The sequence below is a fragment of the Engystomops pustulosus genome, chromosome 7 (assembly GCF_040894005.1).
Source record: "Engystomops pustulosus chromosome 7, aEngPut4.maternal, whole genome shotgun sequence".
Classification (NCBI taxonomy): domain Eukaryota; kingdom Metazoa; phylum Chordata; class Amphibia; order Anura; family Leptodactylidae; genus Engystomops; species Engystomops pustulosus.
This window is the reverse complement of record NC_092417.1, coordinates 6951249-7012196: the sequence shown is the minus strand read 5'-3', so window position 1 is coordinate 7012196 and position 60948 is coordinate 6951249. Positions and strand designations below refer to the sequence as shown.

General features: G+C 47.9%; 2 protein-coding genes across 9 annotated transcripts; one reads left to right on the top strand and one right to left on the bottom strand.

The window, feature by feature from the left end:
- Nucleotides 1-279: 279 nt before the first annotated feature.
- PPOX (protoporphyrinogen oxidase) lies at nucleotides 280-12959 on the top strand. 8 transcript variants are annotated; one of them, XM_072114571.1, is made up of 13 exons: nucleotides 280-409; nucleotides 3039-3131; nucleotides 4045-4179; nucleotides 4260-4375; nucleotides 4454-4586; nucleotides 10994-11138; nucleotides 11215-11405; nucleotides 11488-11548; nucleotides 11638-11756; nucleotides 12078-12191; nucleotides 12262-12411; nucleotides 12509-12551; nucleotides 12664-12959. In XM_072114571.1, the coding sequence occupies exons 2-13, from the start codon at nucleotides 3045-3047 to the stop codon at nucleotides 12792-12794; spliced, it is 1425 nt and encodes a 474-aa protein (XP_071970672.1). In that variant the 5' UTR covers nucleotides 280-409; nucleotides 3039-3044; the 3' UTR covers nucleotides 12795-12959. The 8 variants fall into 8 exon arrangements, with proteins under 8 accessions (XP_071970672.1, XP_071970676.1, XP_071970674.1 ...); XM_072114573.1 differs by having other exon boundaries at nucleotides 358-382; XM_072114574.1 differs by lacking the exon at nucleotides 280-409 and adding an exon at nucleotides 1651-1674.
- Nucleotides 12960-13796: 837 nt separating this feature from the next.
- B4GALT3 (beta-1,4-galactosyltransferase 3) lies at nucleotides 13797-29382 on the bottom strand. The gene is made up of 7 exons (XM_072114579.1): nucleotides 29237-29382; nucleotides 20226-20490; nucleotides 17264-17499; nucleotides 16971-17161; nucleotides 16600-16722; nucleotides 15203-15307; nucleotides 13797-14970 (listed from the first exon to the last, which is right to left on the bottom strand). The coding sequence occupies exons 2-7, from the start codon at nucleotides 20479-20481 to the stop codon at nucleotides 14490-14492; spliced, it is 1392 nt and encodes a 463-aa protein (XP_071970680.1). The 5' UTR covers nucleotides 20482-20490; nucleotides 29237-29382; the 3' UTR covers nucleotides 13797-14489.
- Between the last annotated feature and the right edge of the window lie 31566 nt (nucleotides 29383-60948).

The following is a 60948-nucleotide window of genomic DNA, read 5'->3' as shown; positions in this document are numbered from 1 at the left end:
CTGTGGGGTTCTGGTAGGGTAGTAGCGGTGTGTAGCAGTAGCAGGGCGCAGTCTTCCTCCTCTCCTTTCTGTCACATTAGTCGCTGCTTCTCCTACAGACACAGACACAGAGCTCAGCGCCTCAGGTATCACTTCAGGACACGGGACTAGCGGGAAGGGGTTACAAGGCATGCTGGGACTTGTAGTACTAGGGCATCGTTACACCTACTGATCATGTGACCGCCCGGGCAGCGGCTCCTCCTATCAGATTATCCCAGACGCTTCCGGCTTCCTCCTGTCACTCACTCACGTCCAGCTCTGTGATTGGCTGTACGAAATAAGCCTGCCAACCATGACCACGCCTCCTGACCATGTGGTGGGAGGGTCCATAGTGTGACTGCAGGTGCCGGAGCCGAGACCCGGGCAGCGGGTGAGACCACCGACCTGAGAGTGACCCCGGACCTGAGAGAGACCCCCCAGAGCAGGACAGCGACCCCGGACCTGAGAGAGACCCCCCCAGAGCAGGACAGCGACCCCGGACCTGAGAGAGACCCCCCAGAGCAGGATAGCGGGAGAGACCCCGGACCTGAGAGTGACCCCCCAGAGCAGGACAGCGACCCCGGACCTGAGAGTGACCCCCAGAGCAGGATAGCGGGAGAGACCCCGGACCTGAGAGTGACCCCAGAGCAGGACAGCGACCCCGGACCTGAGAGTGACCCCCAGATCAGGATAGCGGGTGAGACCCCGAACCTGAGAGAGACCCCCAGAGCAGGACAGCGACCCCGGACCTGAGAGTGACCCCCAGAGCAGGATAGCGGGAGAGACCCCGGACCTGAGAGTGACCCCAGAGCAGGACAGCGACCCCGGACCTGAGAGTGACCCCCCAGAGCAGGACAGCGACCCCGGACCTGAGAGTGACCCCCAGAGCAGGATAGCGGGAGAGACCCCGGACCTGAGAGTGACCCCCCAGAGCAGGACAGCGACCCCGGACCTGAGAGTGACCCCCAGAGCAGGATAGCGGGAGAGACCCCGGACCTGAGAGTGACCCCAGAGCAGGACAGCGACCCCGGACCTGAGAGTGACCCCCAGATCAGGATAGCGGGTGAGACCCCGAACCTGAGAGAGACCCCCAGAGCAGGACAGCGACCCCGGACCTGAGAGTGACCCCCAGAGCAGGATAGCGGGAGAGACCCCGGACCTGAGAGTGACCCCGGACCTGAGAGTGACCCCCCAGAGCAGGACAGCGACCCCGGACCTGAGAGTGACCCCCAGAGCAGGATAGCGGGAGAGACCCCGGACCTGAGAGTGACCCCCCAGAGCAGGACAGCGACCCCGGACCTGAGAGTGACCCCCAGATCAGGATAGCGGGAGAGACCCCGGACCTGAGAGTGACCCCAGAGCAGGACAGCGACCCCGGACCTGAGAGTGACCCCCAGATCAGGATAGCGGGAGAGACCCCGGACCTGAGAGTGACCCCCAGATCAGGATAGCGGGTGAGACCCCGAACCTGAGAGAGACCCCCAGAGCAGGACAGCGACCCCGGACCCGAGAGTGACCCCCAGAGCAGGATAGCGGGAGAGACCCCGGACCTGAGAGTGACCCCAGAGCAGGACAGCGACCCCGGACCTGAGAGTGACCCCCCAGAGCAGGACAGCGACCCCGGACCTGAGAGTGACCCCCAGATCAGGATAGCGGGTGAGACCCCGAACCTGAGAGAGACCCCCCAGAGCAGGACAGCGACCTCGGACCTGAGAGAGACCCCCCAGAGCAGAACAGCGACCCCGGACCTGAGAGAGACCCCCCAGAGCAGAACAGCGACCCCGGACCTGGGAGTGACCCCCAGATCAGGATAGCGGGTGAGACCCCGGACCTGAGAGTGACCCCAGAGCAGGACAGCGACCCCGGACCTGACAGTGACCCCCAGAGCAGGACAGCGACCCCGGACCTGAGAGAGACCCCCCAGAGCAGGATAGCGGGAGAGACCCCGGACCTGAGAGAGACCCCCCAGAGCAGGATAGCGGGAGAGACCCCGGACCTGAGAGAGACCCCCCAGAGCAGGATAGCGACCCCGGACCTGAGAGTGACCCCCAGAGCAGGATAGCGGGAGAGACCCCGGACCTGAGAGTGACCCCCAGAGCAGGACAGCGACCCCGGACCTGAGAGAGACCCCCCCCCCCCAGAGCAGGACAGCGACCCCGGACCTGAGAGAGACCCCCCCCAGAGCAGGACAGCGACCCTGGACCTGAGAGAGACCCCCAGAGCAGGACAGCGACCCCGGACCTGAGAGAGACCCCCAGAGCAGGACAGCGACCCCGGACCTGAGAGTGACCCCCAGAGCAGGATAGCGGGAGAGTCCCCGGACCTGAGAGTGACCCCAGAGCAGGATAGCGGGTGAGACCCCGGACCTGAGAGAGACCCCCAGAGCAGGATAGCGGGTGAGACCCCGGACCTGAGAGAGACCCCCCCAGAGCAGGATAGCGGGTGAGACCCCGGACCTGAGAGAGACCCCCCCAGAGCAGGATAGCGGGTGAGACCCCAGACCTGAGAGAGACCCCCCAGAGCAGGATAGCGGGAGAGACCCCGGACCTGAGAGTGACCCCAGAGCAGGACAGCGACCCCGGACCTGACAGTGACCCCCAGAGCAGGACAGCGACCCCGGACCTAAGAGAGACCTCCCCCTCCCCCCCCCCCCCCCCCCAGAGCAGGACAGCGACCGCAGACCTGAGAGAGACCCCCAAACTGAGAGTGACCCCCAGAATAGGACAGCGGGTGAGACCCTCGAACTAAGAGTGACCCCTAGAGCGGGACAGTGGGTGAGACCCCCGACCTGAGAGTGATCCCCAGAGCAGGACTGCGACCCCGGACCTGAGAGACCCCCGAACTGAGAGTGACCCTCAAAACAGGACAGTGGGTGAGACCCCAGACCTGAGAGTGACCCCTGAACTGAGAATTACCACCAGAGCAGGACAGCGGGTGTGACCCCGGACCTGAGAGAGACCTCCAGAGCAGACAGTTCTTCTGATACCTAGTGATATCTCCTGTGTCTCTTCTTCCTGTAGTGTCGGATGCAGCGGTCGGTGGTGGTCGCGGGGGGCGGGATCAGTGGGCTGGCCGCCTGCTACAACCTGGTTAGAGATGGGGGAGTGTGTAAGGTAGGTGTGCCCCCCCCCCCCCTTTCTGACTACATGTCACTGTGCTGCCCCCCTGTGACCGTTCTGCGTGTCGCGCTGCCCCCCTGTGAGCGTTCTGCGTGTCGCGCTGCCCCCCTGTGAGCGTTCTGCGTGTCGCGCTGCCCCCCTGTGACCGTTCTGCGTGTCGCGCTGCCCCCCTGTGACCGTTCTGCGTGTCGCGCTGCCCCCCTGTGACCGTTCTGCGTGTCGCGCTGCCCCCCTGTGAGCGTTCTGCGTGTCGCGCTGCCCCCCTGTGAGCGGTCTGCGTGTCGCGCTGCCCCCCTGTGAGCGATCTGCGTGTCGCGCTGCCCCCCTGTGAGCGGTCTGCGTGTCGCGCTGCCCCCCTGTGAGCGGTCTGCGTGTCGCGCTGCCCCCCTGCGAGCGGTCTGCGTGTCGCGCTGCCCCCCTGCGAGCGGTCTGCGTGTCGCGCTGCCCCCCTGCGAGCGGTCTGCGTGTCGCGCTGCCCCCCTGCGAGCGGTCTGCGTGTCGCGCTGCCCCCCTGCGAGCGGTCTGCGTGTCGCGCTGCCCCCCTGCGAGCGGTCTGCGTGTCGCGCTGCCCCCCTGTGAGCGTTCTGCGTGTCGCGCTGCCCCCCTGTGAGCGTTCTGCGTGTCGCGCTGCCCCCCTGTGAGCGTTCTGCGTGTCGCGCTGCCCCCCTGTGAGCGGTCTGCGTGTCGCGCTGCCCCCCTGTGAGCGGTCTGCGTGTCGCGCTGCCCCCCTGTGAGCGGTCTGCGTGTCGCGCTGCCCCCCTGTGAGCGGTCTGCGTGTCGCGCTGCCCCCCTGTGAGCGGTCTGCGTGTCGCGCTGCCCCCCTGTGAGCGGTCTGCGTGTCGCGCTGCCCCCCTGTGAGCGGTCTGCGTGTCGCGCTGCCCCCCTGTGAGCGGTCTGTGTGTTGCAGGTGATATTACTGGAGGGCAGCAGCCGGCTGGGCGGGTGGATGCGCTCCACCAGGACTGAGGATGGCGCTGTGTTTGAGCACGGCCCCCGAGGGATGCGTCCGGCTGGATTGGTTGGGAAGAACACGCTGTGTATGGTGAGTGGTCACTGCGCTGGGAGGTATCCAGTATGGCCGCCCCCAGTGTCTTCACCCGGCCGCCATTCTTCACCCTGCAGATCTCCGAGCTGGGACTAGAAGGCGACCTCCTCCCCGTACCCCGGAGTCATCCGGCCGCCAAGAACCGCTACCTCTATGTCAACAAGTCACTGCACAAGCTGCCGTCCAGTATAGGGTGAGCGCCCCCGGGAGGTGACAGTGAGAGCGTGTAACTACATCACATGACATCATGTCTACTATCCGCTCATTACAGGGGCGTCCTCCGCACCATCCCCCCCTTCACAAGACCCCTATTCCTATGTGGCCTCCGTGACCTGACCGCTCCACGGGGGACCGCAGAGGACGAGACCGTCCATGACTTCTTCTCACGACGCTTCGGAAAGGAGGTAACAACATCCTGCATAGGGGGCAGTATTATAGTAGTTATATTCCTGTACATAGGGGACAGTATTATAGTAGTTATATTCCTGTACATAGAGGGCAGTATTATAGTAGTTATATTCTTGTACATAGGAGCAGTATTATAGTAGTTATATTCTTGTACATTGGGGACAGTATTATAGTAGTTATATTCCTGTACATAGGGGGCAGTATTATAGTAGTTATATTCTTGTACATAGGGGGCAGTATTATAGTAGTTATATTCCTGTACATAGGGGGCAGTATTATAGTAGTTATATTCCTGTACATAGGGGGCAGTATTATAGTAGTTATATTCTTGTACAATGGGGGCAGTATTATAGTAGTTATATTCTTGTACATAGTGGGCAGTATTATAGTAGTTATATTCCTGTACATAGGGGGCAGTATTATAGTAGTTATATTCCTGTACATAGGGGGCAGTATTATAGTAGTTATATTCCTGTACATAGGGGGCAGTATTATACTAGTTATATTCTTGTACATAAGGGCAGTATTATAGTAGTTATATTCCTGTACATAGGGGGCAGTATTATAGCAGTTATATTCTTGTACATAGGGGGCAGTATTATAGTAGTTATATTCTTGTACATAGGGGGCAGTATTATAGTAGTTATATTCTTGTACATAGGGGGCAGTATTATAGTAGTTATATTCTTGTACATAGGGGGCAGTATTATAGTAGTTATATTCTTGTACATAGGGGGCAGTATTATAGTAGTTATATTCTTGTACATAGGAGCAGTATTATAGTAGTTATATTCTTGTACATTGGGGACAGTATTATAGTAGTTATATTCCTGTACATAGGGGGCAGTATTATAGTAGTTATATTCTTGTACATAGGGGGCAGTATTATAGTAGTTATATTCCTGTACATAGGGGGCAGTATTATAGTAGTTATATTCTTGTACATAGGGGGCAGTATTATAGTAGTTATATTCCTGTACATAGGGGGCAGTATTATAGTAGTTATATTCTTGTACATAGGGGGCAGTATTATAGTAGTTATATTCTTGTACATAGGGGGCAGTATTATAGTAGTTATATTCTTGTACATAGGGGGCAGTATTATAGTAGTTATATTCCTGTACATAGGGGGCAGTATTATAGTAGTTATATTCTTGTACATAGGGGGCAGTATTATAGTAGTTATATTCTTGTACATAGGAGCAGTATTATAGTAGTTATATTCTTGTACATTGGGGACAGTATTATAGTAGTTATATTCTTGTACATAGGGGGCAGTATTATAGTAGTTATATTCTTGTACATAGGGGGCAGTATTATAGTAGTTATATTCCTGTACATAGGGGGCAGTATTATAGTAGTTATATTCTTGTACATAGGGGGCAGTATTATAGTAGTTATATTCTTGTACATAGGGGGCAGTATTATAGTAGTTATATTCTTGTACATAGGGGGCAGTATTATAGTAGTTATATTCCTGTACATAGGGGGCAGTATTATAGTAGTTATATTCTTGTACATAGGGGGCAGTATTATAGTAGTTATATTCTTGTACATAGGAGCAGTATTATAGTAGTTATATTCTTGTACATTGGGGACAGTATTATAGTAGTTATATTCTTGTACATAGGGGGCAGTATTATAGTAGTTATATTCTTGTATATAGGGGGCAGTATTATAGTAGTTATATTCTTGTACATAGGGGGCAGTATTATAGTAGTTATATTCTTGTACATAGGGGGCAGTATTATAGTAGTTATATTCCTGTACATAGGGAGCAGTATTATAGTAGTTATATTCTTGTACATAGGGGACAGTATTATAGTAGTTATATTCTTGTACATAGGAGCAGTATTATAGTAGTTATATTCCTGTACATAGGGGCAGTATTATAGTAGTTATATTCCTGTATATAGGGGGCAGTATTATAGTAGTTATATTCTTGTACATAGGGAGCAGTATTATAGTAGTTATATTCTTGTACATAGGGAGCAGTATTATAGTAGTTATATTCCTGTATATAGGGGGCAGTATTATAGTAGTTATATTCTTGTACATAGGGGGCAGTATTGTAGTAGTTATATTCCTGTCCATAGGGGGCAGTATTATAGTAGTTATATTCCTGTACATAGGGGGCAGTATTATAGTAGTTATATTCTTGTACATAGGGGGCAGTATTATAGTAGTTATATTCCTGTACATAGGGGCAGTATTATAGTAGTTATATTCTTGTACATATGGGGCAGTATTATAGTAGTTATATTCCTGTACATAGGTGGCAGTATTATAGTAGTTATATTCTTGTACATAGGGGGCAGTATTATAGTAGTTATATTCTTGTACATAGGGGGCAGTATTATAGTAGTTATATTCTTGTACATATGGGGCAGTATTATAGTAGTTATATTCCTGTACATAGGGGGCAGTATTATAGTAGTTATATTCCTGTACATAGAGGGCAGTATTATATTAGTTATATTCCTGTACATAGAGGGCAGTATTATAGTAGTTATATTCCTGTACATAGGGGGCAGTATTATAGCAGTTATATTCCTGTACATAGGGGGCAGTATTATAGTAGTTATATTCCTGTACATAGGGGGCAGTATTATAGTAGTTATATTCTTGTACATAGGAGGCAGTATTATAGTAGTTATATTCTTGTACATAGGAGGCAGTATTATAGTAGTTATATTCCTGTACATAGGGGGCAGTATTATAGTAGTTATATTCCTGTACATAGGGGGCAGTATTATAGTAGTTATATTCTTGTACATAGGGGGCGGTATTATAGTAGTTATATTCTTGTACATAGGGGGCAGTATTATAGTAGTTATATTCTTGTACATAGGGGGCGGTATTATAGTAGTTATATTCTTGTACATAGGGGGCAGTATTATAGTAGTTATATTCTTGTACATAGGGGGCAGTATTATAGTAGTTATATTCTTGTACATAGGAGGCAGTATTATAGTAGTTATGGAGGTTGAAGAAAACGAAGTAGGTGGGCTCCAGCAACATAAGTAGGACTCCGTGGAAGGAATAAAATCCAAAAGGTTTATTTCAACAATGTAAAAAGCTTGCACAATGCAAGGGAGACAGGCATGGATACACCGTGAACGTGACACATGAACAGAGCTTGCGGTAACGCGTTTCGGACTGTAGCCAACTAGTCCTTACTCATACCTAGCTCAGGTAATCTGTGACAGGTTTAAATAACACCATGTGGTGGACCTGGGACAGGTTTCCGGTGATGTCACGGCCAACGCCCCTAACACAAACACGGGATAGACCTGTAAGGTAAGCAGGGGGAGGAGAAGAAAGGGGAGGAAAAGGAGGGGAGGAGGGAAGAGGACGGGGGAGGAAAAGGGAAAGAGATGAAGCAGGGAAAAGAGGGGAGGAAAGGAGGGGAAGGAAGAGGGGGGAGGAGGGAGGAGAAATGATGTAATGATCCCCGTATAGTGTGTAATAAGGTGTACATTAGTAAAAATACATAAGATCCTGTTTAGAGTTCAGACCTTTGGGAATACGGGTATCTAGATTCAGAATCCAAAAAGCTTCTCTAAGGAACAACGCCTTTTTCCAATCACCTCCTCTTCTTGGTTTTGAAACTTGTTCTATGGCCGTTACCCGCATGCCATGCATAGAACCAGAGTGAACATCCTTGTAATGTTTCGATATGCCTGACAGGTTGCGTGTACTGGCTATGGTGCGGGGGTTTGCTCCTGTAATATGTTCACTTATACGGTCTTTAAGTTTTCTGGCAGTACAGCCAACATACTGCAAGGAGCATAGTGGACAATGTATAAGATAAATGACATTGGTAGTTTCGCAATTCATGTGCGATTGTATGTTGTAGTGGCGGCCTGTACTAGCTGAGGTAAAAGAAGTGGTTTTGTGTATATATTTACATAGGTTGCATCGGGTGCCCCCGCAACAATAGCTACCTTTGGTTTGGAGCCAATGTTGTTGAAGAGGTTTGTCAGAGAAGGTATTGGGAGATAAGAGATTGCCCAGAGTTTGGGCTCTGGTGGATACAAAAGAAACACCATTCTGCAAAATGCTTCTCAAAGTAGGCTCGTGTTCCAAAATGGGAAGGTGTTTTTTTATAATGTCCGTAATTTTGTGAAACTGGTTATTGTATTTGGTACTAAAGGTAACTGTAGATTTGGTATGAGTGTTATTCTTCTGTTTGGGTGTAAGATAGAAGTTACGTGTTTTACCTTCTACTATCCTGCGGGCTCTTTTACATGATCTGCGGGTATAGCCTCTTTGTGTAAGTCTTTGTTCTACTGTACGGCTCTCCCGGACATAGTCTGGATCGAGTGTACAGGATCGTTTAGCCCTCAGGAATTCCCCAATTGGGAGGTTCTTGACCGTGTGGCTAGGGTGACAGCTGGTGGCATGCAATAGAGTATTGCCCGCAGTGAGTTTGCGAAAGAGTTTAGTTTGTACTGTATTATTATGGCTGTCACCAGTAAGCATAATGTCCAAAAAGGGCATATGGACAGAATGGTGTGAGAAAGTAAACTGCAGGTTGAGAGAGTTACAGTTTAGGTAATATATACACAAAACCACTTCTTTTACTTCAGCTAGCACGGGCCGCCACTACAACATACAATCGCACATGAATTGCGAAACTACCATTGTCATTTATCTTATACATTGTCCACTATGCTCCTTGCAGTATGTTGGCTGTACTGCCAGAAAACTTAAAGACCGTATAAGTGAACATATTACAGGAGCAAACCCCCGCACCATAGCCAGTACACGCAACCTGTCAGGCATATCGAAACATTACAAGGATGTTCACTCTGGTTCTATGCATGGCATGCGGGTAACGGCCATAGAACAAGTTTCAAAACCAAGAAGAGGAGGTGATTGGAAAAAGGCGTTGTTCCTTAGAGAAGCTTTTTGGATTCTGAATCTAGATACCCGTATTCCCAAAGGTCTGAACTCTAAACAGGATCTTATGTATTTTTACTAATGTACACCTTATTACACACTATACGGGGATCATTACATCATTTCTCCTCCCTCCTCCCCCCTCTTCCTTCCCCTCCTTTCCTCCCCTCTTTTCCCTGCTTCATCTCTTTCCCTTTTCCTCCCCCGTCCTCTTCCCTCCTCCCCTCCTTTTCCTCCCCTTTCTTCTCCTCCCCCTGCTTACCTTACAGGTCTATCCCGTGTTTGTGTTAGGGGCGTTGGCCGTGACATCACCGGAAACCTGTCCCAGGTCCACCACATGGTGTTATTTAAACCTGTCACAGATTACCTGAGCTAGGTATGAGTAAGGACTAGTTGGCTACAGTCCGAAACGCGTTACCGCAAGCTCTGTTCATGTGTCACGTTCACGGTGTATCCATGCCTGTCTCCCTTGCATTGTGCAAGCTTTTTACATTGTTGAAATAAACCTTTTGGATTTTATTCCTTCCACGGAGTCCTACTTATGTTGCTGGAGCCCACCTACTTCGTTTTCTTCAACCTCCATTGTGCCCGAGTGGCGGTCCAAAGTCCGGACTGGACCCAGGCTTCCGTGCAACCTGTCGTTCCTCGACCACATGAGGATTACTAGAGGGGTGAGCTGATTTTTAAAATATCTTTTCATGTGCTATATAATTATAGTAGTTATATTCCTGTACATAGGGGGCAGTATTATAGTAGTTATATTCTTGTACATAGGGGGCGGTATTATAGTAGTTATATTCTTGTACATAGGGGGCGGTATTATAGTAGTTATATTCCTGTACATAGGGGGCAGTATTATAGTAGTTATATTCTTGTACATAGGGGGCAGTATTATAGTAGTTATATTCCTGTACATAGGGGGCAGTATTATAGTAGTTATATTCCTGTACATAGGGGCAGTATTATAGTAGTTATATTCTTGTACATAGGGGGCAGTATTATAGTAGTTATATTCCTGTACATAGGGGGCAGTATTATAGTAGTTATATTCTTGTACATAGGGGGCAGTATTATAGTAGTTATATTCTTGTACATAGGGGGCAGTATTATAGTAGTTATATTCTTGTACATAGGGGGCAGTATTATAGTATACTTGCCATTTTCCATGTTCCGTTGATAACATATAGCTGTGTGCGATGTTCTGCAGGCAGCAGGTCCTTATCTCAGTCTCCAGCCCTGCCTGGTGTGGGGTTGATATCTCTGCAGGGACGTCCACCCTGATGTGAATCCCGCTGATCATTGCACTGGAGATAAATATACCGCGGTGTAGTCAGTATTACTGGTGATGAGCGTTGTCCTTGTGTAGCACCTGACCCGATATGCAGCAATTATTTATAGATGAAATATTATGCTGAATCCCTCTGTGCTGCTGTGGGCCCCTCTGCCCTCTCCGGGCTGTTGCTACTCTCAGGGTCTGACGTCTCTCCTCTCCCCGCAGCTGGCGGACATTGTTATTGACAGCCTGTGCCGGGGGGTGTTTGCCGGGGACTGCCGGCGGCTCAGCCTGCGCTCCTGCTTCCCGTTCCTGTACGATGCTGAATGTAGTAAGCGATCGGTGGTCCTGGGGATGGTCGCCGGAGGAGGTGGGTGCTCTGGCAGCGGGCACACGGCCACCCTCAGCTCTGCCCATTGCTCATGGCTTCCCTCTCATTGGCACAGATAAGACTCCTCACCCGGACTCTCCGCTCATCCAGAGGTCCAAGAAGGAGAAGTGGAGCCAGTGGTCGCTGCGCGGGGGGATGCAGACCCTCTCCGAAGCCCTGGAAAGTTACATTAAGGACAAAGGGGTGGAGATACACAAGGACACCCCAGTGGAGGCGCTAGAGAGGAGAGCGGATGGTCGCTGGCAGGTATAGGGGGTCACATATAGATCTGTCTCGGGGGGAGGGGGTTCTCTCTGCCCCCCATGTCATCTCTTATGTCTTCTTTTAGATCAAGCTTCCGGATGGCAGCGTGACGGCAGATCACATGATCAGTGCGGTCCCGGCAGCAGGTAGCGCACCCCCCCAACCCCTCCCCCGGTCACTGCACATGGAGCCGGGGGTCCCAAATGTCACTTATCATCGTCTCTTGTGTCACCAGAAATGAGCAGACTGCTGACCCCCATCGCCAAGCCCATGGCTAGTACCCTGCGTGAGATGAGCGCCTCCACCGTGGCTGTGGTCAACTTGGAGTATGACGGGGAAGTGCTGCCTGTATCAGTGAGTGCAAACCCAACTGCAGGGATGCCATGATTTCTCTTCAGCGGGTCGCGGTCTCGCCCTGGTCCTGGGTGCCGGGGGGTCACGGTCCCGCCCTGGTCCTGGGGGCCGGGGGGTCACGGTCCCGCCCTGGTCCTGGGGGCCGGGGGGTCACGGTCCCGCCCTGGTCCTGGGGGCCGGGGGGGTGTCGTTCCCGCCCTGGTCCTGGGGGCCGGGGGGGTTGCGTTCCCGCCCTGGTCCTGGGTGCCGGGGGGTTGTGGTCCCTCCCCACTCTTGCAGTTTGACTTGTGGGGGGCACTTACTTTCTCCTTCTACCTCCAGGGTTTCGGACACCTCATCCCCTCCTTTGAGGATCGCGCCATGTTGGGGATTGTATACGATTCTCTCGCCTTCCCAGAACACAACAGACGCAGCAGCAGCTCCACCCGTCTGACGGTAAGCAGCGGCCAGCTGGCTGCACAGCAGAGTGTTTGTTGCAGTGTGTCACAGTCCTGATCCCCTGCAGGTGATGCTCGGAGGTGCCTGGTTTGAGAGCAGCGTGGGTGACCCCGACGCCGTATCTAAGGAGACGCTGCTAAGCCTGGCGTCTGAGGCTGCCGCCACCCAGCTGGGAGTGAAGGAGAAGCCGCGCCGCGCCATTGTCACCCTGAACAAGGTAGGAAGTCCCTGTGACATCATTACTGCCCCCTGGTGCTGATGTGACCACTAGGGGGCAGCACTCTTCTAAACTCTATGTCCTGGTCTCTCCGCAGAGCTGCATCCCTCAGTACACGCTGGGACACTGGAAACGGATCGGTAAGAGGCGGAGTGTAAAATGCAAATGATCGAGCATGCTTATGCTAATGAGGAGGGATGGGGAGGGGTCCTGGGAGCAGCACACTCAGGAGGTTTCTTCTCTCTCCCCCAGACCACCTGTTCTCCTACATCCACCAGCACTCTCTGCCCCTCAGCCTCATCGGCGCCTCCTATCAGGGCGTATCAGTCAATGACTGCATCTATAACGCTAAGAAGGCCGTCCAGCGACTCACCGGGTCATAGGGGGTACAGGCTGCGCCCAATAACTGACCACATCTGCAGCCGGCCGTGGTGGGACTACAACTCCCAGCATGCCCTGTGAGCCACAGACTGTAGAGTAATGATTTACTGAGCCATGACCAGTTCAGAAGAGAGCGGAAATAAAAGACTTATTACTACTCCAGACAATACATCACATATTGTTTGCGGTGCAGAGAGAGATACAGAAAAAGTTCAGCAAAATCACAGACTGGGATGGGGGGGGGGGGGGGGGACTAATTGTAAACCGGTCTATGTAGGCAATGTCTGTATCCACAGATCAGACACTTAGCTTTCATGCTGGCAGCACACAGTCATGTGACCTCCCCCTCCAGCAGTTGGAGTCCGTCCAGTTAATTGTGTAAATACTCTTTGGTCTCCCAGACATAAGCAGCACAGAGCTATTGATATGTGAAAATAATTGCACTTTGATTTAGGACAAAGACAGGTGTCATCATTAATAATATTCTGCCCTGATGGCCCATGATACTGTGTGTTTCTCATGAAGTAAGTTCAATTTGAAGTGACGAGCATGGAATAAGTAGTAGAAACCAGCAGTGAAACGGTCACATGCTGTGTATAGTCTGTGCTGTGTGAGATGGCTAACATGTGGTTAAGGTGTTAATTATCTCTTTTGGGGCCTCCATTATTATAAATTCTCTGGTGTGGAATATGAAATGCTGAGCATGGAATAAGTAGTAGAAACCAGCAGTGAAACGGTTACATGCTGTGTATAGTTTGTGCTGTGTGAGATGGTTAACATGTGGTTAAGGTGTTAATTATCTCTTTTGGGGCCTCCGTTATTATAAATCTCTGGTGTGGGGGGCTTCATTATTATTCATTGTGTGGCTTGGGGTCTGTTGGTTATAGTCTGGCTGCAGTGTGTCCAGGTGATATTTGGTGCTGGTTACTAGAGCACCCCCTTGAAGTAGAGCCCTCTCTGTAAAGAGCTCCCCCTGGTGGTGGTATAATCAGGACCCCAGTAAATAACTTTCACACAATAATTTAATGACTCTGCACACACACAACAATCCAGTGTCTGACTACCCTGAGGGGGTGGGGGGATGGGGCGTCACATGTCGCTGCCCTCGGGCCTCGTCCATCGTCTTCGAGTCCATAAATAATAGCATAATAATAATAATAATATTAAAATATTTGCGGTGGACGATCACACGAGGCAACGAAACCCAAGACATCCTATAGAAGCAGCAGTGGTGGTGGCGCCCCCCTGTGGCGGCGGCCACCACGAACACTTAGAAGAAATACTGTCTGAGTCACAGCGATGGCGGAGGGTCCGCAGCCTGAAGGTTCCTCGGAGGACGACCCAGCGCACAGCACGGAGCGGTAACATCCTTTTCAAAATATATAGATATATATGTACAGGGCCCCCGGGGGCCACGTCTACAAGGCAGCGCAGCCACGTCCATGGCCGTAGTCACAGTGAATCCTGATTTTCCTTGTGCAATGAGGCACTCGATGTGTGTGGGGTTGGGGGATCGCTGGCCACCCCACCGGTTGGGGCAGGTGGTGACATTCTGTATGAGCTTTACCAGAGCATCGGGGTCGTCACATTGTATTTCGTCCCCCTGTGAATTGACCTGAAATGCCTGGACACAATGTATCCTGGGGGCCCCCCCTTATAGGCCCTATAGATCTCCTATAGTCCCTGTAGGGTGCAGCTCAGAGACGTGTGGCCCCGGGGCGGCTGCGGGCCATCTGGTTATACGCCCTCCGTGGGACGGGCTCCTGCTCGTTCACCGCAGTCTTAGTGATGTTTTTCCAGCGCCTCTTCTTGGGGGGCTCTGTACCTGGGGCGTCTTGTCCCCGGGGGGCGGCGGTGGTCTTACGCTCCTTGTCCTGACTCTTCTTAGCGGGGGCCGTGCCCTGGGCGGGGGCCACTGCTGCGGACTGGTTGATGGATGACTGGACGGATACTGTCAGCTTCCCCCGGGTGGCGCTGTTACTGCTATTGCTGGGGGGCTTCACCGGTGGGGGGGTGGGACCCCGTGTTCTCAGGGGTTTCTGGGATCGGGGGTCCACTCCTATGTCGGCAGTGATGTTGGTGTAGAGACCCTCCAGCTCCCGGGACAGCAGGGTGTAGGTCAGGGAGTTCATCCCGTCCTGTGTCCACATCCTCTGTGTGCGGATCAGGAGATCAAACCTGCGGGAGACAAGAGAGGGCAATGACTGGGGCCCCCCACACCCCTCCGTACACTAGTTACATCCAGAGCTGCATCCACAGAGCCGGCTCCTGTGTAATCCGCTGCTCTCACCTTCTTACCTTTCACTCTGTAATCTCATTACAGCTCCCGGCTGAGCCGCGTAATCCCCACCGATCCCCACACTGATCCCACCTCAGCATTACTACACCTCTGCTTGCTGTCAGTCCTCACCTGTGCGGGTTCTCCTCGTTACCCCGGTCCCCCTTGTGCTTCACCATCTTGTAGTGACCCACAGACACAGGAGGCCGAGCGATCTTCATCCCAGCCAGCCGAACCCTGCACACAGAGAGCAGACTGTATCACACAGGGCGGGATTAGATACACAGCTCAGCAGACAGTATCACACAGGACAGGATTATATACACAGGTCAGCAGTTAGTATCACACAGGATAGGATTAGATACACAGCTCAGCAGAGAGTATCACACAGGGCGGGATTAGATACACATCTCAGCAGTCAGTATCACACAGGATAGGATTAGATACACAGCTCAGCAGACAGTATCACACAGGATAGGATTAGATACACAGCTCAGCAGACAGTATCACACAGGACAGGATTATATACACAGGTCAGCAGTCAGTATCACACAGGATAGGATTAGATACACAGCTCAGCAGACAGTATCACACAGGATAGGATTAGATACACAGCTCAGCAGACTGTGTCACATGATAGGATTAGATACACAGCTCAGCAGACCGTATCACACAGGACAGGATTATATACACAGGTCAGCAGTTAGTATCACACAGGATAGGATTAGATACACAGCTCAGCAGTATCACACAGGAGAGGATTAGATACATAGCCCAGCAGGCAGTATTACACAGGATAGGATTAGATACACAGCTCAGTATCACACAGGATAGGATTAGATACACAGCTCAGCAGACTGTATCACACAGGAGAGGATTAGATACACAGCCCAGCAGTATCACACAGGATAGGATTAGATGTACAGCTCAGCAGTATCACACAGGAGAGGATTAGATGTACAGCTCTGCAGAGTATCACACAGGATAATATTAGATACACAGCTCAGAAGAAAGTATCACACAGGAGAGGATTAGATACACAGCCCAGCAGTATCACACAGGATAGGATTAGATGTACAGCTCAGCAGTATCACACAGGATAGGATTAGATACACAGCTCAGCAGTATCACACAGGATGGGATTAGATACACAGCTCAGCAGACAGTATCACACAGGATAGGATTAGATACACAGCGCAGCAGTATCACACAGGATAGGATTAGATACACAGCGCAGCAGTATCACACAGGATAGGATTAGATACACAGCTCAGCAGACAGTATCACACAGGAGGGGATTAGATACACAGCTCAGGAGACAGTATCACACAGGAGGGGATTAGATACACAGCTCAGCAGACAGTATCACACAGGATGGGATTAGATACACAACTCAGAAAACAGTATCACACAGGATAGGATTAGATACACAGCTCAGCAGACAGTATCACACAGGATAGTATTAGATACACAGCTCAGCCGGCAGTATCACACTTGGCAGGCTTAGATACCCTGGGAGGGCTCCTCACCTGGTGGCGATGTCGTCGTCCTCTCCCCCCCAGCCCCAGTACTCATTGGGGAAGCCGTTCATCTTCATGTACTGTTCGGGGGTCACGGCTGACACCCCCCCAAAATACTGTGGATAGGGGAGACTGCGGAGGAAGCAGAGACATTATGGAGATGAGATCCAGGAAGATGGAGCAGATGGTGCGGAGGAACACATTAACCCTTGCTGCACTACCGTGCTGATAATGTAGGGATGAGGCAGCAGACTCCGCCCACAATGACAGCTGGGGGGCCCCATAATCCAGCATTGGGGGCCACGTGATAATATCTCTACCTGCAGCCTCCACCGGGGGGCGCTTAGTGTATACAGACTCCCCCTAGGTGTAGACCTTACCTGTAGCTGAACTTGTTCATGGCCACCGAGGCGTGCTTGGGGCTCCAGGGGTCGCACACGTACAGGTTGTGGTCGTTCTCCGGGATGAGGTCAACGTCGTGCAGGAAGAGGCAGTCCCAGTCCTCGTCCCTCATCGCCTCCTTCACCCCAACATTCAGCAGCTTCGCCCGATTAAAGGTGGAGTTACCTGACTGTGACAGATAATGTGTATAGAGGGAGGTACGAGGCGCGAGGCAGCGCAGTATATGGGGAGGGCAGTATAGGGCCCAGTATGTTGGGGTCTGGTTCCTCACCTGGTGTATGATGTAGATGCCGTACTGGAGCTGCTGGCGCTGGAGGAAGGGGTGCAGGTAGTAGAGCAGGTGCCGCAGGTGAGTCTCCCGGTTCCGGTGAGGGATGATCACCGCCGTCTTATGGCGCGACTCACAGTTAGGAGGCTTGTACCTACCCCCCGCACTCACCAAAGGATTCTTCTCCTGTATGCGGCGCAGGGTGGGCACCCGACTAAAGGTGACACTGATAGGACCCACTGCAAGAGAGAAGGAGAACCCAGACTACATCACACTGTACTATACAGACGAAATACTACTGCCCCAATATACAGAGTACACCGCATGTATTATAGTAGTTATATTCCTGTACATAGGGGGGCAGTATTATAGTAGTTATATTCCTGTACATAGGGGGCAGTATTATAGTAGTTATATTCCTGTACATAGGGGCAGTATTATAGTAGTTATATTCCTGTACATAGGGGGCAGTATTATAGTAGTTATATTGTTGTACATAGGGGGCAGTATTATAGTAGTTATATTCTTGTACATAGGGGGCAGTATTATAGTAGTTATATTCCTGTACATAGGGGGCAGTATTATAGTAGTTATATTCCTGTACATAGGGGGCAGTATTATAGTAGTTATATTCCTGTACATAGGGGGCAGTATTATAGTAGTTATATTCTTGTACATAGGGGGCAGTATTATAGTAGTTATATTCTTGTACATAGGGGGCAGTATTATAGTAGTTATATTCCTGTACATAGGGGGCAGTATTATAGTAGTTATATTCCTGTACATAGGGGGCAGTATTATAGTAGTTATATTCTTGTACATAGGGGGCAGTATTATAGTAGTTATATTCTTGTACATAGGGGGCAGTATTATAGTAGTTATATTCTTGTACATAGGGGGCAGTATTATAGTAGTTATATTCCTGTACATAGGGGGCAGTATTATAGTAGTTATATTCCTGTACATAGGGGCAGTATTATAGTAGTTATATTCTTGTACATAGGGGGCAGTATTATAGTAGTTATATTCTTGTACATAGGGGGCAGTATTATAGTAGTTATATTCTTGTACATAGGGGGCAGTATTATAGTAGTTATATTCCTGTACATAGGGGGCAGTATTATAGTAGTTATATTCCTGTACATAGGGGGCAGTATTATAGTAGTTATATTCTTGTACATAGGGGGCAGTATTATAGTAGTTATATTCTTGTACATAGGGGGCAGTATTATAGTAGTTATATTCCTGTACATAGGGGGCAGTATTATAGTAGTTATATTCCTGTACATAGGGGGCAGTATTATAGTAGTTATATTCTTGTACATAGGGGGCAGTATTATAGTAGTTATATTCTTGTACATAGGGGGCAGTATTATAGTAGTTATATTCCTGTACATAGGGGGCAGTATTATAGTAGTTATATTCTTGTACATAGGGGGCAGTATTATAGTAGTTATATTCTTGTACATAGGGGGAAGTATTATAGTAGTTATATTCCTGTACATAGGGACAGTATTATAGTAGTTATATTCCTGTACATGGGGGCAGTATTATAGTAGTTATAATCTTGTACATAGGGGGCAGTATTATAGTAGTTATATTCTTGTACATAGGGGGCAGTATTATAGTAGTTATATTCTTGTACATAGGGGGCAGTATTATAGTAGTTATATTCTTGTACATAGGGGGCAGTATTATAGTAGTTATATTCTTGTACATAGGGGGCAGTATTATAGTAGTTATATCCCTGTACATAGGGGGCAGTATTATAGTAGTTATATTCTTGTACATAGGGGGCAGTATTATAGTAGTTATATTCTTGTACATAGGGGGCAGTATTATAGTAGTTATATTCTTGTACATAGGGGGCAGTATTATAGTAGTTATATTCTTGTACATAGGGGGCAGTATTATAGTAGTTATATTCTTGTACATAGGGGGCAGTATTATAGTAGTTATATTCCTGTACATAGGGGGCAGTATTATAGTAGTTATATTCCTGTACATAGGGGGCAGTATTATAGTAGTTATATTCCTGTACATAGGGGCAGTATTATAGTAGTTATATTCTTGTACATAGGGGGCAGTATTATAGTAGTTATATTCTTGTACATAGGGGGCAGTATTATAGTAGTTATATCCCTGTACATAGGGGGGCAGTATTATAGTAGTTATATTCTTGTACATAGGGGGAAGTATTATAGTAGTTATATTCCTGTACATAGGGACAGTATTATAGTAGTTATATTCCTGTACATGGGGGCAGTATTATAGTAGTTATAATCTTGTACATAGGGGGCAGTATTATAGTAGTTATATTCTTGTACATAGGGGGCAGTATTATAGTAGTTATATTCTTGTACATAGGGGGCAGTATTATAGTAGTTATATTCTTGTACATAGGGGGCAGTATTATAGTAGTTATATTCTTGTACATAGGGGGCAGTATTATTGTAGTTATATTCCTGTACATAGGGGGCGGTATTATAGTAGTTATATTCTTGTACATAGGGGGCAGTATTATAGTAGTTATATTCCTGTACATAGGGGGCAGTATTATAGTAGTTATATTCCTGTACATAGGGGGCAGTATTATAGTAGTTATATTCTTGTCCATAGGGGGCAGTATTATAGTAGTTATATTCTTGTCCATAGGGGGCAGTATTATAGTAGTTATATTCTTGTCCATAGGGGGCAGTATTATAGTAGTTATATTCTTGTCCATAGGGGGCAGTATTATAGTAGTTATATTCTTGTCCATAGGGGGCAGTATTATAGTAGTTATATTCTTGTACATAGGGGGCAGTATTATAGTAGTTATATTCTTGTACATAGGGGGCAGTATTATAGCAGTTATATTCTTGTACATAGGGGGCAGTATTATAGCAGTTATATTCTTGTACATAGGGGGCAGTATTATAGCAGCTATATTCTTGTACATAGGGGGCAGTATTCCATTACTTACACAAGTATGGGGATTTTTCTGGGCACCATGGTAGTAATTCCCCGGCTTGCAGTCTGGGGTGCAGTGTTGCTTGTAGGCGGGTGAGGTTGGTGTACACATCATGGGTTCGGGTGTAGTCAAAGTTTGGCTCTGAAGAACGACCGAAGATGGAGGCTAGGCTCCGCAGGCCACCAAACGAAAAATACACCATGAAGGCAAACTGGAAGCCGATGAGCATGGCCAGCGTGCACGGCCGCTCCAGGACACGGCGGATCATCTTCCCGCTCTGTAAGACACAGACACCCTGTTACCGGTCCAGCGGGAGCAGAACTGATGTCTTCTCACTTCTTGTCTTTCTCTAAGACTCTTAAGGCGCGGTGCTATTTACCTTCCATTATGTGAGAGAGGGAGGACTTTCTGTCTGGTATTTGAAGTGGAGCATGACGTATAATAATGATTTGCAGGAGCTGAGGTGTGCATGATGAGGTTCCGCAGCAGCTGGGGTGTGCATGATGAGATTCTGCAGCAGCTGGGGTGTGCATAAGGAGGTTCTACAGCAGCTGGGTGTGTACTATGAGGTTCTGCAGCAGCTGGGTGTGTATTATGAGGTTCTGCTGCAGCTGGGTGTGTATTATGAGGTTCTGCAGCAGCTGGGGTGTATGTTATGAGGTTTTGCAGCAGATTAGGTGTGCATGATGAGGTTCTGCAGCAGCTGGGGTGAGTATTATGAGGTTCTGCAGCAGCTGGGGTGTATATTAGGAGGTTTTACAGTAGATGAGGTGTGTATTATGAGAAGTGCAGACACAGTAATTCTAGATTTCCTGCATACAAATCACATTGTAAAATTACATAGCAACCATCAGCCCTCGCTGCACCTCTGGAGCCATCGGCTTCTCCTAGTTACTGTTGCTAGGAATGCTGTGTGACCACTAGGGATTATAATGTGAGGAGAGGGGTGTCTAAGAGACCCCCAGCCTCCCCTAAACCTCCTGGTAATAACCATTCCCTGCAGACTGTTCTTCAGTGCTCCAGGCAGGGGGCGCTCTACAGGTGAGGCTCAGGTATGCCGGAAATCTATGACCGACAGGTACGATAAGACTGGAATGTCCCCAAAGCCACCAAAGCATAAAGAACCCAAGCAAGTGTGACCAGAGGGAACCCTGCCAGGAATAGCGGTGTATCTAATCCTATCCTGTGTGATACTGCCTGCTGAGCTGTGTATCTAATCCTATCCTGTGTGATACTGTCTGCTGAGCTGTGTATCTAATCCTATCCTATGTGATACTGCCTGCTGAGCTGTGTATCTAATCCTATCCTGTGTGATACTGTCTGCTGAGCTGTGTATCTAATCCTATCCTGTGTGATACTGACTGCTGAGCTGTGTATCTAATCCTATCCTATGTGATACTGCCTGCTGAGCTGTGTATCTAATCCTATCCTAAGTGATACTGCCTGCTGAGCTGTGTATCTAATCCTATCCTATGTGATACTGCCTGCTGATCTGTGTATCTAATCCTATCCTGTGTGATACTGTCTGCTGAGCTGTGTATCTAATCCTATCCTGTGTGATACTGACTGCTGAGCTGAGTATCTAATCCTATCCTATCTGATACTGTCTGCTGAGCTGTGTATCTAATCCTATCCTGTGTGATACTGTCTGCTGAGCTGTGTATCTAATCCTATCCTGTGTGATACTGTCTGCTGAGCTGTGTATCTAATCCTATCCTGTGTGATACTGTCTGCTGAGCTGTGTATCTAATCCTATCCTGTTTGATACTGTCTGCTGAGCTGTGTATCTAATCCTATCCTGTGTGATACTGTCTGCTGAGCTGTGTATCTAATCCTATCCTGTGTGATACAGTCTGCCAAACTGTATATCTAATCCTACCCTGTGTGATACTGCTGAGCTGTGTATCTAATCCTCTCCTGTGTGATACTGCTGAGTTGTGTATCTAATCCTATCCTGTGTGATACTGTCTGCTGAGCTGGGTATCTAATGCTTTCATGTGTGATACTGTCTGCTGAGCTGGGTATCTAATCCTATCCTGTGTGATACTGTCTGCTGAGCTGGGTATCTAATCCTGGCATGTGTGATACTGTCCCCTGCTGGTGTGGTACGTGGATTGCTCACCAGATTACTGTGATGTGCTGAGGTTCTGGTTCTGTCTCCTCCTGTATTACCCAGTGTTTGGGTTGTGTTGAGGCCGCTGTGCTCCTGTACACCTGTGTGCGACTTATGGCGATGGTAAGGGTAGGTATAGCAGAGGTAGGTGGGCGTTACAGGTGTTGCTATAACTGAGTTTGTGTTATGTGTCGACGCTGAACAATCCTTCGGCTAACAATAAGGAGAAACGAAAATAGCAGGAATGTGGTGATCAGTCAGCGGGGGACAGGACCCGGGACGGGGGTTCCCAGCGTCCCTCATGTTACCTGACAACATGGTGCAATGTGACAAAGCCTCTTATACTGAAACCTGAGATATATCACTATAATAGAAAGATGAGTGACAACCAATATGACCGCCGTAACAGCTACTACTGTGGTGATATAACCATAACAACCGAGAAGATTAGGAGAAATGAGGGGACACTAATAACTGTGACACAGGGGGAGATAAGGGGACACTAATGACTGTGACACAGGGGGGAGATGAGGGGACACTAGTGACTGTGACACGGGGAGATGAGGGGAGACTAGTGACTGTGACACAGGGGGAGATGAGGGGACACTAATGACTGTGACACAGGGGTAGATGAAGGGACACTAATGACTGTGACACAGGGGGAGATGAGGGGACACTAATGACTGTGACACAGGGAGATGAGGGGACATTAATGACTGTGACACAGGGGGAGATGAGGCGACACTAATGTCTGTGACGGGGGGAAGGGGAGATGAGGGGACACTAATGACTGTGACACAGGGGGACATGAGGGGACACTAATGACTATGACACAGGGGGAGATGAGGGGACACTAATAACTGGGACACAGGGGGACATGAGGGGACATTAATGACTGTGACACAGGGAGAGATGAGGGGACACTAATGACTGTGGCACAGGGGGACATGAGGGGACACTAATGACTGTGACACAGGGGGACATGAGGGGACACTAATGACTGTGACACAGGGGGAGATGAGGGGACACTAATGACTGTGACACAGGGGGAGATGAGGGGACACTAATGACTGTGACACGGGGAGATGAGGGGACACTAATGACTGTGACACAGGAGGAGATGAGGGGACACTAATGACTGTGACACAGGGGAAGATGAGGGGACACTAATGACTGTGACACAGGGGAAGATGAGGGGACACTAATGACTGACACAGGGGGGAGATGAGGGGACACTAATGACTGTGACACAGGGGGACATGAGGGGACACTAATGACTGTGGCACAGGGGGAGAGGAGGGGACACTAATGACTGACACAGGGGAAGATGAGGGGACACTAATGACTGACACGGGGGAGATGAGGGGACACTAATGACTGTGACACAGGGGGACATGAGGGGACACTAATGACTGTGGCACAGGGGGACATGAGGGGACACTAATGACTGTGACACAGGGGGACATGAGGGGACACTAATGACTGTGACACAGGGGGAGATGAGGGGACACTAATGACTGTGACACAGGGGGAGATGAGGGGACACTAATGACTGTGACACAGGGGGAGATGAGGGGACACTAATGACTGTGACACGGGGAGATGAGGGGACACTAATGACTGTGACACGGGGAGATGAGGGGACATTAATGACTGTGACACATGGGGAGATGGGACATTAATGACTGTGACACGGGGAGATGAGGGGACACTAATGACTGTGACACAGGGGGGCATGAGGGGACTCTAATGACTGTGACACAGGGGGAGATGAGGGGACACTAATGACTGTGACACGGGGAGATGAGGGGACACTAATGACTGTGACACAGGAGGAGATGAGGGGACACTAATGACTGTGACACAGGAGGAGATGAGGGGACACTAATGACTGTGACACAGGGGAAGATGAGGGGACACTAATGACTGTGACACAGGGGAAGATGAGGGGACACTAATGACTGACACAGGGGGGAGATGAGGGGACACTAATGACTGTGACACAGGGGGACATGAGGGGACACTAATGACTGTGGCACAGGGGGAGAGGAGGGGACACTAATGACTGACACAGGGGAAGATGAGGGGACACTAATGACTGACACGGGGGAGATGAGGGGACACTAATGACTGTGACACAGGGGGACATGAGGGGACACTAATGACTGTGGCACAGGGGGACATGAGGGGACACTAATGACTGTGACACAGGGGGACATGAGGGGACACTAATGACTGTGACACAGGGGGACATGAGGGGACACTAATGACTGTGACACAGGGGGACATGAGGGGACACTAATGACTGTGACACGGGGGGAGATGAGGGGACACTAATGACTGACACAGGAGGAGATGAGGGGACACTAATGACTGTGACACAGGATGAGATGAGGGACACTAATGACTGTGACACAGGAGAAGATGAGGGGACACTAATGACTGTGACACAGGGGGAGATGAGGGGACACTAATGACTGACACAGGAGGAGATGAGGGGACACTAATGACTGTGACACAGGAGGAGATGAGGGGACACTAATGACTGTGACACAGGAGAAGATGAGGGGACACTAATGACTGTGACACAGGGGGAGATGAGGGGACACTAATGACTGTGACACAGGATGAGATGAGGGACACTAATGACGTGACACAGGGGAGATGAGGGACACTAATGACTGTGACACAGGATGAGATGAGGGGACACTAATGACTGTGACACGGGGGGAGATGAGGGGACACTAATGAATGTGACACAGGGGGAGATGAGGGGACACTATTGACTGTGACACAGGGGGGAGATGAGGGGACACTAATGACTGTGACACAGGGAGGAGATGAGGGGACACTAATGACTGTGACACGGGGGGAAATGAGGGGACACTAATGACTGTGACACGGGGAGATGAGGGGACACTAATGACTGTGACACAGGATGAGATGAGGGACACTAATGACTGTGACACAGGGGGAGATGAGGAGACACTAATGACTGTGACACGGGGGGGAGATGAGGGGACACTAATGAATGTGACACAGGGGGAGATGAGAGGACACTAGTGACTGTGACACAGGGGGAGATGAGGCGACACTAATGACTGTGACACGGGGGGGAGATGAGGGGACACTAATGACTGTGACACGGGGGGAGATGAGGGGACACTAATGACTGTGACACGGGGGGAGATGAGGGGACACTAATGACTGTGACACAGGAGGAGATGAGGGGACACTAATGACTGTGACACAGGGGGAGATGAGGAGACACTAATGACTGTGACACAGGGGGGAGATGAGGGGACACTAATGACTGTGACACAGGGGGAGATGAGGGGATACTAATGACTGTGACACAGGGGGAGATGAGGAGACACTAATGACTGTGACACAGGGGGGAGATGAGGGGACACTAATGACTGTGACACAGGGGGAGATGAGGGGACACTAATGACTGTGACACAGGGGGGAGATGAGGGGACACTAATGACTGTGACACAGGGGGAGATGAGGGGACACTAATGACTGTGACACAGGGGGAGATGAGGGGACACTAATGACTGTGACACGGGGAGATGAGGGGACACTAATGACTGTGACACAGGGGGAGATGAGGAGACACTAATGACTGTGACACGGGGGGAGATGAGGGGACACTAATGACTGTGACACAGGGGGAGATGAGGGGACACTAATGACTGTGACACAGGGGGAGATGAGGGGACACTAATGACTGTGGCACAGGGGGAGATGAGGGGACACTAATGACTGTGACACAGGGGGGAGATGAGGGGACACTAATGACTGTGACACAGGGGGAGATGAGGGGACACTAATGACTGGGAGGGCATGCTGGGAGTTGTAGTTCAGCACATGACTCTTTGTTATGTGTACAGGTCCATGTGTTTTGTCAGGTGATGACCACAATCCCTCAGGAGATGCTCCTACCACCAGTATGAGGAGCCTGTGGGTGCTGGGTGTCCCATGTCATGTTGGAGGACCCCCAGGTTCCAGGCCAGGTGAGTGACTGCAGGTAGGAGCACAGGTGACATTGTGTGTGAGCGGAGAAGCCGAGCATCTCCAGACCTAGACCCTGTGGGGCACCTGTGGGACAGGAGAAGGAGGTGCAGCACGAGGTCACTATCATTCATGGAGGAGGAAGAGATAAGCGCTGGGAATAATGCAGTCACACAAGGTATTGTCACTCTGGGACAATCTGGCCATTGTCACGTAGGATGCAGTTACTTTGTAGCCTGCGGGTTACACATTAATGTCTGTGTGTTATACACTTACTACAATCAATTGTATCACACGGGCAGATCTTCAGTGATGTCCAAAGAAAAATAGAAGAAAATATTTCCAAAAATGTGGGGGGTTTAAGAAAAAAAAAATCTGTGGGCCCCCCAAATACCTGTCTCTAATTCAATGCACCCCCAAATACCTGTGTGTCATCCAAAGCGCCCCCCCCCATATACCTGTCTCTAATCCAGAGCGCCCCCATATACCTGTCTCTAATCCAGAGCGCCCCCCATATACCTGTCTCTAATCCAGACCGCCCCCATTTACCTGTCTCTAATCCAGAGCGCCCCCATATACCTGTCTCTAATCCAGAGCGCCCCCCATATACCTGTCTCTAATCCAGAGCGCCCCCATATACCTGTCTCTAATCCAGAGCGCCCCCCATATACCTGTCTCTAATCCAGAGCGCCCCCATATACCTGTCTCTAATCCAGAGCGCCCCCCCTATACCTGTCTCTAATCCAGAGCGCCCCCCCTATACCTGTCTCTAATCCAGAGCGCCCCCCCCTATACCTGTCTCTAATCCAGAGCGCCCCCCCTATACCTGTCTCTAATCCAGAGCGCCCCCCCATACCTGTCTCTAATCCAGAGCGCCCCCCATATACCTGTCTCTAATCCAGAGCGCCCCCCATATACCTGTCTCTAATCCAGAGCGCCCCCCATATACCTGTCTCTAATCCAGAGCGCCCCCATATACCTGTCTCTAATCCAGAGCGCCCCCATATACCTGTCTCTAATCCAGAGCGCCTCCCTTATACCTGTTTCTAATCCAGAGCGCCCCCATATACCTGTCTCTAATCCAGAGCGCCTCCCTTATACAGGCAGTCCCCGGGTTAATGTCCAAGGTCGGTTCTGTAGGTTTGGTCTTAAAATAAATTTGTATGTAAGTCGGAACCATATACTTTATAATTCTAACCCCAGCCAAAATTTTTTGGGTCTCTGTGACAATTGGATTTTAAAAATGTTGGATTGTCCAAGAACCATGATTAACAATAAAGCTTCATTAAAGACGCCTGGGATAACTGTTACAGCTGATTATTGTAGCCTGGGGCTAAAGTACAGTAACAACATCCAGAGGTCCGTTTGTAACTAGGGGTCGTCTGTAAATCGGGTGTTCTTAATACACCACGTACCACATACTGTACCGTATACCATACACCACATACTGTGTACCATGTACTGTATACCATACACCACGTACCACATACTGTACCATGTACCGTATACCATACACCATGTACCACATACTGTACCATGTACCGTATACAATACACCATGTACCACATACTGTACCATGTACCGTATACCATACACCGCGTACCACATACTGTACCATGTACCGTATACCATACACCATGTACCACATACTGTACCGTATACCATACACCACGTACCACATACTGTACCGTGTAACGTATACCATACACCACGTACCACATACTGTACCGTGTACCGTATACCATACACCACGTACCACATACTGTACCGTGTACCGTATACCATACACCACGTACCACATACCGTACCGTATACAATACACCACGTACCACATACTGTACCGTGTACCAAATACAATACATCACGTACCACATACTGTACCGTGTACCAAATACAATACATCACGTACCACATACTGTACCGTATACAATACACCACGTACCACATACTGTACCGTATACAATACACCACGTACCACATACTGTACCGTATACAATACACCACGTACCACATACTGTACCGTATACAATACACCACGTACCACATACTGTACCGTATACAATACACCACGTACCACATACTGTACCGTATACAATACACTACGTACCACATACCGTACCGTGTACAATACACCACGTACCGCATACTGTGTACTACATATTTTGCAGCATGTACTGTATATCATACAACTCATAATATACACAGTATAACATGCACCATGTGCTGTATACTATACCCTATACACCATATACTGTGTACTACATATTGTGCAGCATGTACTGTATATCATGCAACTCATAATATACACAGTATAACATGCGCCATGTGCTGTATACCATACCCTATACACCATATACTGTGAACGGTACATCATGCACCGTATAGTATTGGTACCATATACCCTGTACTGCATGCACCATATAATATATATTATATACCATGTACTGTATACCATACACTATACATCATGTACTGTGTATGGTATATCGTGCACCATATATACACTGTATAGCATGTACTGTATATAATGTATCATATACACCGTAAACCATTCACAATGGACCATGTATCATGCACTATATACTATATACCGTGTAGTGCAGCACCACCTGCTAGTGATTGCAGCTACTACTCCCCCTATTATTGTACACACAACCCCCATCATCACAACCACTGCTGCTGCCATCACATTACTGTAATTTTTAGTATTTCTGGTGGTTTTCCTCCTCGCCTCTATATCTCTGCCATACACCGCAGCGATGTATAGCCCCATTGCCCTGCTCATTGCTGCCCAGAAGAGCTTGCACTCCATGCAGTGAGGCTCAGGGCTGGCACAGGTGGTTTATGGGGGTGGGGGGCAGTGCACAGAGCGTTGCACCTGAGTGTCACTCACCTGAGTGTGTGCAGATGTTGTCTCTAGGATGTGGGATTAGAGGGCTGGGAGCAGCAGAACGCCTCTGTCATGGCCCCAGCGTCTCCCCTCCCTTCCTCTCTGATTCCTGATGTGCTCCTCCTCCTCCTCCACTATCCTCACTCCACCTCCCCCTGCTTCCACAAACACACAGCGAGTGTGCACTCACACATCCCACCTGACTGCAGCGTGCACTCACACTAGGGTCACACCTGACAGTTCACGTCCTTAGAGGGGTTTATTTTGATGTTTTTGCAGACTTCTGCAGGCAGGGTAACCCCCGGGGTCTCGGGGCAGGTTCACTTGTGTTGGCAAACACTGGGGAGGCCGCCCCTGCCTGGTTTACACTGGACGGTCAGGTTTTTGGGATGGGATTGTTTGGCTTTCATATCGGTTTACAGACTCTGAGGAGGTAACAGAACAAAGGGAGGAAACAGGCGGCAAGAATTTACAGGAGAACTTGATTCTGGTAAAGCTCGACGTTCAGTCCCTGTGTGGTCCGGTTCTACAGACCCAAACCCGACTCGTCATGATTTCAGCCATTGTGTGACTTTCAGTACTTATGTGGAGTGGATGTTCTGTCCCGAACCCATTTAGTGATGATTTCAGTCCTGATATAGTGATCTTAGCTGTATAACAGAGCAGAGTCCAATGTGTGACACTCAGTCCACGTGTGGTCCGGATTCACTGACCCGAAGCCGAATCTTGATGACTTCAGCCTAGAAATTGTAATCTCTGGAGCGTATTACACATCGGAGTCCGATACCTGACATAGAGTCCATTTGTTTTCACGATTGACTTCCCAAATCCAGATCAAACAGAGTTCATGTCAGCGGAGTCGGGTTTGGGCCGGTAGAACCGTCTGACACGCTTCAAACGCAGTCGTCTATAATGGGCCTATAGGTAAGGACACACGACGTAGCACATTAGTAATGGTGTTGTTATTACAGACTCGCCCTGTCTTCTTATCTGCCTTGGGCTAGGGTCAGTAATACAGGTCAGTAAGTGTCCACGTCCCCCAGGCCGGGAATTTGTACAATACATGGGGATGAGAATGTCCCTTCTGTGACATTGGCCTTAGGGAGCGTTCACACGCGACTTGTGTCATGGATCTGGGTGTGACGTCCCGAGCTCCTGCACGCGGTGTCAGGCTATAAATCCTGCTGGGTAATGTGTCTGCCCATTTACATGTCCCAAACAAGCCCTCGGGTAACAAAAAGTGCAGGAATGTGGCGAAGTGTGACAGGAGACACAGACGTGACAGCGAACGTGGCGGCCGGTGGGCTAGAGGTGCATAACGGGTCTGTCAGGTTCTGTCAGGTATCACTAATGATTTTTCTCTATGTAAAGAGTAACGGCTCCACAACACACAGTATACAGTGAGTATGTTTAGTGTATATACAGTGGACGCAGCTTGTGTCATCACTCACTGTGTCAGGCTGTTGCTCTGTACATAGAAAGGAATTATAAGAGAGCAGCAGCGCGTGACCGGACCTATGTACCTACATCATATATCAGGTAGTGATGTACACGGAGCGGTGACACCACATACGACGCGCAGTGCCACCACTACATACAGGACATGGGGCGGTGACACCATCTACTACATGCAGTACACAGAGGTCCAACACCACATGCTGCACACAGTGACAGAATTGTCAAGCTCTAGGGGTAGTGGACCCACTGGTCCACCGCAGATGATGACACAAGCCGACACCTGGGATCGGAGTCTAAGTGGCAAAGTGGGTTGGACTTGCTGCCGCATGGTACCACCAGGTCGTTCCACAGGTGCAACTTTGACCGCAGTGGCAGCCGAGGTGAGGTACAGAGTCGGAAGGCAAGTTAGTGGTCAGGGACAGGCAGGAGGTCATGATAGGCGACAGAGGTTCAGGCTCGGAGGCGGAGCAGAAGGTCAAATGCAGAACCGGTGTCACAACAGGAAATCCAAACACTAGCGCAAGGCAGGGATAAAAGTTTTCTCAACAGCATGAGCACTGGCCCTTTAAATCAGAGACAGGAGCAGGAGAGCGTGGGGAGGTGAGTGATGCCGGGGTTAGTCTGGAGAAACCTTTGCAGGAGGCTACGGTCCAGAATGTTATCCTCAGGCTCCCAAGATCTCTCCTTAGACCTAAACCCCTTCATGTCAACAAGCGAGAACCGCCCACCTCTCACTGTCTTCATGTCTCCTTTACCACAAAGACATCAGAGGAGGAGGTTGCCGAGAGAAGCGGTTCAAGATGACAGGTTTCAGTAGAGAGACATGGATGGAGTTAGGGATGCGCATAGTGGGAGGGAGACGGAGTTTATACGCCACAGGGTTTATGCACTTCACCACGAAAGGCCCCAGAAAACGTGGTTCGAGGTTGATGGCCACACCTTGTCACCCGGAGAGAAGACTGGAGGAGATCTGCGTCTTGGATTTGTTGCAGGCGGAGGCCCAATGTAGAGATTGACAAGTCTGTTCCCAGACTGATTTGAGGTCTTGCACCAACTCTTCTACTGCAGGAACATCCAACGGAACAGAAAGAGGAAGAGGTGGGTGCAAAATAGTGGCGATAGCAGCCCAACGTTTGGGTCACCCTTTCCACTTGACCATTCGACTGGCAAGGTGAGGAGCAGACGGAAGATATGAAAGAGGAACAAAATGCGACATTTTGGAAAACCGGTCAGTCACCATCCAAATGATGGTATTGCCAAAGGAAGACGGAAGGTCCGTGATATCGCCATGTGCGACCACGGGTCGCTGGGTATTGGTAACGACAGTAGCAGACCAGTTGGTTTAAGGCGAGATGGCTTATTACGGGTACAGGAAGTGCAGGAACCCACAAAATCCCGAACATCTTTGACCTGGCCAGGCCACCAATAGAAACGGGAAAGCAATGTCCCTAAGTCAATATGCTCTTTCGAAGTGCAGGTCGGACCTCAGGCTTGCCAGCAGGGAGCTGCCGAAGACCCTATGGAGTAGTAACAATCAGCTGTTCAGGAGAAATTATATGCCAAGGAGCCGGCTCCTCTCCAATAATATGGCACGTGAAAGGGCATCAGCCTTGACACTCTTCTCAGCAGGACGGAAGTGGATCAGGAGGTTGAAACGTGAAAAGAAGAGTGACCAACGGGCTTGCCTAGGGTTGAGAAGTTGAGCTGTCTGGAGATACAGGAGATTCTTATGATCTGTATATACGCAGTCCAGATGGTGAACTCCTTCCAGAAGATAACGCCACTCTTTCAGGGCAGGTTTGAAGGCCAGTAGTTCTCTATATCCTATGGTGTAATTGCTCTCTGCGGAGGAAAAAGTCTTAGAGAAAAGCCGCAAGTAAGAGTCTTTAGACCCTTTCTGAGTGAGTACCACCCCTGTTCATACTAAGGAGGTGTCGACTTCCAGATGAAAGGGCTTCTGCTTATCAGGTCGAGTGAGAACAGGGGCTGAGGCAAAGGCGGATTTTAATCTTAAGAAAGCTTCTTCAGCCGCCAAAGACCAAGATTGGCACCCTTCTTGGTGAGCGCCACAATAGGAGATACAAGAGTGGAGAAGTGGGGGATAAACTGCTGGTAATGGTTAGCAAAGCCCAAGAATCTCTGTATTGCGCGTAGTCCTTTGAGATGTGGCCAATGAAGAACAGCGGACAACTTGGCAGGATCCATCTGGAGGCCTCTGCCGGAGATAATATAGCCGAGGAAAGGAAGGCTCCTGTGACGGCCACAGGTGCCCCTGCGACCCATATCCCGGGTCGCAGCCGCACCCGTGTGCCTTACTTGGCAGGCAGGCTCCGGGGGCTCAAAAAGAAAACGGAATACTCCAGCTCACCCAATTATCTGGCGCACGGATCTTTCCTGCTGAAGGGCACACATCTTAAACAAAACAATCATGGATCAATTTATTTAATCAATTCATGGCGTCCACAGGTATATAACAGGTGTACAGTATTAAACGGTCAAAGCGTTTCCAGCACTATTATGTGCTCTTACTCATGACTCCGTGGACTAACTTACCTGTCCCGGCTCCCGCAGCGGTCCTTGCGATGCCCGTGCGCCCTCCCGGCTCCTAGGGCACATGCGCACCGGCTCTGGCCAGCTGCCTTATCTGTTAAATTCCAGCCCCTGCTGGATCTTAGTGCTTCACAGCCTTAGGAAAAGCTCCCTAACGATTTTCCTGAATTCCTGTGTCTCCAGCGTTCCTGTGTGTTCCTGCTCCTGATTTCCCGTGTGACTGTGTTCCCGTTCCCATGTGCCTGGATCTCCCATTGCTGACCCCAGATTGGACTTGACGTTGCATCTCTGCCGCCTGCCCTGACCTTGTGCCTGGACCTGACCACGAGACTGTCTCCTGCTAAGGTACCTCGACCTTGGCTGCCACCACGGGCTAGTCGCACTTGTGGAACGACCTGGTGGTATCCTGCCGCAGCAAGTCCAACCCGCTTTCTGGCAGGCTCTGGGGAAGACCAGGTACCACTTAGACTCCGGTCCCAGGTGTTGGCTAGTACCCGCTCCAGCGGTGGTCCAGTGGATCCACGCAAACCTGACAGTAAGCCATGGATCCCGCCGAGGTTCCGCTCCCCGATCGACCCGATCTTGCCACCATCGTGGTCCACCAATACCGGCAGATTGCTGCACAGCGCAAACAGCTGGAGCAAGTCTCCGTCATGCTGTAGCAGCTGCTAGCTACCGGTTCCTGAGGCTATTCCTGTGACTCCGGCTACCCCGGCTTGTATTCCAGTCACTGAACCCAGGCTACGACTGTCTATGCTCGACAAATATGATGGGAACCCCAAGCTGTGCAGGGGTTTTATTACCCAGTGCTCCCTGCACATTGAACTCATGCCTTCTCAATTTGTCATGGAGTAATCCAAGGTGGCATTTATCATCAGTCTTCTCTCAGAGAAGGCCCTGGCCTGGGCTACTCCTCCTTGTGACAAAGACAATCCGGTTACAGCTACTCATATGGCATTTCTGCCGGAATTCCGGTCTGCAAATGTGCTGCTGAAGCTTCGTCAGGGTAACTCTTCCGTCGGAGAATATGCTGTTCCGGACCCTGGCCTCGGAGCTCCCCTGGAATGATGCAGCCCTGTCCGCAACCTTTCAGAAAAGGCTCTCTTCTCAGTCATGTTGTCTTAAACCACCTTGTTGCATCTCAGCCATTTCACTTCCAGAGTCCTCCAAGCCTCTACTTGCTTTTCTGAAAAAAAAAAAAAATCTGTAAAGTCCGCATATGGAGCAGGGAGACCCAGCAGAGTCTCTGCCGCCACACCGACTCTATGACCGTCCCATAGACTTGGTGCCGGGTGCATCTCCTCCACGGGGTCGAGTGTACCCCCTATCTGTTATAACCTCATCCGCAATATGTGAAGGTGATGAATGGAAGGCTCCCTTCAATACTCGTGCTCGGCACTTTGAAAATCTTGTTATGCCCTTTGGTCTCTGTAATGCACCGGTGGTGTTCCCGGACTTTGTCAACAACATATTCAGAGATTTACTTTATGTCTGTGTCGTGGTCTACCTGGACGACATCCTGGTGTTCTCTGCCGACATTGAAGCGCCTAAGGGCCAATCGCCTATATGCCAAGCTTGAGAAGTCCAGAGTCTCCCATTCCTAGGATATATTATTTCAGACAAGAGACTACAGATGGATCCTGCCAAGGTTTCTCCAGTACTTCAGTGGCCGAACTTTCACCTGTGGGTTCTTCTCCAAGACCTTTTCAGCCGCAGAACGGAACTATTCTATTGGTGATCGGGAGCTTCTGGCTATTAAACTTGCTTTGGAAGAATGTAAATTGGAAAAAGTGGATAACACAGCCATAAACATGCAAGAGCCTGTGCAAATAAATACATACAATTTATCCCAAAAGACACAGAAACGCGGCTGTGCAGTCACTGCTCCAAAGCAGACGAGGGCGCGCAGCTACGAGGAGATTTCTGGTATGAGGATTGAAGTGGCTATTGGGGCGTGGAGTAGCCGCTCCGTGTAGCCTCAGCTACAGCTACTCCATGCCCCAGTAGCCTCTTTAGAAAATTTACATATTAGGCAAATAAAAGTTATTTAAAAAATGGGGGGCGGTGAGGATTAGCCCTTAAAAGGGCTATCCTCACGTCCTATAGATCCACCTACCACCTGATCTACCTTTTATAGGTAGATCCGTGGTGGTAGGTTCCCTTTAAGTGTGACCTTATTAAGACAATCCATGCATGCATGTAGTGACCCATCCTTCTTGGTCACAAAGAAGAAGCCTGCACCAGCCGGGGAAGAGGATTTATGTATAATCCAGATTCTCTTTGATATAGTCCGACATTGCTGCAGTCTTGGGTACAGAGAGAGGGTACACCCGACCCTGGGGAGGAGAAGCACCCAGTAGCAGATCAACCAGGTAGTTGTCGGGGCGGTGCGGTGCCAAAGTCTATGCTTTTTCTCTGAAAACACATCAGCAAAGTCCTGATAGCAAACTGGGAGGCCCCTTAGAGACTTGGGAGCTACAGAGGAGACCAAGACAGGTACTGGATGAGGAACAAAGAATCTCCCCCGTTTTCCAGTTAAGGACTGATGCAACCACGGAAGGCCCAGCAGGAGGGACGAGGTGGAACATGGCAGCGCATAGAAGGACAGTCTCTATTTAAGTAGAGCTCTGACTTCCAAGGAATTAGGCTTAGTGCGGTACCGGATAGAAGAGAATTTGACCACTGACTTAGGAGATGATAAGAGGCTTCTCGAGACGGACCACAGGGACGTGAGGCTGGGAGACCAGAGCAGCATCCATGAAGTTCACCGCAGAACCAGAGTCCAAAAAAGCAGAGACCTGAATCTCGAAGCTGAGGAACACAGGAATGGAGAAGCTGTGGAGAAGCTTTGCTCTCCCCTAGGGACGCTTCTCCTAAGAACCCCAGGTGCTGGAGTTTCCCGGACACTAGGAACAAACGGGACAAGTCCCAGTGAAACGTTCCTGACTGGCACAATACAGACATACGTCCTCCTCACGTTGTTTGGAGTGTTCCTGGAGAGAAAGTCGGGCTCTGTCCACCTGCATTGGGTCCTCTGCAGAAGGCACGACCGGAGGCTAAAGCAGCCTTTGGAAGGCAGGTGCCAAGCGAGGCAAACGTCGAACCTGGGCTTGCAGATGCTCGAGACGTAACTCTTCAGCGTGCTCCTTGAACTGAATATCAATCCGAGTGGCCAGCGAGATGAGTTCCCTCAGAGTAGGCAGCGGGTCTCGTGCAGCCACTGCGTCTTTAACTTGACCCGAAAATCAGTTTTTAAAGGTCACAGTCAGGGCAGCATCATTCCAGATGAGTTCAGAGGCTGGGGTACGGAATTGACTTGCATAGTCACCAACGGACGAGCCCCCATGAGGCAGGTTCAGCAGTGCAGTGAAGACGTCCATGCAGGTTCCTCAAAAATGGACCTGAATTCCTTGAGGGTAGCGATGACTCGATAGTCTCTGTCCCGGAGAGGAGTAGCCCAGGTCAGGACCTTCCAGGAGAGGAGGCTGATGATAAATGCCACCTTAGACCGTTCTGTGACAAATTGAGACGGCATAAGTTCAATGTGTAGGGAGCCCTGAGTGATAAAGCCCCTGCACAACTTGGGGTCCCCATCATACTTAGTAGGCATGGAGAGTCACAGCCTAGGTTCAGCGTCAGGCAGACAAACCGGAGTAGCAGGAGAGGCCGCAGGGATCTGATGCTGTTGCTGGAGCATGGCGGTGACTTGTCCAAGCTGTTCACCTTGCATAGCAACCTGCTGGGACTGCTGGAGCACTACGGTGGTAAGATCAGCCAGTTTAGGTAGTGGAAACTTGGTGGGGTCCATGGCCGGATCTTACTGTCAAGGCTCCAGGGGTAGTGGACCCACTGGACCACCGCAGAGAATGACACACGCTGACACCTGGGACCGGAGTCTAAGTGGCACCTGGTCTTCACCAGAGCTTCCGCAAAGGGGGTTGGACTTGCTGCTGCACCAGGTCGTTCTACTGGTGCTACTTTGTCCGCAGTGGCAGCCAAGACGAGGTACAGAGTTGGAAAGCAAGTTTGTGATCGGGGACAGGCAGGATGTCAAGACAGGCGGCAGGGACAAAAGCTTTCTCAATAGCATGAGCACGAAGATCCGGAGGGGAATTTTGGGAGAGGCCGGCATTCATCTAAATCAGGGAAATGACCAGCGCAATCAGAGGTGCAGTGGCCCTTTAAATTTACGAGTGCCAGCGTGAGAGCGCCCTAGGAGACCGGGCCACGCATGAGGGCAAGCAGGTGGTGGAGAGGTGAGTGATGCCAGGTGAAGCGGGTGCCACACAGAGAGGCACAGGTGCGCCTGAGAGCCGGGATGTTGGTTGCAGGAGCACCCGTGACACATGTTATAGTACGACAACATGTACTACATGCAGTGCCAATATTAGATACTATACTACACACAGTGCTGCCATTACATAATACAGTACACGGAGGGCTAACACTATATTATGTCCCAACAGACTGTAAAACATACGTTATGTAAACACATAAAGAGGAGTCGGACCTATAAAAATTCTTTGTAAACATCAGTCAGAAATCTGGATGTGTAGAGGTGAAAGTGACCTGTATGTATGAACGGGGTCCCCAGGGTTGCTCACTCCCTGGTTCCTGGCATGTAGAGGCGACCACTCTTATTATGGTGGCACACCCCTCTAAGCTCCGGACCTGGCTCCCTGCATCTCCTGCTCCCTGCATCGCCCGACCCCCTGCATAGCCAGACTCCCTGCATCTCCTGCTCCCTGCATCGCCCGACCCCCTGCATAGCCAGACTCCCTGCATCTCCTGCTCCCTGCTGTCGCCCCAGCCCCCTGCATCGCCCGGCTCTCTGCATCTCCTGCTCCCTGCATCGCCCGACCCCCTGCATCGCCCGGCTCTCTGCATCTCCTGCTCCCTGCCGTCGCCCTGGCCCCCTGCATCGCCCGGCTCTCTGCATCTCCTGCTCCCTGCCGTCGCCCCAGCCCTCTCCATCACCAGACTCCCTGCATCTCCTGCTCCCTGCTGTCGCCCCAGCCCTCTCCATCACCAGACTCCCTGCATCTCCTGCTCCCTGCTGTCGCCCCAGCCCCCTGCATCGCCCGGCTCTCTGCATCTCCTGCTCCCTGCCGTCGCCCCAGCCCTCTCCATCACCAGACTCCCTGCATCTCCTGCTCCCTGCCGTCGCCCCAGCCCTCTCCATCACCAGACTCCCTGCATCTCCTGCTCCCTGCTGTCGCCCCAGCCCTCTCCATCACCAGACTCCCTGCATCTCCTGCTCCCTGCTGTCGCCCCAGCCCCCTGCATCGCCCGGCTCTCTGCATCTCCTGCTCCCTGCTGTCGCCCCAGCCCTCTCCATCACCAGACTCCCTGCATCTCCTGCTCCCTGCTGTCGCCCCAGCCCTCTCCATCACCAGACTCCCTGCATCTCCTGCTCCCTGCTGTCGCCCCAGCCCCCTCCATCGTCCGGCTCCCTGCATCTTCTGCTCCCTGCTGTCGCCCCAGCCCCCTCCATCGCCCGGCTCCCTGCATCTCTTGCTCCCTGCTGTCGCCCCAGCCCCCTCCATCGCCCGGCTCCCTGCATCTTCTGCTCCCTGCCGTCGCCCTGGCCCCCTGCATCTCTTGCTCCCTGCAGTTGCCCCAGCCCCCTCCATCGCCCGGCTCCCTGCATCTCCTGCTCCCTGCCGTCGCCCTGGCCCCCTGCATCTCCTGCTCCATGCTGTTGCCCCAGCTCCATGCATGTAGATGTGATTGTTCCAGCAGGCAGTGTATGGGGCGGCTTCTCCATTGAGTCTTCTCTCAGCTCTACTCCCTATCAGGGCTTCTGCATCTGTCTGAGGACGTTCCATCATTACTTTATAGTAGCATGTGATGTGGGCGGAGCCTGTGTCCAAAAAAAAATGTTTATTACGTTTGTGGAAAAAAGTACATTACAATAAAGATGTCGTCAACTGGGGTTTTTTTTTGATTGTACATCAGTGGTTACAGATCCTCTCAAAACTGACCTATTGGGCTCCAGTAAGGAGGCCACAGAAAGCCCCGCCCTCCAGACCTTTTCTATGGAGTCAGGGCGGCAGGGGAGTATCATGTCATTTGACTTCCTCTGCTCTGCTGATTGGCTGGGAAGCTCACAGAGGGGAGGAGCTTGAATGGTCAGCTGTTCTACCAATGTCTGGGCAGGATCCAATCAGCGCGGAGTAAAGAATCCACTTTCCACACAAAGCGCCAACATTATACAGCCGGTCCCCTACTTAAGGACACCCGACTTACAGACGACCCCTGTGACCTGTGACCTCTCTGGATGTTACTATAGTCCCAGACTGCACTGATCAGCTGTAAGGTGTCTGTAATGAAGCTTTATTGATAATCCTTGGTCCAATTACAGCAAAAAATTTTTGAAACTCCGTCACTGGTGCTAAAATTTTTTTTGTCTGGAGCTACAATTCTAAAATATACAGTTTCGACTTACATACAAATTCAACTTAAGAACAAACCTATTGACCCTATCTTGCATGTAACTTGGGGTCTGCTTGTATAATACAGTACACGGAGTCCCAGCATTACATACTATCCAGAGTCACATACTACAGAGTACACACACCACATACTATATTACACTGTAAAACATACGTTATGTAAACACATAAAGAGGAGTCGGACCTATAAAAATTCTTTGTAAACGTCAGTCAGAAATCTGGATGTGTAGAGGTGAAAGTGACCTGTATATAAGAGCGGGGGCCCGGGGTTTCTCACTCCCTGGTCCCTGGCAGGCGGAGGCGGCCGCTCTTATAATAGCTACAAAATAATATCCTTTATATCTGATTAATCAATCTTCAGTGAGGATGTATAGAATATATATAATCTTCTGTCCGAAAATAAATACCCTAAAGATTCCTAATTCTTTATTCACAATATATCAACACACAACCACATCAGTAATGCGGGTTCACATTAACGGCTAGCCCACTGCACCATGGATCACACATTGCTATTTTACTTAAAGGGAACCTGTCATCAGAAACTAGCCTAAAAAAAACCTACTAGCAGGAGCTTTACACCTTACAGATCATGTTTCTTTCATAGCCCAATATAGTTCCATCACCCAGAAAATCAACTTTGAAGTGAAATGTAAACTGGTAGTATAAAGTCAAGGAGGCGGAGAGTTTAACACTGAAGTCAAGCTCTCTCTTACTTTGAACTCCTCCTCCTGTGACTTACGTCATGCACCAGACTTTAGGAGATCTGGTTAGTGATTTCTCTGGGTGCAGGACCATCAATTACAGTGAAGGGGCTTACTGAGACTGGGAAAGCTTGACTTCAGTGTTAAACTCTCCGCCTCCCTGACTTTATACGACCAATTTAAAGTCACGTCAAAGTTGATATTCTGGATGAAGCCGCAACCATAGGCCATAAAAGAAACATCATCTGGAAGGAAGGTGTTCAGTCAGCATACTGCTAGTGGTATCTGAAGGAACGTACAATTTATCGCTCTTTTGTGACTCCATTTTGAAATTAAAGTTATGAATATGCTCGGTTAATCACATTAGTACACTGAAAAAAAAAACCCCCATACAAATACACAAAATGTGTTTTACCGTAACCCCTATAAATATATTCAAAATACTAGAAGAAGAATTTCATACATCATACAATGATATATAATAAGGACACAATAAATATTGCTAAAGTGACCATGTGCAAAACAAATGAAAAAAAAAATATGTAAAGTGCAAAATAAAATACAAAGATAAGTGCAGAAATATGTACAGTGCAACAACAAAAAATAATCAAGTGCAACAAAAAAAGAAATGTAAAAAATGAATCAAGTGCACAAAAAATAAAAATAAATAAGTGCAAAAATAAGGTTATCAAATATGACAAAATAAGTGAGATACGGCCATGCAAAGTGGCAAAAAGTGTAAAAGAAGAAAAATCATCATATGCCCAATCATTCGGGACCTGAGCATTTCAAAATAATAAAACCTCAAATGTTGCAACGTACAAGAAAAAAAAGTATTCAAAGAAAGAACACTCAGGATATATACTACTATATACTGAGCAGGAGCACAGAGGTGGGGGATGAGAGCTGAGGAGTGAGCAGCACAGACAAGTCACATGTTGTTTTATGAAATACATTTAAACCAAAGCCCAACCCCTGGGACTACACAGAGGTATCTGTCAGGCTGCAAGGTAAGTTATAACACACAATTATATTGCAAATGCTTAGAGAAGGCAGAGAGGCCGATGTGCACTGCAGGTGTGAGGGGCTTCAGCAACCTCTCCTTTAGTGACAATGAGGTCCCTGGTTCCCTTTTAGAACTCTCCCTCCGGGATTCTGTTGATGTTAAGGGGAAGGTGGAAGGGGTCGGGCATCAAAAATAAGATATTTGTGACGAAGAACAAACAATTTTTTTATAAATTCTTCCCTCTGTGGTCTCTATATCATTCTAAAACCTGTTTTACTGCATCACATCCTGTCTGATGTCCTATAGAATAACATTCCATCGGAAACCTCTCGGAATTCCCGTATGTAACGTGGAGATTCGTTTATTCTCTACCTTCATTAGATACATCCCGGGAGTGTGTCTCTGGCTTCTTGTAGTGATGATGTTCCATGTGTCAGGTCCTTCCAGTGATTGTTCTGTAGAGAAGGTCCTTTTAGCCCGAAGATCTTGTTCGGTCGGTGTCGCTGTAATCATCTGGGGAGGAGGAGATGACTTTGGATTCAGAAGTTTTCCATACAGTGTACTGGGAAAAAATGTCATATACAGTGAAATTTGTGAAAAAACACATTTGTGCCATTATCCTGTGGCCTCGGTTTTGATGGCTTTCACTGTGCTCCTCCTTTATTCTTTGTGTCGGTGTGATCATGGGGAGCATTCTTTTTTAGGATGAGATTATGTTTTCCCTGCATCACCTGGCTCCCTGCATCGCCCTACTCTATACATCACCCCAATCCCTGCATTGCCTGCCACCCTGCATCGCCCTACTCTATACATCACCCCAATCCCTGCATTGCCTGCCACCCTGCATCGCCCAGCTCCCTGCAACGACTCCCACCCTGCATTGTCTCGCTCCCTACAACGCTCGGCTCCCTGCATGGTTTGGCTCCCAGTATCGTCTGTCACCCTGCATTGCCCAGCTTCCTGCAACACCTTCCACCCTGCACCGCCTGGCTCCCTGCATCACCTGGCTTCCTGCATCGCTCGGCTCCCTGCAGCACGTGCCATCTCCGTCGCCCCAGCTCTGTGCGTCTGGATGGGATCGCTCCAGCAGGCAGTGTATGGGGCGGCTTCTCCATTGAGTCTTCTCTCAGCTCTACTCCCTATTATCAGGGCTTCTGCATCTGTCTGAGGAAGTTCCATCATTACTTTATAGAAGCATGTGATGTGGGCGGAGCCTGTGCCCGATAAAACGTTTATAACTTTTTTGGGAAATCGCTCTTTGCTACATATTCATATTCTCCTATAAATATTCTTTATATGACATCAGTGGTTACAGATCCTCTAAAAACTGACCTTGGGGGCTCCAGTAAGGAGGCCACAGAAAGCCCCGCCCTCCAGACCTTTTCTATGGAGTCAGGGCTGCAGGGGAGTATCATGTCATGTGACTTCCCCTGCTCTGCTGATTGGCTGGGAAGCTCACAGAGGGGAGGAGCTTGAATGGTCAGCTGTTCTACCAATGTCTGGACAGGATCCAATCAGCGCGGAGTAAAGAATCTTCACGATAATGTGACTGCAGGGGGCGCTGTTCTATCGCAGTGAATGGAAGGCAAGGTAAAATGCAAAGCGTAAAGCAGATCTCTTGGGCGCCCGCGCTCTTATAATTTGGATAGGAGGAAAGATGGAGGGAGAATGAGCCCTGCATGCAAATGAGGCGCCATGAATGTTTCCATGGCAACTGCTCATTCACGTGACCATAGTTACATGTAACACTTTGTATACAATAGAAAGTATATAGAGACCCCCTGTAGGAGGATATTGTGGGGCCCCCCAGGACAGACCCTGGATGTCATATAGCAGGTCACGTATAACCATCACCGATAGGCTGCCCAGTGGTCACATGACCCAGACATACCCACAGAGGTAGGTGCTAACGTCCCACTACAAGTAACCGAAATCTAAACCACTTCCAATGAGATTTCCGTGAGAACATGTGCGCACCACCTGACTTACCTCTTCCCATCCCCCAAGACACCCAAAGAGGAACATCCCATACTACATGCTGCACCAAGAAACTCTCAGGTTTTCTTCAGTGGAAAATGTCAATTTCTGTCCTGTAATTATTTACAACTACACGAAGATCACAAGTCAACTAATGTGAGGTCAGAGAAGAAGGCGCACCCAAACTGGCGAAGAGAGGAGCGAGCAGTGTACTAATAGTGCCTTAGCCTATCCATCACTAGAGAGCAGCCAATCCATCACTGAGAATACAGCCTATCCATCACTAGAGAGCAGCGGTGCCATCACTGAGAATACAGCCTATCCATCACTAGAGAGCAGCCTATCCATCACTGAGAATACAGCCTATCCCTCACTAGAGAGCAGCATCACCATCACTGAGAATACAGCCTATCCATCACTAGAGAGCAGCGGTGCCATCACTGAGAATACAGCCTATCCATCACTAGAGAGCAGCGGTGCCATCACTGAGAATACAGCCTATCCATCACTAGAGAGCAGCGGTGTCATCACTGAGCATACAGCCTATCCATCACTAGAGAGCAGCGGTGCCATCACTGAGAATACAGCCTATCCATCACTAGAGAGCAGAGGTGACATCACTGAGAATACAGCCTATCCATCACTAGAGAGCAGCGGTGCCATCACTGAGAATACAGCCTATCCATCACTAGAGAGCAGAGGTGACATCACTGAGAATACAGCCTATCCATCACTAGAGAGCAGAGGTGACATCACTGAGAATACAGCCTATCCATCACTAGAGAGCAGCGGTGCCATCACTGAGAATACAGCCTATCCATCACTAGAGAGCAGCGGTGCCATCACTGAGAATACAGCCTATCCATCACTAGAGAGCAGCGGTGTCATCACTGAGAATACAGCCTATCCATCACTAGAGAGCAGCGGATACATCACTGAGAATACAGCCTATCCATCACTAGAGAGCAGCGGTGCCATCACTGAGAATACAGCCTATCCATCACTAGAGAGCAGAGGTGACATCACTGAGAATACAGCCTATCCATCACTAGAGAGCAGCGGATACATCACTGAGAATACAGCCTATCCATCACTAGAGAGCAGCGGTGCCATCACTGAGAATACAGCCTATCCATCACTAGAGAGCAGCGATGCCATCACTGAGAATACAGCCTATCCATCACTAGAGAGCAGCGGTGCCATCACTGAGAGCACAGCCTATCCATCACTAGAGAGCAGAAGTGACATCACTGAGAATACAGCCTATCCATCACTAGAGAGCAGTGGTGCCATCACTGAGAATACAGCCTATCCATCACTAGAGAGCAGCGGCGCCATCACTGAGAATACAGCCTATCCATCACTAGAGAGCAGCGGTGCCATCACTGAGAATACAGCCTATCCATCACTAGAGAGCAGCGGTGCCATCACTGAGAATACAGCCTATCCATCACTAGAGAGCAGCGGCGCCATCACTGAGAATACAGCCTATCCATCACTAGAGAGCAGCGGTGCCATCACTGAGAATACAGCCTATCCATCACTAGAGAGCAGCGGTGCCATCACTGAGAATACAGCCTATCCATCACTAGAGAGCAGCGGCGCCATCACTGAGAATACAGCCTATCCATCACTAGAGAGCAGCGGCGCCATCACTGAGAATACAGCCTATCCATCACTAGAGAGCAGCGGTGCCATCACTGAGAATACAGCCTATCCATCACTAGAGAGCAGCGGTGCCATCACTGAGAATACAGCCTATCCATCACTAGAGAGCAGCGGTGCCATCACTGAGAATACAGCCTATCCATCACTAGAGAGCAGCGGTGCCATCACTGAGAATACAGCCTATCCATCACTGAGAATACAGCCTATCCATCACTAGAGAGCAGCGGAGCCATCACTGAGAATACAGCCTATCCATCACTAGAGAGCAGCGGTGCCATCACTGAGAATACAGCCTATCCATCACTAGAGAGCAGCGGTGCCATCACTGAGAATACAGCCTATCCATCACTAGAGAGCAGCGGTGCCATCACTGAGAATACAGCCTATCCATCACTAGAGAGCAGTGGTGCCATCACTGAGAATACAGCCTATCCATCACTAGAGAGCAGCGGTGCCATGTGTAGGTTGCTGTACAGCTCTGCGCTGTGTACTTTGTACTTCTCACATCCGGATCCTTTCCCTCGGTCTGCAGTAATATTTGCATACGCCATTTACATAGAACTCTCTGGGATGTCGCTGATTTGTGTGTTTGGAGAGGGATGACACTGAATCTGTCTGACAGGAGAGCAGCAGACAGATCATATCACCCGGCTTTCCCGTGCCCCTGAATGGCCTATAATAGAAAAACCCTAACTGGTTATAGGTTTCTCAATTATAACTAATGACTATAGATGCGCTGTTCACACTGACCTTTATACAAGAACACACATAGTAACAGTAGTAACAAGGTGACCAGAGCCACTCCGGGTGTCTGTTGTCCTGATGTTGGGACATGTACCTCCTGTTAGGGAGTAAGTCGTCCTAAGATGAAGTGAGTTGCATTTTATGATCCAAATCGGCACGGGTAAGTAGATGGGAAAAAGGTATAGGTAGACCTTACTGAATAGAGGCGTGGTCTAAGCCGGGGGCAGCGCGGCTTAAATTCTGATGGAGTTTAAATTAAAAAAAAAAAAGTTGAGTTTAAATAAATTAAAATTATAGGAGGAGTAAATGTTTAGAAAGTCAATGGGGGTCATTTACTAAGGGCCCGATTCGCGTTTTTGCAACAGGTTAACCGAATTTTTCTGTTTTGCACTGATTTTCCCTGAATCGCCCCGGGTTTTTGGCGCACGTGATTGGATTGTGGCGCATCGGCGCCGGCATGCACACGACGAAAGCCCGCCAGATTCGGAGAAACCGCTGCAAAAAAAAAATAAAGTGTCGCTGGACACGCACTTACCTTCACCCGGCAATGGATCTTGCACCCGGCAAAGGCGGACTTCAGCGCAGCAGCGACACGTGGTGGACGTCGGAGGAACTGCCTTAGTGAATCGCCGGAAGACCCAAATCCACCGCAGAGAACGCGCCGCTGGATCGCGAATGGACCGGGTAAGTAAATCTGCCCCAATCTCTAAAGGATAAGGTGGTTGAGTTGGAGGATAAGTATCTCAAGGACCCTACACAGATTAACAAACAAGCAGGGCAGCAGCAACAGGACCCTGTGAAAAAGTTCTATATGGCAACTCAATGCACAAAGGAGGATGAGGGTTGTTATTCCTCTGGTAGACCATAGGGCTAGGATTATTAGGGCGGGTCAGAAGAGGGAGGCGATAATATCCATTAATGGGAGACTTCTTGTACAGTGAGAAGAAATTAGAGAGGGATTTAGGAGGGAGAACTGAAAGTGGAGGCTCACGAGATAAAGACTGCGTTATCCCTGATTGAGACGTCCAGTCTTTCATCTTCCAAAGTAGAGTTTTTGGACTGTGGCCTTGACCAAGTAGAGGTTATACAAGTATTAAGGGAACTCCCCAGGGGGGGGGGGGGGAAGGTGACAGGACTGAGGGTCTTCCTCCTGAATCTGTAGTTGTCAGTGCTGAGGTCCTTTCCCTGACAGGTTCCCTTGGGTGTGTGGGCTTCCAGCAGCACCAATGAGAGGAGCAATCATTGTATCGATATTAAAGGAGGGTAAAGACCCCGTGCCGATCTCCTGCTCAACACCGATTATTAAATATTGGCAAAAATCTCGGCTACTTGACTAAAAAGAATAAGATCTATAGTCCATGGGGATGAGTCGGGGCTCATGCCGGGGAGATCGGTGCGGTACGATATAAGTTGAATGTGGTGGGACGTCCAGAACAGGGTAAGGATCTGTCTCGTCATACAGGGTCACAACTTTTACAAATATCTGGACTGAAAGTGACCAAACCTCTCATTAGCAGAATCACAAGGTTAGACCTTTGCCGAGGAGCCGGTTGTATGGACAGAGGAGAAGTTTTCTACGCTTCATTTAAGTGGCAAAAAGCAAGTTAAATTAATGTGTGTCTGATGGGAAACAACATATTCATCAACAAACTGAAGCCAAAGTGTGCAAAGCAGCCAGTGAGAGGCGGAGGAGGAAGTGTCAGGGTTTGGGAAATGTTCCGGTAGCAGGACTTCTCATACAGATACATGGCAGAGGGAATACAAGTGTCAGAACCTTCTTCTACACCATATGGCTCCTCCCTTGTGCTCATCACCCAATCAGCAGCAATTTTCTTTTTTTTACTTTTTTGAACCTTTATTTTTATTGGATTTAAAAAAAAAAAAAAAAAGAGATCACGTGGACAAGTAGATGTCAAATAAAGGTCGCATATTAACCCCTTAACGCTCTGCGCCGTAGCTCTACGGCGCAGAGGTATAAGGGATGTATGAAGAGGGCTCACGGGCTGTGTCCTCTTCATACAGAGGTGGGGGTTTTTGCATTTTGCACAAAACCCCCACCCAGGGCCGATTCTAGCATATTTGCTGCCTGAGGCGAATATTAAAATGCTGCCCCCCCCCCCCCGCTCCCTGTTAAGTAAATCCTTAAACTTTACTAACAACCCTACAGGCAGCTCCCTGACACTGTGTGACTGACTACAGGATCTGAGAGGCATTAGTGGCATCTAGTACCTTATAGATGACAATCTCTTCCATCAGGAGGACTTTATTCCGGGTTCTCCAATCCATAAAGTATCAAAGGTGAATTCACGGCCAGATAACTTCAGCTCCGTGCAGCATCTCCACCCGGCGTCCCTAAAAATACCACAGTCACTTACAGTATAAAGTCTCCTGGATAACAACACTGCGCTCCTAAATAATATATACCCCTCACAACACAACTGACCGCACTCTCCCCACATATAACACATCCCTTCATTATCCCCGCTCTCATATATTTAAAGGCCTCGTTATTCACCACCCAATTAAATTATATACAGCTCCCATATACAGATCCCCTACAGCTTAAATAAAATCTTGCCCCACATATACAGTCCCCTCCCAGCTTAGTAATATACTGTACCCCATATACATCCCCAAGCTTAGTAATATACTGTACCCCATATACAGCCCCAGCTTAGTAATATACTGTACCCCATATACATCCCCCCAGCTTAGTAATATACTGTACCCCATATACAGCCCCCAGCTTAGTAATATACTGTATCCCATATACATCCCCCAGCTTAGTAATATACTGTATCCCATATACATCCCCCCAGCTTAGTAATATACTGTATCCCATATACAGCCCCCCAGCTTAGTAATATACTGTATCCCATATACATCCCCCCAGCTTAGTAATATACTGTATCCCATATACAGCCCCCCAGCTTAGTAATATACTGTATCCCATATACAGCCCCCTCCCAGCTTAGTAATATACTGTATCCCATATACATCCCCCCAGCTTAGTAATATACTGTATCCCATATACAGACCCCAGCTTAGTAATATACTGTACCCCATATACATCCCCCAGCTTAGTAATATACTGTATCCCATATACAGCCCCCCAGCTTAGTAATATACTGTATCCCATATACATCCCCCAGCTTAGTAATATACTGTATCCCATATACAGCCCCCCAGCTTAGTAATATACTGTATCCCATATACAGCCCCCCAGCTTAGTAATATACTGTACTCCATATACATCCCCCCAGCTTAGTAATATACTGTATCCCATATACATCCCCCAGCTTAGTAATATACTGTATCCCATATACATCCCCCCAGCTTAGTAATATACTGTACCCCATATACAGACCCCAGCTTAGTAATATACTGTATCCCATATACAGCCCCCCAGCTTAGTAATATACTGTACCCCATATACAGACCCCAGCTTAGTAATATACTGTATCCCATATACATCCCCCAGCTTAGTAATATACTGTATCCCATATACATCCCCCCAGCTTAGTAATATACTGTATCCCATATACAGACCCCAGCTTAGTAATATACTGTATCCCATATACAGCCCCCCAGCTTAGTAATATACTGTATTCCATATACATCCCCCCAGCTTAGTAATATACTGTATCCCATATACATCCCCCCAGCTTAGTAATATACTGTATCCCATATACATCTCCCAGCTTAGTAATATACTGTACCCCATATACATCCCCCCAGCTTAGTAATATACTGTATCCCATATACAGCCCCCCAGCTTAGTAATATACTGTATCCCATATACATCCCCCCAGCTTAGTAATATACTGTATCCCATATACATCCCCCCAGCTTAGTAATATACTGTATCCCATATACATCCCCCCAGCTTAGTAATATACTGTATCCCATATACATCCCCCCAGCTTAGTAATATACTGTACCCCATATACATACCCCCAGCTTAGTAATATACTGTACCCCATATACAGGCCCCCCAGCTTAGTAATATACTGTATCCCATATACATCCCCCAGCTTAGTAATATACTGTACCCCATATACAGCCCCCCCCAGCTTAGTAATATACTGTATCCCATATACAGCCCCCCAGCTTAGTAATATACTGTATCCCATATACATCCCCCCAGCTTAGTAATATACTGTATCCCATATACATCCCCCCAGCTTAGTAATATACTGTACCCCATATACATACCCCCAGCTTAGTAATATACTGTACCCCATATACAGGCCCCCAGCTTAGTAATATACTGTATCCCATATACAGCCCCCAGCTTAGTAATATACTGTATCCCATATACAGCCCCCCAGCTTAGTAATATACTGTATCCCATATACATCCCCCAGCTTAGTAATATACTGTATTCCATATACATCCCCCCAGCTTAGTAATATACTGTATCCCATATACAGCCCCCCAGCTTAGTAATATACTGTATCCCATATACATCCCCCAGCTTAGTAATATACTGTATCCCATATACATCCCCCAGCTTAGTAATATACTGTATTCCATATACATCCCCCCAGCTTAGTAATATACTGTATCCCATATACAGCCCCCAGCTTAGTAATATACTGTATCCCATATACATACCCCCAGCTTAGTAATATACTGTATCCCATATACAGCCCTCCAGCTTAGTAATATACTGTATCCCATATACATCCCCCCAGCTTAGTAATATACTGTACCCCATATACAGCCCGCCAGCTTAGTAATATACTGTATCCCATATACAGCCCGCCAGCTTAGTAATATACTGTATCCCATATACAGCCCCCTCCCAGCTTAGTAATATACTGTACTCCATATACATCCCCCCAGCTTAGTAATATACTGTATCCCATATACATCCCCCAGCTTAGTAATATACTGTATCCCATATACATCCCCCAGCTTAGTAATATACTGTATCCCATATACATCCCCCAGCTTAGTAATATACTGTATCCCATATACATCCCCCAGCTTAGTAATATACTGTATCCCATATACATCCCCCCAGCTTAGTAATATACTGTATCCCATATACATCCCCCCAGCTTAGTAATATACTGTATCCCATATACATCCCCCCAGCTTAGTAATATACTGTACCCCATATACATCCCCAGCTTAGTAATATACTGTATCCCATATACAGCCCCCCAGCTTAGTAATATACTGTATCCCATATACAGCCCCCCAGCTTAGTAATATACTGTACCCCATATACAGCCCCAGCTTAGTAATATACTGTATCCCATATACAGCCCCCCAGCTTAGTAATATACTGTATCCCATATACAGCCCCCTCCCAGCTTAGTAATATACTGTACTCCATATACATCCCCCCAGCTTAGTAATATACTGTATCCCATATACATCCCCCAGCTTAGTAATATACTGTATCCCATATACAGCCCCCAGCTTAGTAATATACTGTATCCCATATACATCCCCCCCAGCTTAGTAATATACTGTATCCCATATACATCCCCCAGCTTAGTAATATACTGTATCCCATATACATCCCCCCCAGCTTAGTAATATACTGTATTCCATATACATCCCCCCAGCTTAGTAATATACTGTATCCCATATACAGCCCCCAGCTTAGTAATATACTGTATTCCATATACATCCCCCCAGCTTAGTAATATACTGTATCCCATATACAGCCCTCCAGCTTAGTAATATACTGTATCCCATATACATCCCCCCAGCTTAGTAATATACTGTATCCCATATACATCCCCCAGCTTAGTAATATACTGTATCCCATATACATCCCCCAGCTTAGTAATATACTGTATCCCATATACATCCCCCCAGCTTAGTAATATACTGTATCCCATATACATCCCCCAGCTTAGTAATATACTGTATCCCATATACATCCCCCCAGCTTAGTAATATACTGTATCCCATATACAGCTCCCCAGCTTAGTAATATACTGTATCCCATATACATCCCCCAGCTTAGTAATATACTGTATCCCATATACAGCCCCCCAGCTTAGTAATATACTGTATCCCATATACAGCCCTCCAGCTTAGTAATATACTGTATCCCATATACATCCCCCAGCTTAGTAATATACTGTATCCCATATACATCCCCCAGCTTAGTAATATACTGTATCCCATATACATCCCCCAGCTTAGTAATATACTGTATCCCATATACATCCCCCCAGCTTAGTAATATACTGTATCCCATATACATCCCCCAGCTTAGTAATATACTGTATCCCATATACATCCCCCCAGCTTAGTAATATACTGTATCCCATATACATCCCCCCAGCTTAGTAATATACTGTATCCCATATCCAGCCTCCCTGCTTAGTAATATACTGTATTCCATATACATCCCCCCAGCTTAGTAATATACTGTATCCCATATACATCCCCCCAGCTTAGTAATATACTGTATCCCATATACATCCCCCAGCTTAGTAATATACTGTATCCCATATACAGCCCCCAGCTTAGTAATATACTGTATCCCATATACATCCCCCCAGCTTAGTAATATACTGTATCCCATATACATCCCCCCAGCTTAGTAATATACTGTATCCCATATACAGACCCCAGCTTAGTAATATACTGTATCCCATATACAGCCCCCCAGCTTAGTAATATACTGTATCCCATATACATCCCCCCAGCTTAGTAATATACTGTACCCCATATACAGCCCGCCAGCTTAGTAATATACTGTATCCCATATACAGCCCGCCAGCTTAGTAATATACTGTATCCCATATACAGCCTCCAGCTTAGTAATATACTGTATCCCATATACAGCCCCCTCCCAGCTCAGTAATATACTGTATCCCATATATAGCCCCCCCAGCTTAGTAATATACTGTACCCCATATACAGCCCCCCAGCTTAGTAATATATTGTACCCCATATACAGCCCCAGCTTAGTAATATACTGTATCCCATATACAGCCCCCCAGCTTAGTAATATACTGTATCCCATATACATCCCCCAGCTTAGTAATATACTGTATCCCATATACATCCCCCCCAGCTTAGTAATATACTGTATCCCATATACATCCCCCAGCTTAGTAATATACTGTACCCCATATACATCCCCCAGCTTAGTAATATACTGTATCCCATATACAGCCCCCCAGCTTAGTAATATACTGTATCCCATATACAGCCCCCCAGCTTAGTAATATACTGTATCCCATATACATCCCCCAGCTTAGTAATATACTGTATCCCATATACAGCCCCCCAGCTTAGTAATATACTGTACCCCATATACAGCCCCAGCTTAGTAATATACTGTATCCCATATACAGCCCCCCAGCTTAGTAATATACTGTATCCCATATACATCCCCCAGCTTAGTAATATACTGTACCCCATATACAGCCCCAGCTTAGTAATATACTGTATCCCATATACAGCCCCCCAGCTTAGTAATATACTGTATCCCATATACAGCCCCCCAGCTCAGTAATATACTGTATCCCATATACATCCCCCCAGCTTAGTAATATACTGTATCCCATATACAGCCCCCAGCTTAGTGATATACTGTATCCCATATACTGCCCCCCAGCTTAGTAATATACTGTATGCCATATACATCCCCCAGCTTAGTAATATACTATATCATATATACAGCCCCCCAGCTTAGTGATATACTGTATCCCATATACATCCCCCCAGCTTAGTAATATACTGTACCCCATATACATCCCCCCAGCTTAGTAATATACTGTATCACATATACAGCCCCCCAGCTTAGTAATATACTGTATCCCATATACAGCCCCCAGCTTAGTAATATACTGTACCCCATATACAGCCCCCAGCTTAGTAATATACTGTATCCCATATACAGCCCCCCAGCTTAGTAATATACTGTATCCCATATACAGCCCCCCAGCTTAGTAATATACTGTATCCCATATACAGCCCCCCAGCTTAGTAATATACTGTATCCCATATCCAGCCTCCCAGCTTAGTAATATACTGTACCCCATATACAGCCTCCCAGCTTAGTAATATACTGTATCCCATATACAGCCCCCAGCTTAGTAATATACTGTATCCCATATACAGCCCCCCAGCTTAGTAATATACTGTACCCGATATACAGCCCCCAGCTTAGTAATATACTGTATCCCATATACCTCCTCCCAGCTTAGTAATATACTGTATCCCATATACATCCCCCCAGCTTAGTAATATACTGTATCCCATATACATCCCCCAGCTTAGTAATATACTGTATCCCATATACAGCCCCCCAGCTTAGTAATATACTGTACCCCATATACAGCTCTCCAGCTTAGTAATATACTGTATCCTATATACAGCCCCCCAGCTTAGTAATATACTGTATCCCATATACAGCCCCCTCCCAGCTTAGTAATATACTGTATCCCATATACATCCCCCCAGCTTAGTAATATACTGTACCCCATATACATCCCCCCAGCTTAGTAATATACTGTATCCCATATACAGCCCCCTCCCAGCTTAGTAATATACTGTATCCCATATACATCCTCCCAGCTTAGTAATATACTGTATCCCATATACATCCCCCCAGCTTAGTAATATACTATATCCCATATACAGCCCCCCAGCTTAGTAATATACTGTATCCCATATACATCCTCCCAGCTTAGTAATATACTGTATCCCATATACAGCCCCCAGCTTAGTAATATACTGTACCCCATATACAGCCCCCCCAGCTTAGTAATATACTGTATCCCATATACAGCCCTCCCAGCTCAGTAATATACTGTATCCCATATACAGCCCCCCAGCTTAGTAATATACTGTATCCCATATACAGCCCCCCAGCTTAGTAATATACTGTACCCCATATACATCCCCCAGCTTAGTAATATACTGTATCCCATATACAGCCCCCCAGCTTAGTAATATACTGTATCCCATATACAGCCCCCAGCTTAGTAATATACTGTATCCCATATACAGCCCCCCAGCTTAGTAATATACTGTATCCCATATACAGCCCCCCAGCTTAGTAATATACTGTATCCCATATACAGCCCCCAAGCTTAGTAATATACTGTATCCCATATACATCCCCCAGCTTAGTAATATACTGTATCCCATATACATACCCCCAGCTTAGTAATATACTATATCCCATATACAGCCCCTCAGCTTAGTAATATACTGTATCCCATATACATCCCCCCAGCTTAGTAATATACTGTATCCCATATACAGCCCCCCAGCTTAGTAATATACTGTATCCCATATACAGCCCCCCAGCTTAGTAATATACTGTACCCCATATACATCCCCCTCCCAGCTCAGTAATATACTGTATCCCATATACAGCCCCCTCCCAGCTCAGTAATATACTGTATCCCATATACAGCCCCAGCTTAGTAATATACTGTATCCCATATACAGCCCCCCAGCTTAGTAATATACTGTATCCCATATACATCCCCCCAGCTCAGTAATATACTGTATCCCATATACATCCCCCCAGCTTAGTAATATACTGTATCCCATATACAGCCCCCTCCCAGCTCAGTAATATACTGTATCCCATATACAGCCCCCTCCCAGCTCAGTAATATACTGTATCCCATATACAGCCCCAGCTTAGTAATATACTGTATCCCATATACAGCCCCCCAGCTTAGTAATATACTGTATCCCATATACATCCCCCCAGCTCAGTAATATACTGTATCCCATATACATCCCCCCAGCTTAGTAATATACTGTATCCCATATACAGCCCTCCCAGCTCAGTAATATACTGTATCCCATATACAGCCCCCCAGCTTAGTAATATACTGTATCCCATATACAGCCCCCAGCTTAGTAATATACTGTATCCCATATACAGCCCCCAAGCTTAGTAATATACTGTATCCCATATACATCCCCCCAGCTTAGTAATATACTGTATCCCATATACAGCCCCCCAGCTTAGTAATATGCTGTATCCCATATACAGCCCCCAAGCTTAGTAATATACTGTATCCCATATACATCCCCCAGCTTAGTAATATACTGTATCCCATATACATACCCCCAGCTTAGTAATATACTGTATCCCATATACATCCCCCCAGCTTAGTAATATACTGTATCCCATATACATCCTCCCAGCTTAGTAATATACTGTATCCCATATACAGCCCCCCAGCTTAGTAATATACTGTATCCCATATACAGCCCCCCAGCTCAGTAATATACTGTATCCCATATACATCCCCCCCAGCTTAGTAATATACTGTATCCCATATACAGCCCCCCAGCTTAGTAATATACTGTATCCCATATACATCCCCCAGCTTAGTAATATACTGTATCCCATATACAGACCCCAGCTTAGTAATATACTGTATCCCATATACAGCCCCCCAGCTTAGTAATATACTGTATCCCATATACATCCCCCCAGCTTAGTAATATACTGTATCCCATATACAGACCCCAGCTTAGTAATATACTGTATCCCATATACAGCCCCCCAGCTTAGTAATATACTGTATCCCATATACATCCCCCCAGCTTAGTAATATACTGTATCCCATATACTGCTCCCAGCTTAGTAATATACTGTACCCCATATACATCCCCCCAGCTTAGTAATATACTGTACCCCATATACATCCCCCCAGCTTAGTAATATACTGTACCCCATATACAGCCCGCCAGCTTAGTAATATACTGTATCCCATATACAGCCCGCCAGCTTAGTAATATACTGTATCCCATATACAGCCTCCAGCTTAGTAATATACTGTATCCCATATACAGCCCCCTCCCAGCTCAGTAATATACTGTATCCCATATACATCCCCCCAGCTTAGTAATATACTGTACCCCATATACAGCCCCAGCTTAGTAATATACTGTATCCCATATACAGCCCCCCAGCTTAGTAATATACTGTATCCCATATACAGCCCCCCAGCTTAGTAATATACTGTATCCCATATACATCCCCCAGCTTAGTAATATACTGTATCCCATATACATCCCCCAGCTTAGTAATATACTGTATCCCATATACATCCCCCCAGCTTAGTAATATACTGTATCCCATATACAGCCCCCAGCTTAGTAATATACTGTATCCCATACACAGCCCCCCAGCTTAGTAATATACTGTACCCCATATACAGTCCCCCAGCTTAGTAATATACTGTATCCCATATACAGCCCCCCAGCTTAGTAATATACTGTATCCCATATACAGCCTCCCAGCTTAGTAATATACTGTATCCCATATACATCCCCCAGCTTAGTAATATACTGTATCCCATATACAGCCCCCCAGCTTAGTAATATACTGTATCCCATATACATCCCCCCAGCTTAGTAATATACTGTATCCCATATACAGCCCCCAGCTTAGTAATATACTGTATCCCATATACATCCTCCCAGCTTAGTAATATACTGTATCCCATATACAGCCCCCAGCTTAGTAATATACTGTACCCCATATACAGCCCCCCCAGCTTAGTAATATACTGTATCCCATATACAGCCCCCCAGCTTAGTAATATACTGTATCCCATATACATCCCCCCAGCTTAGTAATATACTGTATCCCATATACATCCCCCAGCTTAGTAATATACTGTATCCCATATACAGCCCGCCAGCTTAGTAATATACTGTATCCCATATACATCCCCCCAGCTTAGTAATATACTGTACCCCATATACAGCCCCCAGCTTAGTAATATACTGTATCCCATATACAGCCCCCCAGCTTAGTAATATACTGTATCCCATATACAGCCCTCCCAGCTCAGTAATATACTGTATCCCATATACAGCCCCCCAGCTTAGTAATATACTGTATCCCATATACAGCCCCCAGCTTAGTAATATACTGTATCCCATATACAGCCCCCAAGCTTAGTAATATACTGTATCCCATATACATCCCCCCAGCTTAGTAATATACTGTATCCCATATACAGCCCCCCAGCTTAGTAATATACTGTACCCCATATACATCCCCCCAGCTTAGTAATATACTGTATCCCATATACAGCCCCCCAGCTTAGTAATATACTGTATCCCATATACAGCCCCCTCCCAGCTCAGTAATATACTGTATCCCATATACAGCCCCCTCCCAGCTTAGTAATATACTGTATCCCATATACAGCCCCAGCTTAGTAATATACTGTATCCCATATACAGCCCCCCAGCTTAGTAATATACTGTATCCCATATACATCCCCCCAGCTTAGTAATATACTGTATCCCATATACAGCCCTCCCAGCTCAGTAATATACTGTATCCCATATACATCCCCCCAGCTTAGTAATATACTGTACCCCATATACAGCCCTCACAGCTTAGTAATATACTGTATCCCATATACAGCCCCCCCAGCTTAGTAATATACTGTATCCCATATACAGCCCCCAGCTTAGTAATATACTGTATCCCATATACAGCCCCCCAGCTTAGTAATATACTGTATCCCATATACATCCCCTAGCTTAGTAATATACTGTATCCCATATACATCCCCACAGCTTAGTAATATACTGTACCCCATATACATCCCCCCAGCTTAGTAATATACTGTATCCCATATACATCCCCCCAGCTTAGTAATATACTGTATCCCATATACATCCCCCAGCTTAGTAATATACTGTATCCCATATACATCCCCCCAGCTTAGTAATATACTGTATCCCATATACAGCCCCCAGCTTAGTAATATACTGTATCCCATATACAGCCCCCCAGCTTAGTAATATACTGTATCCCATATACAGCCCCCCAGCTTAGTAATATACTGTACCCCATATACAGCCCCAGCTTAGTAATATACTGTATCCCATATACAGCCCCCCAGCTTAGTAATATACTGTATCCCATATACAGCCCCCAGCTTAGTAATATACTGTATCCCATATACATACCCCCAGCTTAGTAATATACTGTATCCCATATACATCCCCCAGCTTAGTAATATACTGTACCCCATATACATCCCCCCAGCTTAGTAATATACTGTATCCCATATACATCCCCCCAGCTTAGTAATATACTGTACCCCATATACAGCCTCCAGCTTAGTAATATACTGTATCCCATATACAGCCCCCTCCCAGCTCAGTAATATACTGTATCCCATATACATCCCCCCAGCTTAGTAATATACTGTACCCCATATACAGCCTCCAGCTTAGTAATATACTGTATCCCATATACAGCCCTCCCAGCTCAGTAATATACTGTATCCCATATACAGCCCCCAGCTTAGTAATATACTGTATCCCATATACAGCCCCACCAGCTTAGTAATATACTGTATCCCATATACATCCCCCCAGCTTAGTAATATACTGTATCCCATATACATCCCCCCCAGCTTAGTAATATACTGTATCCCATATACAGCCCCCAGCTTAGTAATATACTGTATCCCATATACATCCCCCCAGCTTAGTAATATACTGTATCCCATATACATACCCCCAGCTTAGTAATATACTGTATCCCATATACATCCCCCAGCTTAGTAATATACTGTACCCCATATACATCCCCCCAGCTTAGTAATATACTGTATCCCATATACAGCCCTCCCAGCTCAGTAATATACTGTACCCCATATACAGCCCCCAGCTTAGTAATATACTGTATCCCATATACAGCCCCCAGCTTAGTAATATACTGTATCCCATATACAGCCCCACCAGCTTAGTAATATACTGTATCCCATATACAGCCTCCCAGCTTAGTAATATACTGTACCCCATATACAGCCCTCCAGCTTAGTAATATACTGTATCCCATATACATCCCCCCAGCTTAGTAATATACTGTATCCCATACACAGCCCCCCAGCTTAGTAATATACTGTACCCCATATACATCCCCCAGCTTAGTAATATACTGTATCCCATATACATCCCCCAGCTTAGTAATATACTGTATCCCATATACATCCCCCAGCTTAGTAATATACTGTATCCCATATACAGCCCCCCAGCTTAGTAATATACTGTACCCCATATACAGCCCCAGCTTAGTAATATACTGTATCCCATATACAGCCCCCCAGCTTAGTAAAAAAACTGTATCCCATATACATCCCCCCAGCTTAGTAATATACTGTATCCCATATACATCCCCCCAGCTTAGTAATATACTGTATCCCATATACATCCCCCCAGCTTAGTAATATACTGTATCCCATATACAGCCCCCTCCCAGCTCAGTAATATACTGTATCCCATATACATCCCCCCAGCTTAGTAATATACTGTATCCCATATACAGCCCCCTCCCAGCTTAGTAATATACTGTATCCCATATACATCCCCCAGCTTAGTAATATACTGTATCCCATATACATCCCCCCAGCTTAGTAATATACTGTATCCCATATACAGCCTCCAGCTTAGTAATATACTGTATCCAATATACAGCCTCCAGCTTAGTAATATACTGTACCCCATATACAGCCCCCAGCTTAGTAATATACTGTATCCCATATACATCCCCCCGCTTAGTAATATACTGTATCCCATATACAGCCCTCCCAGCTTAGTAATATACTGTATCCCATATACATCCCCCCAGCTTAGTAATATACTGTATCCCATATACAGCCCCCCAGCTTAGTAATATACTGTATCCCATATACATCCCCTAGCTTAGTAATATACTGTATCCCATATACATCCCCCAGCTTAGTAATATACTGTACCCCATATACAGTCCCCTCCCAGCTTAGTAATATACTGTATCCCATATACAGCCCCCCCCAGCTTAGTAATATACTGTATCCCATATACAGCCCTCCCAGCTTAGTAATATACTGTATCCCATATACAGCCCCCCAGCTTAGTAATATACTGTATCCCATATACATCCCCCAGCTTAGTAATATACTGTATCCCATATACATCCCCCAGCTTAGTAATATACTGTATCCCATATACATCCCCCCAGCTTAGTAATATACTGTATCCCATATACATCCCCCCAGCTTAGTAATATACTGTACCCCATATACATCCCCCCAGCTTAGTAATATACTGTATCCCATATACATCCCCCCAGCTTAGTAATATACTGTATCCCATATACAGCCCCCCAGCTTAGTAATATAC

Excerpts from the sequence above, each read along its gene's own strand:
- PPOX (XM_072114571.1), top strand. The coding sequence starts at position 3,045 with ATGCAGCGGTCGGTGGTGGTCGCGGGGGGCGGGATCAGTGGGCTGGCC. Across the intron at positions 4,376-4,453 it reads AAGCTGCCGTCCAGTATAGG|GGGCGTCCTCCGCACCATCC; the intron begins GTGAGCGCCCCC and ends CGCTCATTACAG. Across the intron at positions 12,192-12,261 it reads GCAGCTCCACCCGTCTGACG|GTGATGCTCGGAGGTGCCTG; the intron begins GTAAGCAGCGGC and ends GATCCCCTGCAG.
- B4GALT3 (XM_072114579.1), bottom strand. The coding sequence starts at position 20,481 with ATGATCCGCCGTGTCCTGGAGCGGCCGTGCACGCTGGCCATGCTCATC. Across the intron at positions 17,500-20,225 it reads AGAAAAATCCCCATACTTGT|TGGGTCCTATCAGTGTCACC; the intron begins GTAAGTAATGGA and ends TCTCTCTTGCAG. Across the intron at positions 15,308-16,599 it reads GACGACGACATCGCCACCAG|GGTTCGGCTGGCTGGGATGA; the intron begins GTGAGGAGCCCT and ends CTCTGTGTGCAG.